Source organism: Gossypium hirsutum, chromosome A08, assembly GCF_007990345.1.
Source record: "Gossypium hirsutum isolate 1008001.06 chromosome A08, Gossypium_hirsutum_v2.1, whole genome shotgun sequence".
NCBI classification, from domain to species: domain Eukaryota; kingdom Viridiplantae; phylum Streptophyta; class Magnoliopsida; order Malvales; family Malvaceae; genus Gossypium; species Gossypium hirsutum.
Window position 1 is genome coordinate 104,795,569 of NC_053431.1, and position 72,089 is coordinate 104,867,657.

General features: G+C 34.1%; 3 protein-coding genes and 1 long non-coding RNA gene across 6 annotated transcripts; 1 reads left to right on the forward strand and 3 right to left on the reverse strand.

Annotated features, from left to right (window-relative positions):
* Positions 1–8,830: 8,830 nt before the first annotated feature.
* LOC121204468 (peptidyl-prolyl cis-trans isomerase CYP18-1) lies at positions 8,831–11,724 on the forward strand. The gene is made up of 5 exons (XM_041074298.1): positions 8,831–9,059; positions 9,141–9,215; positions 9,986–10,147; positions 10,737–10,895; positions 11,382–11,724. The coding sequence occupies exons 1-5, from the start codon at positions 9,057–9,059 to the stop codon at positions 11,463–11,465; spliced, it is 483 nt and encodes a 160-aa protein (XP_040930232.1). The 5' UTR covers positions 8,831–9,056; the 3' UTR covers positions 11,466–11,724.
* A 257-nt stretch (positions 11,725–11,981) lies between these two features.
* LOC121204469 (4-hydroxy-tetrahydrodipicolinate synthase, chloroplastic) lies at positions 11,982–14,589 on the reverse strand. The gene is made up of 3 exons (XM_041074299.1): positions 14,035–14,589; positions 13,587–13,670; positions 11,982–13,032 (listed from the first exon to the last, which is right to left on the reverse strand). The coding sequence occupies exons 1-3, from the start codon at positions 14,118–14,120 to the stop codon at positions 12,105–12,107; spliced, it is 1,098 nt and encodes a 365-aa protein (XP_040930233.1). The 5' UTR covers positions 14,121–14,589; the 3' UTR covers positions 11,982–12,104.
* A 1,935-nt stretch (positions 14,590–16,524) lies between these two features.
* On the reverse strand, positions 16,525–18,757 carry LOC121204470 (uncharacterized). Of its 3 annotated transcripts, none has more exons than XR_005899391.1 (5): positions 18,179–18,757; positions 17,252–17,858; positions 17,076–17,177; positions 16,812–16,923; positions 16,525–16,728 (listed from the first exon to the last, which is right to left on the reverse strand). It is a non-coding gene; the product is annotated as an uncharacterized lncRNA (long non-coding RNA). The 3 variants fall into 3 exon arrangements; XR_005899392.1 differs by having other exon boundaries at positions 16,525–16,923; positions 17,252–17,344; positions 17,425–17,858; positions 18,179–18,751; XR_005899390.1 differs by having other exon boundaries at positions 16,525–16,923; positions 18,179–18,754.
* Positions 18,758–25,208: 6,451 nt separating this feature from the next.
* Positions 25,209–26,643, reverse strand: LOC121205054 (uncharacterized). The gene is made up of 3 exons (XM_041075979.1): positions 25,947–26,643; positions 25,390–25,472; positions 25,209–25,346 (listed from the first exon to the last, which is right to left on the reverse strand). The coding sequence occupies exons 1-3, from the start codon at positions 26,641–26,643 to the stop codon at positions 25,209–25,211; spliced, it is 918 nt and encodes a 305-aa protein (XP_040931913.1).
* Positions 26,644–72,089: the final 45,446 nt, after the last annotated feature.

The following is a 72,089-nucleotide window of genomic DNA, read 5'->3' on the forward strand; positions in this document are numbered from 1 at the left end:
ATGCAAATACCTCCACAATATTTATTCTATTAAGGTAGGTCATCTTCCCAACACCCACAACCAGAATTTGATCCTGAACAACCACAACTTCAGTCGAAAGCTGAACCAAGAAGGAATTTAGTGCGTAACTTTCGACCACCCCTATGTGGCATTGATTCCAATCGTCGCATGTATTGATTTATTTTTTAATATTTTTGTACAAATTATTTTTATATTATCTTATTTAATAAAATAGAAGTTCTTTTGAATATTTTTGTACAAATTATTTTTATATTGTTTCATTTAATAAATTAGAAGTTATTTCGATGTGGATATGTTGGCATTGTATGACCTGTGCTCCTACACCCGCATAACTTTTGTTGATTCGTTCTTTCTCGGATATCTATATTATCATGTATTCTAGTCAAGCACAGTCAACCTTTTTGTTTACGATGCAATTCTCTATCTGATAACAACTTAAACGGAGTAAGCGATACAAACGACCACTTATATTTATCTAGGATTAGTGGGAATACGTGTCTCTACACGTTGTACATGTATTCTAATTTATACACTTTGTCGACATAACTCATGGGATCCAAATAGAGATTCTGACAAGCTACAATTAAATGAGTACAAGGATATCGAAGTGCGTCAAACCTCCCATAGTCGCAACTCCTATTTTTAAGGTGTACACGATATTGTTTACCGGGAATACCTTGGTTCGGTCTGTTGACTCCATTATATGAAACCATAGGTTGTCGCGATCGTGATACACTGTGTGCATAGAGTTGGCCCGCGCCTTGGCCTTATTAATTTCTTGCAGTACCTTCCAGCACCATACATGGCCTCCCTGCATTTGGCCTCTATAACTCGCTGCTCGCTTTGGAAACTGTGCCGCTAAATTGAAGTATGTCTCACGCACAACTGAGGTTATCAGCAAATGACGCATTCCTTTTAAAATAGAATTGATACATTCAGCCAGGTTTGAGGTCATTTGACCATATCGTAAGACGTCATCGTATGATTGTGTCAATTGATTGAAAGGTATGTTACAGAGATAGTTTGCGTCTTGATCGTTAATTAACTGTAAAATCACTAACAGATCATGAAAACGGTCTTTATTGATCTCGTACCCTGTCAATATAATTGGATAGCGATAATTACATATCATTCTTCCATTCACAACAAATTGAATATTACAAACCAAATAATATTGGTGACGATTAAATACCCATGTTGGTAACTTGTCGTCATTCAACAGTAGACAGATATTACCCGTACTAGTTAGACATAACATGCCTTAGACAATACCGATAGTGTGTGTGATCCTAGAGGCTTCCCAATCGTTCAATTGCGGCTAGTATTCTAGTACCCCGATCCCATATAACGTAGATATCAGTTTGGGGACAGACATACCTTCTCAACCTAGAAAGAAAGAAATCTCAGTCGTCACCTAACTTTTCCGGTGTTATTGCAAATGCAATTGGAAGAATCCTCCCATCACCATCCTATGCCATACATAAAGGTGCCGTCAATTTGTACCAATGGCTTGCAGTATTAAAATGCGTCCTGATATTACTTAAAGCTCCAAAATAAACACTTGAACGCTTGGCATCCACGGAGCAAGCGACCGTTGTAATATGTAGGAATTGTTTCAAGGTCTGTTACACAACCTGGAATGTACCTCTCTAGCACCTAACACCACTACCACACTTCATTGTATGAAGCGTCCCACCTATTGTTCATCTTCTCTAGTGTCTTCTGCTTAGCTATCCAGGCCTTGTGGTAAGAAAGCATGTAGTTGAATTGGCGACGAATATTGGCAATTAAGACAGACACAGCAGTCTTGGGATTTGCTTTCACCATCGGTAGTATTAAGCTCACTATCATCTCTGAATCTAGCTTGGGATGATCTTATGAAACACCTATCAACCTATGAGTATGTTAAATAATGCAACATTAAATATTGACAGTAATATTCAAAAACCCTAAACACCCAATAATACTGTACCACAGGCAACACATGTATGCAGGCTAGTGAACTTCTTTATCTCCCATAACCTAGATGGGTGTCGAAACCACTAAATATAAATTCATACGACAAATATAACAGTAAATTGAAATATAGAGTAGTAGGGTCGAATCCACAGGGACTGGTTATTTAATTTCTCCTTTTCTTGTGAGCAGATTCGTTGTCACGGCCACAGTCGTGCCTACGACTTGTGCGTAGTAACGCTGAAAAAAATAAAAATAGAGGTTTAAATTGATTAAGATAATAAACTAAGGAAATATGAAGTGGAATAAAATAAAAAAAGATTCGAAAATGCAAAAATAAATTTAAGAAAATAAAATAGATTGGTAAATAAAATATTTTTAAGTTTAGCCTTAGCCTCGATGTACTTCAATCTTGAATCAATCCTTGAAATAGATTTTCCCTTCCTATCGATAAGCTGGTTATAATAATCGAAGATATCTCAAGCCGCCAACTTTTTCTTTCATAGTTGATCTCGGTATCACCTGCAAATCAGCCCTTGTCAAATTTCAAACCACGTGGCACGTACCCGTAATTTAATACTTCGACAGCCTTGCGATTTGAAAAGCCTAACTTGAATTAACGACCTTAACTGTGTAAGTCATTTAAATCCGATCACTATCTCCCTTGACGGAATCCAACTAGCTTTTTTTCAAATTAAACACGCCAATTTGTTCGCGGGATTTTGAATACAGCACCGTCGACTCAACTTCCCAACTGTACACCAAACGATTCCAACCTAACGCGCGTTTTTTGAATTGAAATCAAATCAACTTTGAGGGACGAATTGGTACTGTTCCATTTACTGGAGAAATAGCAAATACCGAATTGCAAAATATTTAGTGTGGGTTCATATCTCACGATTACTTTGTCGAAGCGATAACCGGGCTAAGGCTAAAAATGGTTTAGTTAATCATGGAAAGAATCATGCTTGAAAATAAATGGTTTAAATGGAATTGTGAAAAGTAGAAAGAGGAAAGGCTTTAGAAGGCAGTTAAACCAAAAGGTTGAAATCAAAATAAAAAAAAAGAATGAAATAGTAGAATTGAATACTAAAAAGCATGAGAGGAAAAAAAGATAGAATTTATTAAATGCCAAAGGTAAAGTGTGTGTTCAATTGGTTGTAGCCGCTAGGTATTTATACACACTTCTGGTGCTAAAATTTAGTTAGATCTTTCCTAAATTTATCACTAAATAATCTTAAATATTATCACTAAATAATTCAAAATTTAAAAATCAAATTTAAACTAGATATTAAATTTAAACTAATTACAGAGTTGTAAAAATATAAAAAATCTTCCATTCTTTATCCAACCACTTTAAAAAAAAACTTCAACCCTTCAATCTTTATCCAATCATCTTTGAGTTTTTATTTTTTTCAATCAAGCCTTCCTCTTTGCTTTTATATTTCAATTTAGTCCCTTTTTGTAAGAGTTTGAATTTAGCACATCAACTTCATTCCTAATAAGAAAAATCTAAATTTAATAGCATTTTATTCAATAATTAGCCAAAAATAAATATATTAAAAATACGAATTTATCTTGCTATCAAACCCTGTCCTCTTCTTAACCGAAGCCATGGTTTTCCATGAACACTTGGTCTCAAATTTCTCGGATTTGGATTTAACCACGTGATAGTTAACTCCGTTCATGATGCTATATTGCGTCAATGCACCGAGAAAACCATCCTTACTAGAAAACTCCTTACCAACTTCCAATTCACCCGAATCCAATGATGAACTTGTGTGGCCACGCCTCTTGTGTGGTAGATCTGGAAACTCTAAGTATTATCTGCCGATAGATCGACATTATGCATGTGGTCTAGGGGCGAGTACGCCATGAATCGTGGATCTTATTCTCATTCATCTGAAACCCCTTCATCATCTTCAGGTTCGGTTGGAATAAACTCTGATTTAATGCAACTTCTGCACCACCGGCACCGAGCTCCCGGGGTGGATCCATATCGGAGCCATTATTCGACCTGTAAGGCCCTTCACCCGTATTTAATGCCGGAATAGGGTTTCAGAGCATTACTGAATTTAAAACACAATAATAATACATTTCTCATATAGTTAGTCAATTCAAATATGATTCATTCACAACCAATCATATTGTCCTTAACACGAGCCTACGAGGCCCAAAACATGCATTCGGGGTGGTTCGGGACTAAACCGATAACTTTTACAAACTTTAAAAACACTTACGAAATTTTCTTAAAAACAAGGGACACACGCCCGTGTGGCCCGGCCGTGTCTCTCACACGGCCAAGGACACGCCCGTGTCACAGGCCGTGTGGACATTCGAAATAGAAGCACATGGCCATGTTCCAGCCTGTGTCCAACCCCGTGTAACTCATTGACTTGGGTCACACGACCAACACACATGCCCGTATAGCTAGCCCGTGTGCCCTAAAAATGGCCACACAAGCCCATGTGCTAGGCCGTGTGCTAGGCCATGCTAAATCTGTAGGGTATACTGACTTATGCCATGCGGCTAAGCCACAAGCCTGTGTGTGAGGCCGTGTGGAGCATACTGACTTGGTTTCTAATTCAACACCAAAGGACACACGGTAAGATGTGTACATGGGCTGAGCTACCTGGCCCGGCCGAAAAATGAGAGGGTTCAGGTAAAAATATTGGTCCGAAATAAGGGTTTGGGCAAAAAAAGAGAGGAGGCCCGATTAGAAAACAGGTCGGGCCTCGGGTAAAACTTTTTTTCCCGAGCCCTGCTCGACCCGGCCTGAATTATATACTAAATATATATATATTATTTTTAATCATATTTACATTTTATTTTCAATTTTAATATAACCACTTTTTATTATATTTTCAATTTGTGTATTGTTTTAAAAATTATTTTAGTCTCTTTTTTATTTGTTTCTAGTTTTAATATTTGATTTTATGTTTTTAAATGTATTTGATTTATTATATTTTTAAAATTTTTTATTTAAATAAATAAGCTAAAAAAATTTAATATGGGCCGGCCAGGGCCTAAAAAACGGGCTTAAAATTTTGTCTAGGCTCGGCTCAAACCCGGTCCAGCCCGGTCCATGCACACCTCTACATACAACCGTGTACATGACCGTGTATCAGACACGGCTGAGACACACGCCTTTGTCTCTACCCGTGTAGACAAGAATAGGTTATTTACCAAGCCAATTTGCCACCCAAACTTGCACAAACCTTCACTAAACCAAATTACACAAAAACAAGGCATAAAGAGGCATCTAAAACATCTACAACCAATACTAAAACATGCCATTTCAATATCATCAACCACAAAGCACATGATATCATGTTTTACCAATTCAAAACATACCAATTTCTCACCTAAAAATTTACTTAAAAGGTTTCATTCAAATATGCAACAATTATCCAAAATTCCAAGCATACAAATCTCAAATTCAACCATTTGCTACTCAAGCTACTCATCCACCACAATCATTCATCAAGCAATTATAAGCTGCATCACAAATAGAGCATTGGCACATATATAGATATATAACACCAACTAAACCAAATAGGCCAACTATATGGCTATACACAAAACTAAACCTTAGACATTTACAGGCCAATTCATTTGGCTATATTCATTATCAAATTATGAACCAAAATGACCAAAATCCCTATATATTCCATATATTCCAAAACATAGATTCAAAAGTTCCAAAACGATAGCTTGATAGTGTGATGAAGTCTCTAACAATCCCGAATCCGAGCTAGCTTTGAGATCATTATAAAACATGGAAAAATAAACAATGTAAACTATAAAGCTTAGTAAGCTCGTATGAAAATAATAATCAAGTCTCACCATTCATTTACCATTCAAATTAAATGACATAATATGCAACAATATGTTAATCTCAAGCTAACATGAAATTTAATCACATAATTGATCATAAGCTCACAACTTCCTTAGACTCTTTGCTTGTTTAGTTTTCCGTACATACCTATACCGATACGTGTCTATTTCTCACCATTTCACATCCAATATACCCATTGAACCATTCTGAATAAAATTCAGATACTCGGGAGTCTCACACCCTAAGTGCCAATATCATGGCCCGAAGCCAATGCAATGTATCCCCTAATGACATGTCATTTGTATCCTAATCTATTCCTAAAGTTCAACCAAGATTTCCAATGTCGAATCTTCGCCGAATGTATTCGCAAGCTCGTAATTCACAACTTATGCAATATCAAAGCATTTAAAACACAAATATAGCAATACTTATTACATACGAACTTACCTCGGATGTAAAAACGACAACACGAGTCAACTAATCCGAAACCTTGTTCTTCCCTCGATCTAAGTCCGTATTTATCCTTTCTTAATCTAAATGTAATCAAAATTAACTTATTTAATTATCTCTCTATTCAATTTAGTCAAAATTCACATTAAGGAACTTTTACACATTTGCCCTTAATGTTTCACATTTTTACAATTTAGTCATTATTTAAAAAAAATACAAATTCATGCAATTCAACCGAAACCCATGCTAGCCAAATTACAATTAGGTCTCTAGCAGCCCATATTTTTCATTTATTTCACATTTTAACCGCAAAATTTTCACATTTCATAATTTAATCTCTAATTTGTATTTTCACTAAAAATCACTTAACAAAACTTGTATAACTATCATCAAACATTTATAATTTATCATTAAACATCAAAATACTCATGTATTCATCAATAGAAACATCGAAAATCTTTAATATTTTAGCAAAATAGTCCCTGGGCTAGCTAGACCTAGTTGTAACGATTTCAAAAACATAGAAATCATTAAAAACGAGACGAAAATGAACTTACATGCTCAAGCAGACAAGGACAAATGCTTAAAACTCTTTTCATGGTTTTTCTATGCCCTAGATTCGGCTAGGAAGATGATGAATGAATAAAATAACATTTTGTTTTATTAAATCATCTTTTAATTAACTATTTACCAATTTAACCTTAATGTATAACATTAAAAATTCACCTAACCATGTCCATCTTTGTCCATTCATGTTTCAAATGGTATAATTACAACATAAGGACCTCTAATTTAATGATTCATAGCTATTAGATACGTTTAACTAATAGAACATAACTTTTGCACTTTACGCGATTTAGTCCTTTATATCGAATTAAACACTCAAAAGATAAAATTTCTTAATGAAATTTTTACACCATCATATTATCATGTTGTAAATATTAAAATAATAATAAAATGATTATTTTGACTTAGGATTTGTTGTCCCAAAACCACTGTTTCGATTTGACTAAAAATATCTCCTCGCCGATGGACGTTGTAAGGAGTACATCATTCCTTCCCTTGTACGTTTCAAAACGTCCCCAATCAAATGTGGATTACTAACAACTAGAAGTTGATGTCATTCCCTAGTAAGTATTTTCAGCATTGAACATTAACCCACAGAGGTGCATGTCCCATCCACTAACGCAGTGTCGTGCAGGGATCGTGTATTCCTTCCTATCACAAAAAACGGACGGTTCCGTGTTTTGCCTCCCACTAATGGAGTGTCAGGTAGGGGTCGTGTATTCCTCTCGAACAGTAGTAGATGTTGAAGTTGCAAGTGTTTCATTTGACGTTGAAAATTCCACATATAACTTAAGATAGGGTGATCCACTAGCGAGGTGCGTCTGCATCATTGCCTCCAAGCACGAGCACCTTTGATATCAAATGAGTCATATGTCACGGGATCAGTCAAAACACAAAATTGATACTTAATAGACGAAACTCTCATTGGCATTGTTCCGAAGATTTTACACCTAATTCTTTTACGAAGTTCTGTCAATTCTATGTTTTGGTTAAAAACCAGTCACGTTGTGTTCTCCAATAAAATACAATACCGTCCTTGGTGTCATGGACCTCACCGCCGTAGTAAGTAACAACACTAATACGTCCACTCATTTTCAACAAAATTATCTGTCTAAAAAAATTCAAAACAAAAAACATTATGCAAAAATATAATGATTCGTATAAATATTAACACAATAAATCAACTTATACCTTTTCAACTTCTTCAATTTCTATTCTTTTGAACTTCTTCAATTCCTCTCATTGTAATTTATGCAACAAGAGAATGAAATTTGGGTCATTTATAGCCTAAGAAATAGTGGGATGCACTGTCACCTGCACTGTTGAAAAGAGCGTCCAGCTAAGAGCTTTTTTAGTACTTTTACTGACAGTGCATCGAGCTTGAAGCGTTTTTCAACCCCAACTATCAGATTTCTCGAGAATCTTGGGATATTTTTTCAGAACCATCTTCTCAAATTTATTTTTTCAGAATCATTAGTACAAAAAAAGTCTAGTTGGAAGCTTTTTCTATACTATTACTGACTATACAAAAAAACAAAAACAAAATCCATTTCGTCAAATAATTTTTTCAGAACACATCATGAGAAATTTATTTTTTCATATCCCATCTTGTCAAATTTATTTCTTCCAAAACAATACTTAGTAATTAAAAAAATCAAATACTAAAACCCTAAACACTAGACCCTAAATCATAAATTATTTTTTCTTAAACCCAAAATAAACTCCAAACCCTAACTTAAGCCCTAATTTACAAATAACCCAAAATCCCTAATTAAACACGAGGAAAAGCACGTCCCATTAGCGCTTTTTACTAAAGCGCGTCCACGTTAGCGCGCTTTTGCCTAACACGAGGAAGAACACGTCTTCATCGGTGCGCTTTTCTGCGTTTTCCCCTAAAAACACGTCCATATCAATACGTTTTAGTGTTTTTAATTTATTCCAATAATTATTTTTTGAAGCAACCTATTTTCATATATAATTTCGGAAATGAGCCTTTTTTGGTACTATTATATTTATTAATTTTAGGCCTGTGGTGCAAAACATTGGCCCACTTCAAGCATATAAAGGCAGCGCAGGCCGTCGTGGTGACCGCAGTCTAGAAACATCTTTAAAAAGCCACGGCAATTCTCAAGCCTTTGAACCCCGAAAGCTCAAAACCAGACACTTGCTCAAACCCAAAGAAACTCCCTTTATTTCGATATCGATTTCTGATCCTATTCATAACATGGTGAGTTCTGTTTGAGTAATTTTATCGAACACATACAATGCGTTACCAACAACTAATCGATACTTGCCTTGGGTATTGCAGTCGGTTACTTTGCATACAAATCTTGGTGACATTAAGTGCGAGATCTTCTGCGACGAGGTCGCTAAAACGGCAGAGGTTAGGACCCCCTTTTCCTTCAATACTTTTCCTTCTTTTATTTCCTTTTCAGTACTTTGATTTTATTTATCAGAAAATAATACTAGCTTAAGCTTCTGCTGCCGCAAGCTGTTCAGAAAGATAGTCAGAAGATGATAAAGTATACGTTATGATTAGAATTCCGCTTAAAGTCGGTACCAATTGGTGTGCCCTAAACCCAAGTTTGTAATTTAACTTCTTTAGCCCTGAAGTTGTGAAATTGGAGAGGAATTCTATGTAGTTTTTTTTGGAGATTATGACTTATATTTTTCTGTTACACTTGAAGGGTGATTTTCTCCGTCTTTATTAGTAAGTTACCTCACTATATATAGATATAATTTTGCTATATACCTGTACACTATTTTGCTTAGACTCCTATTTTCTTAAGCACTCGTGTTTGGAGCTATGTCCAACACATATCCGAACATGAGTTTAGGAATACGATCCTCCAAGGACCTTTCAAATACAGGATAAAAATTGAACTTACCGTATCAGATACATACCTGCATCTCACACTCACATTTGAGAGCACGTAACATGGCCTATACTTGTATGTTTTCCTTTATCAATGTATAAATGTAAATTTAACTCTTGCTTGCTTTAATTAAATGGATAAATTTTAAACTCATACGGTGCACAGCTTCGTGATGCATCTGTTTCAGTGAAATGCTTTTGTTGTGATTTATAAATTACTTATTGTTTCTTACTTTTTTTTCCCTTGTAAATAATACTAATATTTCATTTGGATGCAGAACTTCTTGGCACTCTGTGCTAGTGGTTATTATAATGGGACTATATTTCACAGGAATATTAAAGGGTTTATGATTCAAGGTGGAGACCCGACCGGAACAGGCAAAGGGGGAACTAGCATATGGGGCAAGAAGTTCAATGACGAGATCAGAGAATCCCTCAAGGTATGCTAAGTTTAATAGTTAATGAAACAATAAAGTTTTACATCGTGAACTTCGGCTCATGCTATCTTTCGAGGTTTTTCGAGAGAAGTTTGTCACCCAACCTTTACCCATTAAGGGAAGGGGGGGGGGCGCAGGGTGGAAACTCTCTTCTTTCTCGTCTGCTTCTGCTGATTAAGGAGATTGGTTAGCTTTCTAATGGAGAACCTATACTCTCCATTTGATGTCCAGGTTTTAACCTTGCTGAGTAAATGGAAACTAGCTTAGCCGACTTTTCCTTTATCTACCATGGAGTTTGTCTAGCTGCTATGCTATTTGAGTCTGAAATTTTGGTTTCTATAACCCTTCCACCCTGCATCTTGTTCTGTCTTGGAATCAACATAACTACACATCTTGGTCTATCTGCTCAGTGTTTTGGTATACTTATGATTTTCAAACCGTTCGAATTTCTGAGCTTTTCAAGTGCAACTGAAGCTTAATCTCAATGTTTTGTAACAATATATAATCTTTTACCGCTAGTTGTATATTGGGTAGCTTATTAGTGTTAAACGTGGACATGTCTTTTTTCTGACAAAACTTTGCCTTCATACAGCATAATGCGAGGGGTATATTGGCAATGGCTAATAGTGGTCCTAATACTAATGGGAGCCAATTCTTCATAACTTATGCAAAGCAGCCACATTTGAATGGATTATACACTGTGTTTGGCAAAGTGATCCATGGTTTTGAAGTCCTGGATCTCATGGAAAAGGTACGGTGTGCTAGCACTTTGATTTAGAATGTTTTGGGGACAATTATGTTAGGATTTAGTTATTGTAAACTCTTTTTTTCCCCTTTGTCCATGTGGCTTTCCGAGTTAATATTTCACAAATCAGTGTATTTATCCTCGGTTCTATTTTCGGCCTGCTACATTGCCACGGAAATTGTTATTAGCTCGCGCCGAATTACCTTATCTTTCACAAATATGATTTAGAGACTTAAAAAGGGTAGGATAAAATCTATATTACTTCAAAGTGCTGAGATACCCCAAAGAAAGACATTCAACGTGACTCTGTAGTTAATAGTTTTTTGGGACCAACTTTTTGTCTTGCAATCTCAGTCTCACCATGAATAGTTCAAATTGCACAGAAGTTTGTGTTTGTGGACTATCGATTGCAGCTGAAACCTGTGCAATTGCTTGCTTTTTTTCAGTAGTTTACCGTGCTTAACATTATTGAACGCCATTTTGTTGATGTAGACTCAAACAGGAGCAGGCGATCGACCTCTTGCAGAGATAAGGCTCAATCGTGTGACAATACATGCTAATCCACTCGCTGGCTAGTCTTCCCTAAGCAACTGTGTTTAACTTGCAGTCTAGTGAAGTTCCAGTGTGTCAAGACAATGGAAAATTTTAGGATTCAACTCCTGAGTTGCTGACATTCTAAGGGTTGAAGACTATAAACTACTAACAAGTAGAACTTTTGAGATAAAGAGAGAAATGGTTTGTAACCGGTACTCTTCAGTCCCAGGACAGTAATTAAGATATTCAGCAATATGTAATTTAATTTTTATTATATAATTGAATAATTTCTTTACTTGGATATTTGGATTTAGATGATTAGATTCGATCTTAAAACAAGTAATAAACGGATTTGGGCATCATAAAAAATATTAATCAAATATGGATTTGTTAGAAAGCGTAATAATTTTTTAAATTTAATAAATTAAATTTGAAGAACCTAATATTTTTCAATTCAATTAGTAATTTAAAACATATATTTGCAGTGGACATTGCCCCCCAAAAAAAAAGTTGATTTAAGAGAACAATTTGCTTTTAGTGGCATCACAACATTAACAATTAAACAAGCAAGCAAACCTAGATTTTATTTCTAATTTTGTAAACGAAAATGTAAATTTGCATACTCGAAATTAGACACATCCAATCCTAGAGTTCTCTGACCATTGACAAAAAAGACTACTACTAATAACGCCCAACCAAGATGAAGACATCATCATCAAGAACTTGAATATCATTTTTTCCTACAAAATTCTCCCGCCCAATTTCCTTGACCAGATTAACAAATTCTACCCTCTTTTCCAATGGAAGTGGTACATACGGTAACCTGAAAACTGGCCTCACAACCCCAAGCTGTGCAAGGGCCGTGTTAAGCCCAACGGGGTTAGGCTCTTGAAAGAGCCACTCGATTAGAGGTAAGAGCTTTGCATTAAGTGAAGGGTTTTTACCTCCGAACATGAGTTCTCGCATCAAACCCGGGACGAGGTTGCTTGTAACAGAAATCACACCGGTAGCCCCGTGGCTCCACCTAGCATCATGACACTGATCATCGTTCCCACTCCATACTACAATTCCATTACCTGTGTACTGCTCAATTCGGTCATTTCCAATACATTCTTTAATACCAGCCAAGTTGGGACTCTGTGCTACGTTGTTTATGACACGTGGGGGAATGTCTTGGCCAGTTCGCGATGGTACATTGTATATGATGGTAGGTCCCATTGGCAGCACACTATCGAAGTGAGAAATCAGGCCATCCAGAGATGTTTTGCCGTAATATGGATTGATGTGAAGAGCAGCATGCATTCCAACAGCAAAACCTTGTTCAGTGGCATGAATCGCTTCCCTGGTTGAGTTGCTGCCAGTGTTTCCGATTACCTTAATTGATCCACCAAAACAGTTGACTGTATGACCAATAAGCATTATGTGTTCGTCCCAGCTCATCAGCTGGCCCTCACCGGTTGTGCCACCAACAATTACAGCTTCTGCACCGTTTTCAATTTGCATGTGCATCAAGTCATCGTATGCTTCGAGATCAAACCTTCCATCGGGTAGATACGGGGTTTTGATGGCTGTTATCAATCGAAGAGATTTAATATCATCTGCTGATGTCCTGCAAAGCAGAAAGCAGGTGAAATCATCAACCAGTAGCAACTATTTCAAAAGAAAGGCTCGTTACCACTTTCATCACACATTGAAAATGCATATTGCAACACCATCATCATGGAACTAATACGTCAAAGATATCCTCCCTGCATTAAGCATTACAATCGTACCAACTCCAAACATAAAAAAATGAAAAGTAAGAAGAAATTCTAATTGGAATTATGCATGGACCAAAACCAAAGTGTTCAACTATGTTTATCTTTGCATAAATCGCTTATGCTCCCTTCAAGCACTCATTAAGAGTGTAACAAAAGTACACAACTTGATAAAGGTAGGATAACAAAAAGTGTCGTGGCACATCCAACATAAATTCATTACGGTAGCACAAGAACCAAGGAACAAGACACAAGGACATAACCAACATCGAGATTTTAGGGACAATTGAGGAGCATAGCTAGAAGCAGTGCTTATCACTAAACTCGAGCAACTATAGGTGAACCAACAAGAAATTTCACTCACTTAAACGTCAATCAGATTCAGAAGCTAGCATAAAGTTATTACCTGTTTTTAACCTCAAAACTACGCATTGGGAGATGGAAATTAGGAATTACAGCAGCTTGTGGGGATCTCCATTTTACATTTCTCCTGGTACAAAGCAAACAAATAAAATGATGAGCCAATATAGCAATATGCAGATATAAATTCCAGCTGAGATTAACCTTGTTAATGATTAATACCCGGTAAGCATAAGCTAAAATTTAAAAAAAAAACCAAAAAAAAAAAAGCAATTATGTTCAACCATTACTAAACAGATTAAAGGGAAAATATATTATCGTTATATATCTAGTTCTCGGAAGCAATAAAGAGTTCCCACTTAATACCAAAATCAGCCAACAAACAGTGTTGATTAATAAATTAATTAAATTATTTAAGGACTACTACGATTAAAAAACAAAAAACAAAAAACGAAAAACAAAAGAAAACAATATGTTATATATAATGTCAAAACCTCTTGTAGTTATCGCAGAGATTGGGACGCGGAAACTGGGGCGTAGACTCTCTCAAACGCACGCCGTAGCTCTTCAAAATAGCCATCTTTCAACCAAACCAACAACCAAAGATTAGACCCGGTTCTAACCGATAGTCTAGATAAAACTTGAATTTGGTTTCAGAAACAGTCTATATACTTTGGACTTTGAAGATGAAAATGCGTGAACCCAATAGTGGATAGAGAGATTAATTTTCTATTTCAGTGACTGGAAATGGTGATGATAGTTGAAATGGTGGTGGTAGTCGTGGTGGAAACGGATGTTTGAGAAACGGAGGAGGTCAGGAGAAGCTGATAGTTCGGGGACATGACGTCAGAATCCGGTGATGAGGTGGCAGATGGTAGTGGACTGAGTGCGAGAGGCTAAGTGGTGTAGAAGAAGGCAAAGGAGGCTGCTTTAATTTATGTGGTTTTGTTTTTAGGGTTTTGTTTGAGGCGTGGCCTTGTTGTCTACTTTTGTAATTTTGTGCCCAATTTCCATTACTGTCAGGGTTCATTTAATAGTGGGTAAGCTATTTTTCTATATTGAATTTTTTAAACTTATCCGTTATTACATAAATGTCATTTCCTTGTTTACAATGGGTTTGATATGCCACATGTTTAAAAATTTTATTTTCGTTCTTTTTTTACATTAAATTATTTATTTTCTATTTTTGTTTTTATTTTTATTTTTATTTCTTTCTTTTTCTTTGTTTTCACTTAATTTCTCTTCTCCAACAAACCCTAGTCGAAACAATCAATCTTTTGTGCTACTTTCAATGCTAATGAGTAGGCTTGTAATGCTTTTAATTTACTAGCAAAAAGTTAAAATAACTAGAATTTGAACCATTATTTGCAATTTAAAAAGAAAATGTCTTTTTTAACCTGTTTAACAATATTTCTTCATTGTGATAAAGCTTGTTAGGTTTTTGTGAAGAGTTCAGCTAATAATATGGTATGTATTGCTCCAATTATAGCAATAAGAGGAACCACACCAAATGTGACCACAAAACCAAACACAAATGTTGCCATATAAATAATGAAATTGCCTAACTGCAACAATAAAAAAAATTCAATTTGACCTCATGGAATCCAAAAAAGATCAAAACTTTATGAATACCTTCGCATTATTAGCATCTTTGACCATAACAACATTAGTGTTGATAGCAAAAACAACATTAGATGTTTTAGCATCAATGTTAAAATATTGAATGACTTTGATTCAAAGTTATTTCTAAGTACTTGATTCTCATCTTTGTTGTATGTCTCTCACTAGTCCACATCCAACATAAGATTTCTACAACAAAAAATTTAAACTTTTTTGTTTTCAACAATCAAACCCCAAGAACTTGAGAAAAAAGCTTTTATCTTTTCCACTAATGAAAATGCCCAAATTGTAGCACCCACCTCTAGGAAGTCAAATGCATACTAAAAGCGGAAGGGCAAAAAGTAAACATTTGCCTTAAAAAATACCCAAGATCACAACCCTATAAAAAAGTACATGTATATATACCAAAAATTAAAAAACTAGACTCTAATTTGACTTTCAATTTTTTTAAAAAAAAAAGAAAAATAAGAACCACACACTATGTATTATGCCTTTAATTTGGATAAGAATAGAACTCCAACTCATTTCTTCACTTTGATAACAATACCAAAAGTTAAAAAAAGGAAAAAAATCTCAAAAAAAAAAAAATCAAAAGGAAAAAGATGAATAAAATGAAGAAAAATTGATTGAAATTTGTTGAAAATAAAAGAAAAAATCACAGCAAAATAGGTTTTTAGCAGCATTTTTTTGACCCTATAGTGGTGCTTATAAGCACCCCTAAAATAGTTTGCAACGCCTATCAAAGCGCCGCAGAAAATGCCATTAGAAATAGTGCCGCTAAATTTTGCGGCATTTATTTTGGAAAACACCGCTATAGAACATGATTTTTAGCGGCGATTTTATTACAAACACCGCTAAAGAACTTTAGCAGTGCTTTTTCTTACAAACACTACAAGAGAGTCGAGCATATTGTGGCGTTTGTAGATAGAATCGTCGTAAAAGATCATGTTCTTTAACGACGTTTGTAGTAAAAACGCCGCTAAAGATCATGTTCTATAGTGGCATTCATAGTAAAAGCGCCGCTAAAGAACATGTTCTATAGCAGCGTTTGTGAGAAAACGCCACTAACATTAACAGATTTACCAACCCATTTTATTTCATATAAAACCTAAATTTTCAACATATTTTCCTGTAACTTCAAATCCAACCAAAAATTTTAAATTTAAATGATAGTATCACAAAATAAATATGTATATGATCTAAATTAATAAATGAAATAACAAAATATATTTGAAAGTTATATTGTTAAGATATTCTCACAAAAGAAAACAAAAGTCTAAGATGGCAGATTCTGCGATTGATTCTGCTGAAACATCTTCATCATATTTTGAAGCTGTAGCTGGAGTTCGTCATATTTTCTTGTTGCCTCTGCTGCTCTTGCTGTTGCCTCTGCTTCCCTCGCTGCTGCCTCCATTTTAAGTTGTAGCTAGAGTTCATCATATTTTTTTTTAGCCTCTACTTCTCTCGATGCTGCCTCCGCTTTAAGTTGAGCAATTTGCTCAATTGTGCTTGCTTCATTTGAGCCATTTGGTCTCTCAACCTCTAAACTTCAGATTGAGCCTGATTCACTGAAGGCATGTATTGCTGCGAGTTGGATCAAAAATATTGGGTTGGGCTAACAAAAGATCCTTGAAATCGAACCTGACCATACCTTTCAGGACGCAAAACTTCAGTAATAACTCGATTATCAATGTTGTCTAGATTAACAGAACTATCACTTGAAGCCATCACTTCATTCTCTGCCATTTTATCCTTTAGTTTCTCTTAATAAATTAATCAAGGAGTTAGAAATGAAATGTATAATCAAGCAAATGCAACATAACTTGGCATTATTTGCGTTAAACAACAAACTAAACCATTACAATTAAACATGATAAATATTTAAAATAATTCAAATTTTATTAAGTAAATATACCATAATTTCTGCAGCTTCAGTAGTCATAGAATATCCGTCTTTCTTTCTATATGTAATGTCAAAAAGCTGAAGGCGTCCAACTTTTTGACGAAACGACAGTTCCTACAATATAGTAGGAAAAATATTATTTAGTAGAAAGTAATTAATATTTGACATAATTAATAAATTCAAAATACCTCGTCATCAGTTACACAAGTAAAACTTTTTGACCCAGCTGTGTGTGTGAATTTTTATTTTTGCCTACTTGTACTTCCAACTCGCTCACGATCCTACATTATGAAATTATTATTACGTATATAGTAAATACTATAAACTGAAATAATTATAAGAGTTTGGAAGTACGTAATACATCTCCTTTCTTTAAATTGCAAAATCTAACTGCATCTTTCCATTGGTACTGTAGAAGGCCCAATCTGCCCGGGCCAGTTACAGAAAACAAAATACATTAATAAAACCAAAATAATAAAAATCCATAGTCCATTATTACAAACCAATGGCCCAAACCCGAGACCCAAATTGAAACCCAAAATAAAACCTAAATCTATTGGCCTAGACCCTAACCCAAAATCCTATTACACCCTAAAACCCCCAACTTAATCCCTAGCCCAAGTTACAATAGCCCACTGCTAAAACAAGCCCAAAACGACCCAACAATTTGAGAGTACCAGAAACCTTAGAGGTTTTTGGAGCATGCTAGCATCGTAGCCAACCAGAGAATCGGGCTTTCACGAGTGGTTTCCCACGAACGGCCCCGCTATGTTAGCAGCACCATGACCTTTGTACCTGTAGAAAATGACAAAAACAACAGCAAATATACAGTAAAAAATAGGCAGCGAAAATAATGAAAAGAGATCGAAGAAATTTCTTTTATTTTTTTTTCTTTTTTCTCTTTATTCAGCTATAAAAGAAACCGAATGTAAATTGAAAAGGGCTGGATCTTTTTCGAATACAATAGCAAAAAAATATACACAAAAAAATCGATAGCAATCAAATACAAAAAAAAATCAAATACATTTGAAGGTAGTTCATTCTTGTTTTTTTCCTTTTCTTTTATTTTGTTTGAATCAATCATACAAATAGGCAAAAAAGGAAGGTTTGTTTACCTATTGTTCGACGTCGATCTAGTCGGCGTTTGCTCCTCTGATCTAAAGGCAGACGGATCCCTAGGGACTGTTTGAAGCTATGGAGGAGATGGAAGCATATTTCGGCGCCATCAAGGTCCGCATGGGAGATTAAGAGAATTTAAAAAATGATTTAAGGTTTTGTTTTGAGGAAATGATCTGCTAAATGATTTTTAGGGTAGATTTTAACTTTTATATGTGTTTAAAAATGACGTCATTTTAAGCCGAAAGTATTGGCGTTGAAATGGCGTCGAAACGGCGTCGTTTCACGATTCAACCCGACTACCCGACCCATTTACCCTCAGGACCCAGGCATTTTCGTGGTGAAGGGATATTTATTCTATAAGTCCCTCTCCTCCTGCACTGATCCTTAATTAAGCCCTGATCATGTTTTATTTATTTTTACATTTTCCCTGGGATTTGCGTATTGTTTCAATTTAATCCTTATTTGAACGTTGTGTTTTGAGATTCGGGATATTTGTATTCTAAGTCCCTGCTCATTTATGCACTTTTTATTCCGATCCTCAACTCTGTTTTAATGATTTGCTTTATTTATAAATTATTCTGTCAATTTTGTTTCTTATTTCAATTAACTTTAAGTTTATGTTTTTATATTCTTAAGATTTATTTATTATTCATTTTTAACCTATTATTTTAACATACTATTTTGAACTATTTTATTAATTTCATTTTTTTCTTTTGTATATTGTTGAATTGTTTTATTATATAATTTATTATTTTAAAATTTTCTTCATGTAATTCTATGTTTAAAAATTTTATATAATATTTATCCTCATATATTCATATTTATATATACATATACATAATTTATATCAAATTACTTATTTAAACCCGCTTTCTAACATGTTCATATACTTCATCTTTTAAATTTATTTATTTATTATTTGTTTCTTTTAAGAATCCAATTTTGGTATTATATTTTGTTTGTTTCAAATATTTTCCTATATTATTGTCATTTTATATATACATTATTTATATTAAGTTTTTTCACTTTATGTATATTAATTATTGCAAACGGATAAATCTTGTTTCAAATTATTTTGTATGATCATTAATTTCATATTATATAGATAGTAGTTCATATGTATTCTTTTATATATTTTCATAGGTTATATTTATATAATTCATTTATGTTAAAATTTTCTGACATGTACAGTTTTAAATTCTTATATGGGCATACATGTGTATAATTTGTATTATAGTTTTATTCATTTTAGTTGTAAATTGTTTTTGTATAGCACTAATCATAAACTTCTTCTTATAATACTTATTTTAAAGATCATTCGTATGTTAAACTTTGTATTTTATGCATTAATTATTTTGATTTATTTTATAATTAATTTCAAAGTTTTGCATGTATTGTTTGTCTATATACATATAGTTTATTTTATGTATTGTTCGTTTGTTTATTGTTTGTTTTTGTGTGTTTTAATTTACATATTTGCACCTTTGTAATATTGTTGATAAATTGTGTAATATATTAACTATGTACATGTTCCATACTAGTTACTTTGCTTTTGTATTTCCGTGTATTGATTTATGATTGAGCTTGCTTACTTATTCACCTTAAATTGTTCATTTCATTTTTTATTTCAAATAAATCGAATAAATGTACTTCACTGCTTTTATAATCACCCTCATTTAAAAAACCTTTCAAAATGAGGAAATATTTCGTGTTTGGAAAATTCAAGAAATCGTGCCCTAACGTGCTGGGTTTCGATTTATCGTTTGACCAAATAACTGAATATCCTTTTAAAGTTTCGATGCATGAATTTTGAAAATTATAAGATGATCTTGGTATTGAGAGTTTGAAATGTCGTATCCTAACGTGCTGGATATGATATTTTATTCTTTCGAGACAAGAGAATCTCATCATCCAATTCGAATTATCCAAACATTTTTTGAAAGAGATTGTATTTTTAAAATCTTTTCAAATTTTCAACATTAGGACATTAATTAATCAATTAGGTACCAATTTTGGGCGTTACGAGGGTGCTAATCCTTCCTCGTACGTAACCGACTCCCGAATCCGTTTTTTTAATTTTGAATGCCAAAATCGATATTTTAAAAATAAGATACTTTATTAGGTGATCCGATCACACCTAAATAAAAAAGATTGGTGGTGACTCCATAATTTGTTTTAAAGTCGATCCCTGTTTTTCAAAAATAAAAAAATGGTTTCGACAGGTACCTTAGCATTCCCGGCAGGACATTTTGCAATTTCTCTTCGAGGCTTATATTTTTCTTAAAATATTCTTTTTTTACAGTATTTTTATAGTCTCTCTATTTCTTTGCTAATGCTTTCTTCACATAATTATCCGAGACTTCTAAAGTAAATCTCTCCTACAAATAACACAAGTTTAGAAAGTAAATATAAATGAAAACTAAACCAAAGGTTTATAAATTACATTCACGTTATTACCTTAATATTATCTAGAGCATGGTTTTTGTTACTATCAGGCATATGATGCCATGACTCGTAGTTGATTGGCAATAGATTGACATTTCATGCTATAATGCGCAAGTATCTTGCTAAAAGTAGAGCTTTTGATCCAATAGGCTGACCATGACTGTTTCTAGATACTTTAACATGCTCCATAGAATTTAGATTGTATAAATCCTTTAATACCATGTGTCTTCGAGTTTTGCGCCTCCCACCATTTTCAGCTAAAAAAGTTGTATATGATAGTATGAGAATTTGAAATAAAAATCAATAATAAAAGTCAACATGCATGTAAATTAAAGTTAACATTACTTTGAATTTCTACAGGTTCATCAACTGTATTCGGAACATTTGAAGTTCCAATAGAAATTTGTTGATCACTATTTGTTTCTTTCGAATTTGGAGGCTTTTGAATGATACCTAGATCTCACAATCTTCTTCTAGGCATATTACTGCAATACACATAAAATAGTTGAAATATTAGTAACTATTTACAACAATAATAGTAATAGATATATTTAACAAGATCAAGATTTAAATTATAATATTACATATAATTAAAAAAACGTAAAATCTTACTATATCATGATTCTTAAATATCTTTATCCACATCCTGACGAACCCATTGAAATTGTGTACTAGTATTAGGGATAGTTTCATTTAAGTTTTGTTTTGGAAAAGGCAAAATTTCTAATCTTTCGTCGATGTCATCTCTACTTCTATTGCCCATGTCAAACCAGTCTCTAGGGGTGTTACGGAGTACAACGTACCAACCCTCATTAGTTGGATCTTTCGAGTAAAAAACTTGTTTGACTTGAAAAAAAATACGTATAACTTGTCTATCAATTGTTGTCCAATGTGAATTAATCGATAGAAGTTCACCATTGTAAAACCAAATTGATCTTTTTTAATTCCGCAAGCAGTATTAACATCATTTGAATTGAAAGTAAATTGATTAATTATAATGTTATATGAAAACATTATTATTTGTCATTGAAAGCTTCAGTTGCATACTGTCTGCCCTAACCATTCATGAAAAGATTCTATGAACAACTTATGAATCTCTCGATGTTGTAATTTTTGGGAGCGAGAACGAGATCTCAAGATTTTTTTAAACTCACTATGTTAAAAGTGGATTACTTGGTTAGAAAATAAACAAATGAAAAAGATGAATATTTATCAAATTCTAAAACTTACTTGCGTAATGGTTCAATTGAATCGTGGTGAAAAAGAACATATCGATGTGCTTGTACCCAAGATCTATCATCTAAGTGAGCAATTTCAACTTTACCGATCGGTTGTCCATAACTTCGGAATAGATAAGTTTCAACTAAGTTATGATTAGTGAGCCCAACATTTCTACTCGGTCTATTTAGTCTTGTTTCAACATTTTCTAAATATCTAGAGCAGAAAGTCATACACTCCTCTGCTAAGTTACATTCAGCAATTGATCCTTCTGGATAACACTTATTACGACAATAAGACTTCAATTTTCATAGGAACCTAAACACGATATACAACATTGTCAAAAGTTGTAATTAAAGGAATATTCATGAATGAATGAAAACTTTGCAAATAAATTAGCACCTCTTTATAGGATACATCCACCGATAGAAAACTGGTCCACCAAATTTTGCTTCATGAGGGAGATGGTATAGCAAGTGCACCATAATAGTGAAGAACGAAGGTAGAAAGATCTTCTCCAAGTTGCATAAAGTCAAGGCGGCTCAATCTTGTAATTTCTCAAGTTCTTCAACAATCAAAACTTTGCCACAAATAGCTTTCATTATATTGAATAGCTCAATTATACAAGATGTCACCTTTTTTGTCATATAACAGCGTAAAGCAACTGGCAGTAAATCTTGCATAAAGATGTGATAATCATGTGATTTTAGGGAATATAGTTTTCGATCTTTAAGACTCACATATCGAGATATTTTGATGCATATGCATATGGGACCTTTATATCCTTCAACACTGTGCAGAACACTTTTTTTTTCTTTCTTCGACATTGTAAAAATGTAACACCCCAAACCCGGCCTAGACATTATGGCCGTATCTGGCAATGTCACACGGTAGTGTTTTTGAAACCTCGTTGTTACAGTGAAAACATTCCATGTTATTATCTTTAGTTAACATCTGTTAGAACTTAGGAATTCATATTTATTCATTTAGTAAACCTAAGCCCTTTTCAGTATCAGTGACAGTTTGGGCCTTAGCCCATCTCAGTACAGTGTCAAAAATGCAGTACGACCTTAACCCATCATAGTATCAGTAGCAGTAACAGTTATGCAGTAGTAAAATCCTACCCATTCAGCCTCTACACACCATCTCTGTCCAACCCTACACTCCATTTAGGGATATAATCAATCCACCCATCCCTACACTTCAAGTAGTACTGAATGTGGCACAAAATAGTAGTTTGCAGCTGAGCTGCCAGTAAATTAGGGTTAAAGCCTTTCAGTATACTTCCTTCGAATAACAACCCCCAACCCAATGCAATGCAACATACAATGGATGATATGCTATTATGCAATTTTAGTACATAAATTCACTTAGATATTAACATGCTCAATACATATATCATTTAGTCAATTTCACACATTTAGGGGACTAAGTAGCACTTACTGACCTTACAGTAGGTTCACAGTCGACTTGGGCGACCCGTGCAACTGTAGAAACATTTAGGTAAAAATGGGCTCACACGCGCATGTGATTTGCCCATGTAGGCCCACACGCCTGTGTGGCCCGCCCAAATTGGCCTCGGTCGTGTGATCCATTTTTAATGTAACCCATGCTAGCTAAATATTCATATATGTTTTCACTATTTACTTATATGTTCATTCAAAGCTGTCTACTTGAGTCATTGTCACTAAATTATTTATACCTTGAGCTACAAAATTCTAAATTAAGATCCGCTTGATGTTTTTGAAACTTGACTCAATACCTTTCTACCATAAAATTTTTAGAATTTATAGTTTATCAAATAAGTATAGTAAAATCTTCTAATTTAGCCCTATTCTACTGTTTGACAGCTTCAACCTTTCCTTACTAAAAATTATTTATCTCTTAGTACAGAATTTGGATGATGTTTCCATTTGTTTCTCTTGAAAATAGACTCATTAAGGATTTAAACATATAAATTTAAGTCCCTAATTAATTTTTTTACAATTTTTGATGATTTTCCAAAATCAGAATAGGAGAACCCAAAATCATTCTGACCTTGTCTCATAAAATTTATTATATCATATAATTTAAAATTCCATTGCTTACACTGTTTCTTCTATGAAAAACTAGACTCAATAAAATTTATTTTCATATTTTATTCAACCTTTAACTCAATTTCCATTATTTTTGATGATTTTTTAAATTTAGACTACTGCTACTGTCCAAAACTATTTTAGTGTAAAATGATGATTTCCAAGTTTATAACACCCTTATCTCCTTTCACTAAATTTTTTTCTCATCGTTTTCTCTTATTTCTTGACAGCAAGAAATTTTGGCTTTTTTTCGAATCCCATTTTCTGCGTTTCGGGTACACATCTGGTATCATTTCTGATGCGTAAACACTCCTAAGCCTCCAAAACCTAAAAATCGACCAACATATCTCCAGATTAATCACTTAATTTGTTTTTAATCAACCAATTTCGGAAGTAACTTGACTAAAAACCTAACAAAACCTTTACCTCGCTTGAGTAACCACGACTTTGCACAATCACATCATCAATTCAAAACCACCAGCTCCTTGATTAACTCTTAAACATAAAAAGGGATCCCTTTTTTAGAGATTAATCAAGAACATTTAACAATAGACAAAACTGTTACTTATCGAACACGCGCAACCAACGATGAACAACTGAATCAATCGAAAAAAAGAGAAATAAACGAAAAGGGAAAAAATAATGGAAATTTTGGCACCAACTAGGGAAAAGAATCGACAGAGGAGAGAAAAAGAAGAAGAAGAAGAAAATGTCAGAAAAGGTTTAGGGAATTGGAGAGAAAACCAAAACTCTATTATTATTATTATTTTTGTAACAAAAAGACAATCAAATTATTTTCTGATAACCTTTCCCTAATTATCTCCTAAAATCACTCTCTATTAACCCACTAAAACACAACTACTCAGAATTTTGCCCCAACACAACTCTTAGCCGAAATTGTAGCAAAAATACTATCTCTATGCCATCACAGAGAATTGAACATAGGACCTCCAACACTCCAACACTCCACTTAACCACCAAACCAGCAGGCACATTCTGATATAAACTTACCAACAATTAAACTTAAGCCTTTTGCACAAGGTTAAGGCTTTATTTATAAAAATACCAAAATTTTCCCAAGTAAGGCTTGAACTTGGGAGCTCACACACACACACCCAGAACACTTAACCACTGAAGCAGATACTCAATTGTGTGTCACACATACACGAAATCAAAAATTAAAATTTTGGGGCATTACAACTCTACCCTTTAAAAGAAAATTTCATTTTTGAAATTTACCTGATAAAAAAAGATGAGGATACTACTGACGCATTGCATCCTCAAGCTCCTACGTCGCCTCTTCAGTACTATGATTACGCCATAAAACCTTCACCAGAGAGATAGACTTTCTTCGCAGATTCGTAACGTCATGATCAAGAATCTGAACCGGCTCCTCCTCAAAGGTCAAGTCTGGTCTCACCTCAATCTTCTCAATAAGAACAATATGAGTAGGATCAGAGCAATAGTGCCTCAACATAGAGACGTGGAACATGTAATGAATCCGATCCAACTCCGAAGGTAGCTCTAATTGATAAGCAACTGGTCCCACTCGCTGTAGAATATGATAAGATCCAATAAACATAGGGCCCAACTTTCCCTTACGACCAAACCTTAGTACCTATTTTCATTGCGAGACCTTAAAAAATACGAAGTCCCTCACGGAATACTCAATCTCTCAACGCTTTAGATCTGCATAGGATTTCTGCCTCTCAGATACCACTTTCAGATGATTCTGAATCAGTCTAACCTTATCCTTAGTCTCCTATACTAAATCAGGACCTAGAACACGTCGCTCACCCAAGTTAATTAAACATAAATGAGTACGACACTTACAACCATATAGTACCTCATAAGGTGCCATCTGGATGCTAAATTGGAAACTATTATTATAGACGAACTCCAGTAGCGGCAGATAATCCTCTCAATTACCTTGAAAATTAATAGCACAGATTCTGAATCTGAGCCTTAAGCTCTAGAAGCTCCTACGATTCCATTCGATAAGGAGCGATGGACACCAGAGCTGTACCTTGAAGTAGCTCAATCCCAAATTCCAACTCGCAATTCAGAGGTAACCCTGGTAGCTCCTCCGGAAAGATGTCTAGAAAATTCTTTACCTTTTTGATATCCTTACTTGTAGAGTCCCCAGAATCCAAAACACTTACGTAAGCCAAGAATGCCTCATATCCCTTACGAACCATCTTCTCTGCCACCAGTGCAGAGATCACATTAGATAAGTAATTCCGGTATTCTCTAATCATGACTACCTCCTTATCTTCCTCAGTCCTTAGTACGACCCTCTTAGTTGCACAGTCCAAGCTAACATGATGCTTAACCAACCAGTCTATCCCTAGAATTAGGTCGAACTCCTCAAATGAAAGCTCCATCAAATCAACTAGGAAGATTGCCCGTTGTACGTCTAAAGAAATATTCCTATACAGTTTGCTAACTCTAACAGATTGCCCTACCAGACTCAGTACCATAACCTCACTCGTAGTACTCTCAACTGAACTCCCCAAGTTTCCAGATATGTTGCTAGCTATGCATGAGTAAGTAGACCCTATGTCTATTAAGGTAATATACGGTACATCAAGAATAAAGAATGTACCCGTGATGACGTCCGGAGCATCTCTATCCTCTTGGCGGCAAGCAGCATAAACTAAGGCTGGTTGTCTTGCCTCAGCTTGTCCAGCACTTCTACCCGGTGCTCTCTGCCCACGACCCATACCATTACCATCTCTTGCCTGTCTACGGCCCTTCGATAGCTACTGCACTACTCTCTGTGGCTGTGCTGTACTAGTGTTCTGAGCTTGCATCTAATCAGCTCTTAACGGATACTCCCTAATACGGTGCTCCAATAACCCACATCGCAAGCACGCTCCAGTCCTTTTTCAACACTTGCCCTGGTAGAGTCTACCACAATCAGTACATGGCTGCAGCCTAGTAACAGTAACAGGGGGCCTAGCTTTAATCGGCCTATCAGCTCTGGCCTTTTTTTTAGGCCTCTGTGCAGAACTCAAGGGCTTGGAATCACACTTGTTCTTACCCCTCTTGCGTTCACGGTTCTGGCGCTCAGTGCGCTTAACCTCATTGGTGATCTTTGCCTTCTCTACTAATGCAAAAAAATCATGTTCCCTCTATAGAGGTATCAAGACTCTCAAATTATCTCTGAGCCCATTCTCAAAATGAATACATCGATCATACTCAGAGGCCACTATACCTCGTGCATAACGACTCAATCATAGGAACACGGCCTCATACTCGACCACTAATCAATCTCATTGAGTCAGATTCAGGAATTCCCTCCTACAGGCATCCACGTAGCTCGCCCCTACATATTTCCCTTGGAATGCGGTTCTTAAGGAACTCCCAGGTCAGACGTTCTGGCTGAGTGCCCTCATTAACAGTGAGCCACCACTGATAAGCCTCATCCCTCAACAGTTAGACTGCACCCTTTAATTCCTGCTCTGGGGTGTAGTCAAAGTCATCAATGATCCTCTCCGTGGCCTCAATCTAATACTCAGCCACATTAGGGGCGACTCTAGTAATACTCCTGAAGAGCTCAACTCCATTGGACTGAAGTCATTCTGTAACTGACCCTTGACCTCCAGATCTAGTATTGGTCCTAGTGACCCTTTCCAAAATCCTTAGCATAGCTTGGGACAATGCGTCGTCCCCAACCATGCGATCTTGAGACCCAGTCTCAGTAGTAGACGACACTAGCGTCTCACTCGTATCCCAATTTGGTATGCTACCCAGTGAAGAGGACCCAGCTTGAGCTTCTCTGAAGCCTCTACCTCGGCGTCTACCTCGGCCTCTAGTACCCGTCCGCGGATACCTCGTGTGCTCATTGTCTAATCATGTTTATCTGTATTAACAGTTTTATGAATCAGTTACAGTTCTAGTGTTTATTAACAAATTTTTTATGTAAAACAATATCTGTTATTCAGAGTTCGTTTCGTAAATCGCAGTCTCACTACAGTTTTCAGTTTCTCTACAATTTTTAGTATACACTAACTAGAGTATTTTTGGTACAATTTACTACCTATAGTAGTTTCAGAATATACTATCCAAAACAGTTTCAGTTTAAAACAAATCATAGTTCAGAATACTTACAGGATCGACGCCGGAGACTCGCTGTACCACTTACTCGGTAAAAACATTTCAAATCATTTAGAAATCAATCAATTTTTTAAAAGCCCATTTTTTATAAAACCCATAATCTACAGTCGAGTTTTACAACCTGGCTCTGATACCACTAAATGTAACATCCAAACCCAGCCTATACGTTATGGCTGCATCTCGTAATGTCACACGGTACTGTTTTTGAAACCTCGTTGTTACGATAAAAACATTCCTTGTTATTATCTTTAGTAAACCTTTGTTAGAACTTAGGAAGTCGTCTTTATTCATTTAAAACATTTTTTTTGAAATATCCCTCGTTGTAGAAGCTTTAATAAAACAATCTAAGTGATCATGCGTTTAAAAAATACTTTGAGTTTTTGAAAACCGAATTTTCTACGACCAACAAGTATAAATCCATAAAGCAAAATAAATAAATAAAAACCCAAATTTAAAACCAAAGTCCTAGAGGGTCCTTAAATTACAACCCAAATAATCAATAATAATCAAATTATAAATCTTAAATTGAAAACCATGAAATCCAAAAATTACTGTGGTCACTGTTGACTCATCTGTCACACCAATCCGTCTAAGTCTGGGGATTACCTGTACACATTAAACAAAAATGGTGAGTTTACGTAAACTCAGTATGTGATCCCGCAGAAACAAATAAACAATCAGTATTCACAGTGCACAGTTGAACAGTCTTGGGCCTAAGCCCTTTTTAGTATCAGTGGCAGTTTGGGCCTTAGCCCATCTCAGTACAGTGTCAAAAATATAGTAGGGCCTTAGGCCATCACAGTATCAGTAGCAGTAACAGTTATAGAGTAGCAAAATCCTACCCATCTAGTCTCTACACACCATTTCCGTCTACACTCTATGTGGGGATATAATCAACCCACCCATCCCTACACTCCAAGTAGCACCGAATGCGGCACAAAATAGTAGTTTGCAGTTAAGCTACTAGTAAATTAGGCTTAAAGCCTTTCAGTACATTTTGTTTGAATAACAACCCCCAACCCAATGCAATGCAACATACAATGGAGATATTAACATGCTCAGTACAGATATTAACATGCTATTAAGCAATTTCAGTACATATATTCAGTGCAGATATTAACATGCTCAGTACAGATATCATTCAGTCAATTTCACACATTTAAGAGGTCTAAGTAGCACTTACCAACCTTAGAGTAGGTTCACAGTCGACTTGGGCGACCCGTGCAACCTTAGAAACATTTCGATAAAAATGAGCTCACACGCCCATGTGGGCCCACACGTCCGTGTGGCCCACTCGGCCCAAGTTGGCCTTGGCCATGTGATCTATTTTTAATGTTACCCATGCTAGCTAAATATTCATATATGTTTTTACTATTTACTTATATGTTCATTCAAAGTAGTCTACTTGAGTCATTGTCACTAAATTATTTATATCTTGAGCTATAAATTTCCAAATTAAGATCCGCTTGATCTTTTTGAAACTAGACTCAAATATCTTTCTGCCATAAAATTTTTAGAATTTATAGTTTATCAAATAAGTACAGTAAAATCTTCAAATTTATCCCTATTATACTGTTTGACAATTTCAACCTTTCCTTACTAAAAATTATTTCTCTCTTAGTACGGAATTTGGATGATGTTTACGTTTGTTTCTCTTGAAAATAAACTCATTAAGGATTTAAAAATATAAATTTAAGCCCATAATTAATTTTGTTTACAATTTTTGATGATTTTCCAAAATCATAACAGGGGAACTCGAAATCATTCTGACCTTATCTCACAAAATTTATTATATCTCATAATTTAAAATTCCATTGCTTACACTTCTATGAAAAACTAGACTCAATAAAATTTAATTTTATATTTTATTCAACCTCTAACTCAATTTCCACTATTTTTCATGATTTTTCAAAATTAGACTACTGCTGCTGTCCAAAACTATTTTAGTGTAAAATGTTGATTTCTAAGTTTATAACACCCTTATTTCCTTTCTCTACATTTTTTTGCATCATTTTCTCTTATTTCTCGACAGCAAGAAATTTTGGTTTTTGTTGAATCCCGTTTTCTGCATTTCGGGTATAGACCTGGTATCGTTTTTGATGCGTAAGCACTCCTAAGCCTCCTGAACCTAAAAATCGACCAACATATCTTCAAATTAATCACTTAACTCATTTTTAATAAACCAATTTCGGAAGGAACTCGACTAAAAGCCTAAAAAAACCCTTACCTCGCTTGAGTAACCACGAGTTCACACAATCACAAAGTCGAGTCGAAACCACCAGCCCCTTGATTAACTCCTAAACACTAAAAAGGTATCCCTATTTTAGAGATTAACCAAGAACGATTAACAATAGACAAAATCGTTACTTACTGAACTCGCGCAACCAACGATGAAAAACCAAATCAATTGGAAAAAAAAAGAAAGAAACTGAAGGGGAAAAAATAATGGAAATTTTGGCAACAACTAGGAGAAAGAATCGACAGAGGAAAGAAAAAGAAGAAGAAGAAGAAGAAGAAGAAGAAGAAGAAGAAGAAGAAGAAGAAGAAAACGTGAGAAAAAATTTGGAGAATTGGAGAGAAAACCAAAACTCTATTATTATTATTATTTTTGCAACAAAAAGATAATCAGATTATTTTCTGATAACCTCTCCCCAATTATCTCCTAAAATCACTCCCTATTAACCCACTAAAACACAGCTACTCAGAATTTTTCCCTAACACAACTCTTAGCCGAAATTGGAGCAAAAATACTGTCTCCACGCCATCACAGAGAATTGAACACAGGACCTCCAAAACTCTAACACTCCACTTAACCACTAGACCAGCAGACCCATTCTGATATAAACTTACCAACAATTAACTTAAGCCTTTTGCACAAGGTTAAGGCTTTATTTATAAAAATACCAAAATTTTCCTAAGTAAGGCTTGAACTTGGGAGCTCACACACACACCCAGAACACTTAACCACTGAAGCAGATACTCAATTGTATGTCACACATATACGAAATCAAAAATTAAAATTTTGGGGCATTACAAAAATAGAAGGCGATAACTGAGATTTTCCATTCGAAATTAATTAGGGATGAAGATCATGCCAAATTCCCATGTCAACTAGATCAAGTCGATTTTTAAGATCGTCTTTCGATTTTTTATCGACATTGAGAATTGTCCTGATGATGTTCTCGCAAACATTCTTTTCAATATGCATGAGATCAAGATTATATCGCAAAATGTGATACTCACAATAAGACAACTAAAAAAAAACTTTTTTTTACACAAGTTCGCCTTATTAGGATCATCCTTTTCATCAGATTCATCATCACTCTACCGGTCAACATCGCCAACATATGCCTCCCTTGGTCTTTTTTTGTTTGCCCGTTGGGTGGTTGATTCATCTTCTCATAACTAAACTTGATATCTTTTAACATGAACAAGGTTTCAGATCCAATGGTCTACTCAGGAGCTTATCGGAACTCTTCAGTACCATCAAATAGAGTCATCTGAAATCTAAATCTATGATTTCTATCTAACCATCGACGATGCCCCATATAAGAGAATTTCTTTCCATTATATAACCACTTTGAACATGTTTGCGCAGCACAATAAGGACAAGCATAACGTCCTTTGGTATTCCAACTAGATAAATTGGAATAAGCCGGGAAATCATTAATAGTCCACAACAAAGCTGCATGTAAATAAAAGTTCTCATTTCTCAAGACATCATATGTTTCAACACCTGCTCATAACTGTTTCAACTCTTCAATAAATGGCTGCATATAAATGCCAATATCATTCTCGGGACCTTTCTCTCCACAGATAATCATAGATAAGCTAAAAGAAGATTACTTCATGCAAATCCATAGAGACAAATTGTAAGGAACAAGCACTACAGGCCAAGTACTGTACGAAGTGCTCATGATTTTAAAAGGATTAAATCCATCAAATGCTAGCCCAAGCCTCACATTCCGAAGATTGCTTCCAAAACTTAGAAATTTACTGTCAAATGATTTCCAAGCTAAAGAATCCGTAGTTTGCCTTAATAATCCATCATCGATTCGTTGATCATGATGCCACCTTATAGACTCGGCTGTTTTTGACTACATAAAAAGCTTTTGAGGTCTTGGTATTAGTGGAAAATATAGCAAAATCTTTACTCATTTCTCTCTTGATTGTGCCATCCCTTCATCCTCATTCACATCTTCTGCATTCCTATTCATCCAACGAGATTTACTGCCAACATAAAAAGACTGTTGGTTTTTTCGATCACCTCAATACAATGTGAAATCATTTGGGCAACTATGAATTTTGTCATTCCCAATGCCTAAATCCTTTATCAGTTTCTTCATATCTTTACATGAATGAGAGATTTTTTGCAAACAGAAACATATTTATCAAAAACTCCAACAGGAGCGTAAAAAAGTTTCCAGTCCACACTCTCAAACATTTTAAGTGAAAAAGACGAATGCAGAAAGACAGTTTTGAAAATTTCGATCCCTCATAAAGTTCTTTATTCATTTCATTAAGTAACTTGTAGAACTTCGCCACTTTTCCATTTGGCTCTTCATCAGGTGCACTTTTTTCCGTTCCGATAAAAGCATTTCCACCAATATCACAATCATCAGATGCAATAATTTCAGGTGGAAATGATTGCAAACCATGACTATGCATATTAAATGCATCCTGCAACATACCTTCCATGTCATCTTCTTTAATAGACTGATGGTGAGCTTTATGAGGACAAGCCGAATTAATCATTGAAGAGGTTCTATGAGGTGTACACTCTCTATGGAAAATCCATTTTTTATACCCCTAAATAAAGCCATCAACAATTAGATGTTCGTAGACAACTTTACGAATATGCCAATTGATGTTGCCACACTTCTTACACGGGCAAAGAATCATATTCTCTTGGCTTGCATTTTGAAATGTAAAATTTAGAAAAATTTGTACTCCATTTCGATAGTCGTTGCTTACCCTTGAAAAATCCATCCAACTCTTATCCATTTCATATTTCTTGAAGTCTAAAGTTGACAATAAATTACAATTACTTAAATGTTCTAAATAAATTTTAATAAATTATATCAATATTAATATATTATAGTTTAAATAATATAATTAATAATTCCTTACCGTTTATTTATTTTATATATTGTTAAATCAATTTGTTTTTAATTTTAAGATAGATAATATTCAATTTTTTGTAATTATATATTTATATTTTCACTACTTAACTTTTATTATATTTAAAAAATAAAAATTTAATTTGATAAATGTTATTAGTATGCCTATTTTTAAAAACTATATTTTAAGCTTAGCAATTTAAAATTGTTAATTTTAATATGATAATATTAAAAGTTAATCCAATTAAATAAAATAAAAATAATAATTAAAAGAGTAATTTACCCAAATTGTAAATAAATGCTTTAAATAGACAACATGACAATTTATTCTTCATATTACTATAGAGTAACTCTAGTTCTATCTTCTTCAAAATTTTAATTTTTTATTTATTTAAAAAACAATTTAGTTTCTTAAATTGTGCAATTTAAAAATTAAACTTCAATTTATAAGTACAAGTTTACCATTGAGATTAAAAAAATACTTTTGTGAAGATAAAATGACAATTTTAAACTTATAGTTATAAATTGGAAGGTTTAACGAGGGGATAAAAATAAATAATTTCATTAAAAAATTTTTTTTCAAAAGTTTTTTAACTAAAAACTTTTTGACTTTGGATTAAAATCTGAAGTTTAGTTTGAAGGTACTTATTTATAAAAAGAAATTCGGTTTGGAATCAAGATTTAATTGAAAAATGTTTTCCAACCCCAATAATAAATAAAGCTTAAAATTTAAAAATTCAAAAAGTAAAGGATTGGAAGCAAAATTAAATATAAGTTTCTCCAATGGATAACTATTTAAAGAGTTAGACGGAAACAACTCAAGTTCATAGCTCCCTGAGTGCCAAAAATAAAAACAAAGCAATTAATGAGGGATTAAGTCAATTGGTAGTGATTATCATATCACCATCTGATTGTGCTATTGAATAATGGGTAGTCACTAAGTCTTTAATTAAAAGTCGAAGACCCGAAATCAAGATTGACTAATTAATTTAAGTAATACTATACTTTGGTTGTCCATTGTTTTTCTCTCCTCTTCTTTTTGCTCTCTCCATTTCTTTGCATTTTTAATTTTTTTGAAATATGTTTATTACTATTTATGTTTGTCTATTTATATTTAAAAAAATAAGAAACGTGTTACTTATATAATTAAATGAACATATTTAACCTAAAATAGTAATATCACAAAGAGATATGTAAGATATTATGCCTTAATTCAAATCACTAACATGAATTTATCTCAAAAATAATGTTGTATTAAATTAAAACATGTAAGTAATAAGAGGTACTTACAAATGCAATTCAAGAGAGCTTAAAATGGAGTTGTTTGATTAGGGAATTCAAATGAGCCCATCGAATACTTCTTTTGTATGGATTCAATTCACTGTTTCAATAAAAAACATTATAAATAAATGATAAGATAAATTGACATTAATATATATTAATTCATGTTATTTAAATTTATTGAATCCCAAGCAACAAGAATTCCTATAAAAGGGTGACTCAGTGCCAACTCTTGATTCAACTCAGGTAATTAATATAAGTTGCAAGTAACCCCATATATTGATTAGAACCATAATCTTAGCAATGGGTTTTCCATATTTGTACATATCTAGTAGTGAAATGTGTGGACCAGATTGGTTAGTTTTCCGAATGTTTCAAAGGAAGAGAAGCAGAAGAGGTAAAAAACATGAAGTGGTTTCTTACAAAAGTGAGACCAGTAGTGCAATGAACATGCCTAGTTGTATTGATTTTATAGTGGAAGCCAGCTCTGTGTTTGGTCCTTCTCCTCAACCTACTTCACCAAGTTCAACTAAAATCACTAAGGTTTCATCCCATGGATTATATCAAGGAGAAAGCGGTGCTTTCATACTACCGAAATTAATGAATAAAGCACAAAGATTAAATGAAGTAGAGACAAAATCACTGTAGTATTATTTACATATTATTTATGTGAAAATAAAATAAAATAAAGAACACACAAATTTTTACAAGAGGAATAGGCTATGTCTATTTATAGGCTTGTAAAGCCATATTCTAATAGGAGTGTAGTAAGATTGAAACACCTTATTATAATCAATATGAAATAGATGGAGTTTAATAAGGTTTTTTTAAACCTTATTTTAAAATAAAATAAAAGACGTGTAGTTCTATATGGATTTTACTTTTATTTTATTTTACTACTGTATTTTATTTAAATAAGGATTCGGGTCACTTAATTCTAACAATCTCCACCTTGACACGAATTCTCAATGAACAAGTTCTTCATCGCGAACTCTCAACGATCAAGTTCTCCACCTCTTCCATAAAACCCCTTAAGGGTTTAACTTCATCAATGAACACCAACCAATTCTAAGCAATGCTCAAACTCGGTTATAGGAAGTGACTTAGTCATCATATCTGCAGGATTTTCATGAGTACTAATTTTGCTCACAACAATATCACCACGAGCAATAATATCACGAACAAAATGATACCGAATATCAATGTGTTTTGTTCTCTCATGAAACATTTGATCTTTTGTAAGGAAGATTGCACTCTGACTATCACGAAATTCTGTACTGATTTGAAGGTCTTCATTGAGTTCACCAAAGAGTCCCTTCAACCAAATAACTTCTTTACAAGCCTCAGTAATCGCCATGTACTCAGCTTCTTTCCAACAGATTGCACAACCTCCGATTGTAAAGACATAACCTGTGACAGATCTTCTTCTATCAAGGTCTCTAACAAAATCAGCATCAACATACCCAATGACTCTATCTTTAGTTATTCCAAACTGTAAGCAAACATCAGTAGTACCTCGTAAGTATCTTAAAATCCACTGAACTGCTTTCTAATGTTCTTTACCGGGATTTGCCATGTATTTGCTAACTGCACCGACTGCATATGGTAAATCTGGACGTGAACAAACCATAGCATACATGAGAGATCCCACTACACTAGAGTATGAAACATGTGACATGTACTCAATCTCATCATCTGATTGTGGAGACAAAGCCGATGAAAGTCTGAAATGGGCTGCTAAAGGAGTACTAATAGGCTTAGCACTCTGCATATTAAACATTTTCTCAATGTACCCCTTCTAACTTAGGTACAATTTGCTTGCCTTTCTATCTCTTAGAATCTCTATACCAAGTATCTTCTTTGCAAGTCCCAAATCTTTCATCTCAAATTCTTCACTTAGTTGGGCTTTGACCTTTTTTATCTCTCATTTATCTTTTGCTGCTATTAACATGTCATCAACATAAAAAAGTAGATACAAAAAAGAACCACCACTGTTTTTCTTAAAGTAAACACAATTGTCAAAACTACTTCTTTTGAAATAATGAGAAGTCATAAAGGAATCATACCTCTTGTACCACTGTCTTGGTGACTGTTTCAAATCTTAAAGGGACTTTTTCAGCAAGCAAACATAGTCCTCTTTTTCTGAGAGTGTAAAACCCTCTGGTTGTTGCATGTAAATATCCTCCTCAAGTTCTCCATGCAAAAATATAGTTTTTACATCTAACTTCTCAAGCTCCAAATCATGCATGGCCACAAAACCAAGTAAAGCTTAAATCGAACTATGCTTCACAACTAGGGAGAACACATCTGTGAAGTCCACTCTTGGAATTTGACTATAAACCTTTCCAACAAGCCTTGCTTTATATCTTGGTTCTTCAACTCCTACAGTCTATTCTTTCTTTTTAAACACTCATTTATAACGAACAACCTTTTTACTTTTAGGAAGTTTCACAAGATCCCATGTTTTATATTTGTGAAGTGATTCCATCTCCTCTTGTATAAAAAACATCCACTTTTCTGAGTCTTCACAGCTAACCGTCTCAGAATAATTAGATGGCTCTTGGTTTGCATCTATATCTTTAGCCACATTTGAAGCATAAGCAATTAGATCAGCCTCGACATACTTCTTTGGAGGTTTAATTTCTCTTCTAGTTTTGTTTTTGGCGATAGAGTATTGTGGTAAACAAGCAACTCTATTCTCAATTTTTATACTGGTTTGAGGAGTCGACTCTGTATTAATCTAATGCTCCACCTGCTTTAGATTTTTTTTTATTGGAAGTGTCTTTAAGAGATAAGTTAGGTAGCATAGCAGTTTCATTAAAAACAACATCTCTGCTAATCACAACTTTTCTATTTTCAGGACACCATAACTTATGCCCTTTTACACCAGCTTTATAACCAAGAAAAACACATTTAATGGATCTCGGTTCCAATTTTCCATTATCAGCATGAGCATAAGCAAGACACCCAAATATCTTTAAATCAAAATAATTAAAAGGATTACCAAACCATACATCTTGTAGAGTCTTTTTCTCAATGGCAACGGATAGAGATCGGTTGATCAATAAACATGCATTAGAGGTTGTTTCTGCCCAAAACGAATTTGGAAAGTTGACATTTGACAACATACATCAAATCTTCTCCATGATCGTTCTATTCATTCGTTGTACAATGCCATTTTGTTGTGGAGTATGACGAACTGTCAAGTGTCTCACGATCCCTTCTGACTTACACAGGTTATTAAACTCATCAGAATAGAACTCTAAGCCATTGTCTGTGCGGAGGTATTTTATTTATTTTCCTGTCTATTTTTCAATCGTGATTTTCCAAGACTTAAATGCGAAAAACATATCACTTTTCTATTTTAGGAAGAACGCATAAACTTTTCTGGAAAAATCATTAATAAAAGTTAGCATATAATTAGCTCCACCTCTTGAAGGCACTCTGGATGGCCCCCACAGATTAGAATGAATATACTTCATCATTCCCTTTGTGTTATATATATTCCTCTGGTGAACCAAACTCTCTTTTGCTTCCCAAAAACAGAACTTCAGTTTGCAAATTCCTTGCCCATCAATAAGTCCTTTTTTGCTCAATTCTACCATGCCATTCTCACTCATATGCCCTAGGCGCATATGCCAAAGTTTAGTAATATCATCATCTAACAAGGAAGAGGAAGGGACAGTTGCATCACCAGTAACAGTAGAACCCTGCAAAACATGTAACTTGGCAATCTTTCTCTGCCCTTTCATCACAACAAGGGAACTTTTGGAAATCTTTAAAACCTCACTTTCAGCTGTGTATCTGTACTCTTTTGAATCAAGAGTACTCAACGAAATTAAATTTCTCTTGAATTCTGAAACATGTCGTACGTCACTAAATGCTCTAACAACTCCATCAAATGTCTTAACTTTAATTATTCCAACACTTGCGATTTTACACGAATCATTATTTCTCATCAAAATAACACCTTTAGACACTGTTTCGTAAGTTGTAAACCAATCCTGATTGGGAGTTATGTGAAAGGTGCAGCCTGAATCAAGTATCCACTCATTGCTTACTTTAGAATTGTTGACAGAAGTAACTAGAAGTTCACCATTTCTGTAGTCTTCTACAGCATCAGCTTCAAAGGAATTTTTTGGTTGTTTTCCTTTTGATTCGCAGCCTCCCTTTTAATCTTGTTCTGTAGCTTATAACACTCAGATTTAATGTTCCCTTTCTTCCTATAGAAGTTACAAGTTTTACCTCTGTTTGAAGACTTCCATCTACCTTTAGATTTACCGCGAAGATTTCATTCCTGTGTCCTTTCACGATCATCATCAGCATTCCGATCTTATCTCCTACGAACAATGAGATCCTCAAACTAAGAGTCGAGTTTAACCACAAGATGCTTCATCTTATCATACGAGGTCAAAGAATAATAAACCTTATCAATTATGAGAGACTTGCGGCTATATAAAATCGTGTCTCTAAAGGTTGAATAAGACGGGGGCAATGAACAAAGTAGAATCAACCCTAGATCTTCCTTATCATACTGAACCTTCATGGCCTCCAAGTTTGAGAGAATTTCTTTAAACACTGTTAAGTGTTCGTGTACAGACGCACCTTCCTCCAAACGATGAGCATAAAGACGCTGCTTCATATGCAACTTGCTTGTTAGAGTTTTCGACATACATATTTGTTCTAGCCTCTTCCATAATGCAGCGACAGTCTTCTCTTTCATCACATCCTGCAAAATTTCATTGGACAAATGCAGATGTAATTGTGTTAACGCCTTTCGATCCTTACGTTTCTTCTCTTCATCTATTAATGTTGAAGGCATCTTATTTATCCCTAGTAGGGCATCCTCCAGATCCATCTGCACAAGAACTGTTTGCATCTTAATCTACCACAATGTAAATTTGGTGTTACGATCCAACAACAGAATTTCATACTTCAAGGACGCCATTACCGTGACTGAGATGAACAACCAAAAGCTCTAATACCAATTTGTGAAAATAAAATAAAATAAAATAAAGAACACACAGATTTTATGTGGAAACCTTTTCGGGAACAAAAAACCACGGACAGAGGAGAAGAAAATTCACTATGTTGAATTCGAATTTTTACAAGAGGAATAGACTATGTCTATTTATAGGGTTGTAAAGCCATATTCTAATAGGAGAGTAGTAAGATTGAAACACCTTATTCTAATCAATATAAAATAGATGGAGTTTAATAAGGTTTAAAAAACCTTATTCTAAAATAAAATAAAAGAAGTGTAGTTCTATATGGATTTTTATTTTATTTTACCACTGTATTTTATTTAAATAAGATTCGGGTCACTTAATTTTAACAATTTACATGGTAGTGGCATTGAATGAAACAAAATAGCTAATAGAGACAAAATCAGAAAATCAAGGACTTCTAAATGCAAGAACAAACGAAATGAGAAATAAAGTTGGTTTCCCAAGTATTGTTAAATGAAATAATTGTACAACATAATGAAACAAAATGTTCATTGCAACACTTAAAAAGTGCATAGAAAGATAAATATCTGAAACGAAATCCCAACAATTTCAATATGCTAATTAAAGAATTTAATTTACATAACAATCGCTATGCCAACGGCATAACATATGTTAGCAATATACTTTTATGAGAAATCCCAATGTACAAAGCCACGGTCTTGATTGAAAGAACCAAAAGGGCAATAACAGAGACGATGCTAATTTCGGATGAAAGTAAATAATGTTACATTAGAGCCAAAAAGCTTAAAACTAGTCAATATTCAAACTTATGTATTTACCCAGATTGACTGTATATTTCTTACATGAACCTTGTTAATTACAAAATTGTACAAACTGGGTTAAAACTTCTGACTTATACAAAGAATCAACCCATCTCATATTCCCAAATTCTATAGTTATTGAGCAAAGCATATGAACATACAAGGTTGTTTGCACTTATGACAAAACTCATCTCCAGTATATTCCTAAGTAATATAGAATTAGTCTTCCAATGCTCCATAAGACTAATTAATATTGTTCCAAAACTCCAACATCTTAAGTTACTCAAACTTAGAAGTGATTGAGAGTGTCCCAAATGGATATGTTAAATTATTCTAAATCTTTCATATATTTGAAGAATTATATCCTTGTATCATTATCTAGAAATGTATCTAATGTGGATACCTAAAGAAAAATGAAGAGTATAATACACGTAAAACCTGCTTATCATTCTTTTTTCCCATCAAAGTCAGATAATGAAGATAACTAAAATTCATTACTAGCTTGTTACTAGATCATATGGAAATGAAATAAAATAAGATAAAATAAGTGAGAAACTAAGCGAGAAAGCCTTCCTAAAGGGAGTAAAAATAGTGCTCGAAACCCTAAAATGCAAATTCACAAAACTACTTAGTTCATAACATAAAATTTGTAGATAAAAATAAATTAAATAATCGTTCAATTTCTCACCTGTAACACTCCCTAGTTTTTTAAACAAAATTTGATATTGCATAGTCGATTTTCACCAAAAACCTAAAACAAAACAAGAATTTGAATATTTATCCACTTGATTTTCTCGTTGATTTCAATTCTATCAGTCAAGTAAACAAATCTTCAATCTTATATATACAATAAAAAAGCAAAGAACAGACGAAAATGCTCAATTTTTTTAAAATTTTTCTCGAGAAACAAATGGAAATAACAAAAGTATAGAATGGAAAAAAGAAAATAAAAAAAATTGATAGAGTTCCATTGAGATCAAAGAATAAAATACCCTCTTTTTCTCTTGTATATAGTTGTAGAGCAGAACTGAGAGGCATTAGCAGTCCAGGAAGTTGGGTTTTTTTCTTTTGCCTGTTTTAATCAAGCAAAGAAAAAACATGAGAAAGAAAAGGGACAGGATTTTTTTTATTCAGGCTGAGAAAGAAAAGCAGGTAAATTGTGGGAGATGATATCGAAGAAGAAAAAGGATCTTTGATTTTTTTGTGAAAACAACATCGTTTCAATAAAAAATTAAATAAATTTGCGGCGTTTATGGGAAAACGAATGCTGCTATTGCTTTACATTTTGCAGCATTTATAGGAAAAATGTCGCTAACTTGCTCCCATTTGGTGTACATTTACGGCGCATAGGATAAAACGCCGCTAAATATGAATTATTTCGGCACTATTTCCACAAACTTCACTATATAACGACTTATGGCAACGTTTTTTGTTAGCACCACTAATGGTATATATTTGCAGCATTTATTTGCTGTAGTGACTAAGGCGAAAGAGATGTGAAACTTTACAATGAATATTGTTTTTCCTTTTTGTGCATTGAAATGTGGGATTCCTCCCTAGGAAATCAAAATAAGTGAAAGGAGGAATAAGAAGTAGAAGAAAAGAGGAAAAAAAATAAAGGAATAAAAAAGAAAACAAATAATTTAATATTATAAAAAGAAAATATTTTTTTTTCAAACATGTGACACATTTAACATGCCACATCAAACGCCATTACCCAAGTAACTACACTAAACAATGGAATGACATCTTTGTAATAATGCAAAAATGTTAATAGCATCTTTGTAAGTTTTAAAAGTTCAGTAGAAAAAAATAAAAATTAACCAAAGTTCAGTGGCATTTGGTGTAGTTACCTTGATATTCACTCTGCAAAATAAAAAATAATTGTGCTAAAAACAGTATTATCAAATCATGTTTTTGTTATGAATATCTTATTAAGTGGATGTCCATCCAGATCAAGATAAGTTTTGATATACTTTAAATTCTAATAGTCATTCGAAGTAGATCGCTACTTCATTTATACTTCTTATGCTTATAAATAGAAACTTTGGAGAAGCTTTGTAAATATCCCAATTGATCAATAAATACACTCTCTCTTTTGTTCTCACATTTTCTTGGTTCTTTACTCTCTGTTTAATTATTTTAAAGCACGTTATCAACACGATTCTCTTTTAATTATTTTTCTCTATAAGTCACAAAATTTTTTCCCTTTCACCAAGTCTTACCTCTTTCAAGCAACAACCAATGCAATAGCCGGTCACTCAAATTTCCTACTCATGTTGTTGTGGATTGCCTTCTAGAGCTACTGTTATTTTTGTCTTCAATTAAGGACTACGCATTATGGGTAATCATTATGCAAAGAAATTTATATAATCATTACGTGGTATGTTTTTCTCCTTTGTTGATTGATTTTTGGTAAAATTATTCTAAGAAAAATATTATTACTTTAAGGTTTCTTGTAAACTAAGATTTTTTTATTAAATTATAGTATGTACGATATTTGGATGATTAAAATTTTTTATGATTAAATTGTTGTTATTAAATATGTTTGAAATTATTGTATTATATCTTTTAAATTGAATTTATAAATATTTGATTAGAAGTTTCATAAGATTTTATAACATACATGTGGTATTGAAATTTGGTATAATGTGTATCAAGCAACTTTAAAGCATCGTACACAAAAATTTTGATTGCTTATTAAATGATTTTTACTATTAGATTATAAATGTTATTACGAAAACAAAGTTGTTTTACTACTTGCAATAGTAATCGTGATAATAGCCAGGGATGATGATGATGTTCAGGTATATTTTACTATGATTTATTTATTATATCTTATTTATTATAATTGGAGACTAATCATGACAACATGAATAGATATATTTTGATTTGAAATACATATATGTTTGCGATGGTGATTATGAAATAAAAAATCTATTGGGACGTTTATAAGTTCGTTCTAGTAAATCTATTGCATTCTCCGAAGTGAACGCAAGCATAAAAGAAAATAAAAATCAATATTATTCTAATATTTGGTAGTACAAAATTAGTCGAAAGCTCCAAAAGAGTTAATATATTAATATCTTGTGATGATTAATCCATTTGTTTTAAAAGATATTCATAATGGATCTCATAGTAAGATTGTGAATGAGAAAAATATTATATTTCATATGAATCAAAAGAGGATTGAGTTATTGATTTATATTTATTACTCTTGTTATAAATTGAATTGATTGTAACTATCTTTGTGATCTTATTTTGTCATCATCCCCATTAAGGGATTCAAAGCAAAATATTTTATTGTGAAAGATTTACTTATGAGCAATAGAATATGGTAATTCTATATAAAGCTTCTTATGGTTGTATGCACATGAAGTTGCAAGTTTTCTTTTTTTTTTAAACTGTAAGTATAACTTTACAATATTTATAATAAGTTCTCAATTAAAATTACATGAAAAAATGTCACTGATGAGAACTTGCAAGAGAGAAAACTTATGTATGAAAAGTCATTGGTTATGTACTTGTTGTACACTTGGAAAATAGTGATTTATACTTCACACTGATTTAGACATTTCCAGTAGTAAATGTCGCAATAGTACTCTTATGTGGATACAAAGTAAAAGAAATGATTTGTCATAATTTATATTGACATTATTAGTACAATTGAAATGCATGTTAAAGTAAACCAGAAGTTTACTGATACAAATGCATTTACTACTTGGCGTGACCAGTTAGACCATCCTGGATTATATATGATGCAAAAATTAATTGAGAATTCATATGGACATTCATTAAAGAACCAGAAGATTTTTTAATTTAAAGAATTCTCATTTGTTGCTTATTCTTAATGAAAATTGATTGTTAGAAACTCACTAGCTAAAGTTGAGATTTAATGTCTTTCATTTCTGAAATGAATATGGGTCTATTCATCTACCATGTGGATGGTTTTGATATTATATGATTTTGGTAGATGCATCTAAAAAATAATCACTTATGTGTTACCAACTTGCAACCTATCGTTTGCAAGATTGCTTGTTTAAATAATTAATTTCAGATCATGCAATTAAGACAGTTCATCTTGCTAATACTGATGAGTTTATATATCAATTTTTTACTGATTGAGTTTGAAAAACTTTTAAAGTTTGTTATTTATTCACAAAATGGTTTAGAGAAATTATTGATTAAATACATCTGATTAATGTCTAAACCATTACTTATGATAATTAAACTTCCTATTTCAACATGAGATTATGTTGATTTATGTGTTGTACGCATCAAGCTAATAAAGTTATAAATATTTCCCATTGCAATTGGTTTTTGGTAAAGAGCTAAACATTTCTTATTTTTGAACTTTTGTATATGCGTAAATATTCCAATTGATCCACCACAACGCACAAAGATGAGTGAATCGTTAAAGAAGGGAATATATATTAATTATGAGTGTCCTTGTCTTATTATATGTTTTAAATGTTTTGGAGATTCAATTATGACATGATTTGTTATTACTATTTTGATTTGATAGTTTTCCCGACATTAGGGGAGAGAAATAATAACTTGTAATGAGTTAGGGGGAGAGTAATTTGAATCAGAAGTTCTATAACGATAACTCATTACAAGTTCTAAATATGAAAATGCTCATAAAAGAAAATAATAAATCTAGATGGCCATGTAGTGAAGGTGAGTGCTACAAAAGAGACGCAAGACATAACTAATAAGTAAAACTTCAAAAGATATTCAAGTACCTAAAACTGAAGATTAAAATAATGAAAATAAAAGATCTTGAAAAGTTATGTCAATTCGAGAAATTGTGAAACCAAATAATAAAAGTGGTCGACAATGATTTTGCATGCAATATTATTGTAATGAAAGGAGAATCTTGAATAAATCTATTGAGAAATATAAATATGGAATAGATTGGTCAAAATAGAAAGATGCAACTCAAATTCGTGGAGTTTTTGTACCAGCAGTCCAAATATCAAAAGGTATAAAGCCAGTGAGGGTACAAATGAAGTAGTTTTGCAAAACAAAATAAAAATATAAAACTTTTGCTAAGTCCTGGCATTGGTTGTAAAAAGATATAATGTTTTTTTTGTGGTGGATCCAATAACTTTTAGATATATTATTAAACTGACAATTCATAAAAGATTTAACTTGCGTCTAATGGTTATTGTTACAACCTTTTATGGATCACTATATAGTAAAATTTATATTAAAATCCTTGAAGGATTTAGAATGCTAGAAGCATATTGAAATTCTCGGGAAATTGTTCATTTTTATGAATTGAAATAATTTGAACATGTGTGGTAAATTTGTCTGGGTGAATAGTAGTTGAAGGAGAATAATAAAATGATCCAAAATACCTATTTGTGTTTTTATAGAATAATCATAATTAAATTTTGCTATGATTATTGTTGAAACTCTTGAAGAGATCCAAATTTTCCCTTACTCATGACTTTCAAAAGAATGGTAATATAAATGTTTAGCAAATACATTCAAATAGTCATTTGAAAAACTGGTATTCAAGATTGAATACATAGAATATGAGAAAGTATGTGATGTTTTCATGAAGGGGAGTAAATATGCGCTATACTCTTTTTCCCTTAACCGAGGTTTTGTCCCATTGGGTTTTCCTGGTAAGATTTTTAATGAGGCAACATATTATGCGTATTATAGATATATGTACTCTTTTTTCTTCACTAGGAATTATTTTCCCCATAGAATTTTTATCTTAGTAAGGTTTTAACGAGGCACATTATTTACCAACGGACATCCAAGGAGGAATGTTATGAATATCTTATTAAGTGGATGTCCATCAATATCAAGATAAGTTTTGATATACTTTAAATCTAATAGTCATTAGAAGTATATCTCTACTTTATTTATACTTCTTATGTCTATAAATAGAAACTTTGGAGAAGTTTTGTAAATATCCCGATTGATCAATAAAAATACTCTCTCTTTGCTCTCCCATTCTCTTTGTTCTTTATTTTTTGTCTTTTTATTTTATAACAGTTTTTAATTTTTAAAAAAATAAATTATATAAATATTTATCCAATCATTAACATGTTTTTATTTTAATCACACAAGTTTAAAAAATTTTAGTTTAGTCACTAGCACTATCAAATTTTAATATTTTGTCACACATCCATTAAATCACTAACGAAGTGTTGGCATCGTCCTTTTTTCGTTGGCTTAATAACAAATTTAACCCTTCAATATTTATAGAGATCACTCTAGTCTTATTTCTAAAATAAACAAATTTAACCCTTAGCTTTACACATTATGTCAATTTAGTCTTGATTATTAAAAATTAAAAAACTTTTAAAAATGTATTTAAATGGTTATTTTTTTGATAAAAATATATAACAAATTATAATAGTATTTATAAACAAATGAATATCTATTTTTCTCATTTTCTAACATGACATTATTTATTAAAATAATAATTTTATAAATAAAACAATTTAAGGGGGAAATACAATGAAGAAGACTTAAGCAAATTCATCTTTTCCCTTTTTTCAACTTTGCTGACCACCATGTTCAGGTTGGATAAAAAATTAAAGCCTGAGATCGAAAAGGATAAGAATGATGTCTCTAGGTTGTGCTTGAGGGCAGACATGATTGGAGATATATAGGTGATGATAAGATATTGGATACCCAGTTGGCAGAAGGCCATGCCGACAACTCCACAACTAATTCTTAGTTCGATGACACGGAGGATTTTGGGAATTGAGGAGTTCAGAGTAAAGGTTATTGGTGTCGATGTTTGTGGGTGAATGCGGTGCCCAATACTCGACAAATTTAGTGAGGACTAATGAACAAAGGTAGACATATAATAAATAAATTATTATTTCTATAATAAAACTATAAATAAGGAAAATTTTGAATCTGGTTTAAGTCTTATTTGTGGGATTTTAAAAATGATTATTTTAATAAATAAATTTTATGTTTGAAAAAGAGAAAAATGGGCATTCATTTATTTATAATTTTGTATACATTTTATTTATAAAATCTTATGTATTTTTATTGAAAAATGAAGCTTTTAAATATTTTTATTTATAAATTTATTTCATTTTGATTTTTTAAATAAATAATAATTTGATATAATGTGTAAAGTTAAGGGTTTAATTTGTTGAATTTTTAGAATTAGGACCAAATCGGTAGAATTTTTAAAAATTAGAGAGCTAAATTTTTTATTATACCAATGGAAAAAGGGCTACGTTAGTACTTTGTTAGTAATTTAACGGAAAAGTGATCAATATATTAAATTTTAATAATGTTAGTGACTGAAATAGAAAACCAAAACAGAAACACGCTAATAGTTGAGTGACTTTCTATATAGTTTAGCCAAAAATATTATTATTAATATTTTTAGAAAAATATTGATCATGATAACAACATTATTAATTATATTATTTATCAAGGGATAAGGAGTATTAAGAGAAAAGTGTTAGTTTGGATTTAAACTCAAACTTTCAACAAAAGTTTAAACAACAAAAATCATTATAATAATGATTAATTGACAAAATTATTTTATTTTTAAATAAAACTTCCCATGACTAAAGATAGGTTTGAAATTAAAATTTTGGTTCTTTGGAGCAAAATCTAGTGTGTGTGGATGAAAGCTCCACCCCTTTGAGTTACTTGGGTTCATTTTTACATTCTTAGGGGTCGTAGTGTGTTACCAAGTCCATAGTTGAGCATGAAAAAAATTACTCAAGCTTCCAAGTCTGGTTTCTTTGATTGGGGGTTTCATGATGTTTATAAAGTAAACTTAAGTGTTGGGAACTTTTAAGACATACTAAAGCAAAGCTCCCTGGTATAACATTGTTTGGGGTAATCTTATTATTCGTAGGCATTTCTAGACAATGGCGAAATAAGAAACTTTTTTTAGGGACCAAAATTATATTATATTTTTTATAATAATAAAAATGTAATTTCACAATTTTAATATTTTAAATTTTTATAATTTTTAAAGAATTAAATCAAAATTTTATATTTTTAGAGGACAAAGTGCAATTTTACTTTTACTAATTTAAATTTTTAAAAAATTTAAAAGATTTAAATAAAAATTTTCTATTTTAGGGAGGTTGTGCCCTAGCAGCCCCTAGTTATCCCTATTCCCAAATTAGCTATTCAAAATAGATTAACAAATAAAAGTAGAATGGTTTTTTGAGGTTTGATTGTTAACTCTTTTTATGTGTTGTGTAATGATGAGAAAATAGAGTCTAGGGAGCATAACTTTGAGTTGCTCCTATTCAAAAGAGTTCGGGAAGGGGGATTTTGCAGGCATGTGAGTTGCATAAGGTTTCAGGTTCTTGACATTAAGAGCTTGATGGATTCAGCAAGTGGAAACACATAAAATTCAGCATTCCACCATTATTAGACTTGCATAGAGTGCTTTCATTTGGCAGGAAAGAAATTACAGACTTTGTGGTGGCTCGTCAATATCAAGACAAGTTTTATATTCACAACTAAAGAATATTGTTCAAGATAGATTATTCGGAGCTAAGATTGCTATTAATAATATTGGTTTAGGGTATAAAAATTGGGGTTTTATTATATCCTATTTTTGTTGTTGCATTTTGTAAATCTTTGTAGTAAGTTTTGCTTTTTTTTTATGAATAAAATTTTATCAAAAAAATTAAAATGAATAGTTTATCGGCTAAATTAGAAAAAATATGTCATTTTTTAAATTAAAAAAATAGGTCATTTTTGTAGGGAGTGTGTGAAAGTACGTCTAACTCGGTGCGCTTTCCTCCAAAGGTTATTTTCCCAACAACTTTTTAAACATTGGCAATGGTAAAATTTTTTAAAAGAGCCAATGGTAAATTTTTTTCCTATAAATACAAAACCATTTTTCATTCTTTTCACTCAAATCCAACTCTCTCTATTCTCTCTAAACTCTCAATTCTCTCAACTCTCTCAAATTTCTCAATTTTTGTTCAAAACTTTCCTATACACTTTATTCAAAAATACTATAGTTTTATTTAATTATTTCGTATATTTATTTTGATTAAATTTTCACGAATGACAAGCTCTTTGATTCATTTTGACGACGAGCACATTTCCGCCACTCAAGCGATAATGGTAAGAAAAAAAATTAAATTCCGTTATTTTCAATTAAGTTAAATTTGAAGCTTTTAATTTTTAAAATATTTTATTTTTTCGATATAAATAGGAGGATGATCATGTTTTGGAGGGGTTCATACATAATTTGTCAAAGAGCCTAGACACCGAAATTCATGGTTACCTATAAGATGCGAAGTTCTTACATGTGTCTTGTATGCTCGGAGGCTACAAATTGGATCATATACTCATCAACGCATTGGTGGAATGATGGAGACCCGAGACATACACATTTCATCTTTCATGCGGCGAGTGTACAATCACACTCAATGACATATATTTACAAATTGGTTTACCAGAGAATGAGTCAGTCGTTACGAGATCAACGATTGTTCTCGGTAAAGAGAATCTTTGCAAGACATTTTTGGGGAATGTGTTGAACAAGTTTTAAGGTGGTCGAATAGATATTAAGTGGTTGGAAACTAATTTCAAATAACTTCCTTTGAACGCGCTCGACGTCATCAAAGAACAATACGCTTGAAAATCTATCTTGAGGTTAACCGGGGGCATTCTAATGCCCGATAAATCTTGAAATTTGGTATACATAACGTGGCTACTACACCTAGTCGACTTCAAAGAACGCGGACTGTAGAAAGCCCAATTTGCTCAAGGCCCAAACCAACATAAAAAAACCAATACAGAAACATAATAATAAAATCAAATCCCAATTAAAGCAAAACCAATAAACAACAAATGTCCACAGTCCAAATTATGAAATTACAAACCCATTTACAACCAATCAAAACCCAAGACCCTAGCCCAAATAACTCAACTAAACCCTAACCCCAAAAGGGCTCAAAACCTTAAAATTTGCAGCAGAAAAAAAGAGAGGAATCCTAATACTGCCGCCTCCACCTCCACGTCGATGTTCCCACGTACAGCCTCCGTACCTCTGTACCTGCGAAGAAGACAAACACAATAGACATAGAGAAATCGTAGCAAAAAAAAGAGCAAAACAAACGAAATGTATTCGGTTATAAAAGGCTACAAGAATCATTATGTATTTTTTTACACACACATGAGTATAACAACCGAAAACAGAAAAGAAATGAAAAAAGGTGATTTTCGTTTCATATTTTTCTATTGATTTTAACGCGGACACTGGACCAAAAAGGGGTAAGGGTTTTTTTCTCTCGATTTTTCTTAGGCGGAGAAGGTTTGGCCTTCAAATCCATTTAAAAAGGGGGTCTGAAACACCCCGTTTTGTGCGACTCAGGCCATAGGCCACGACGGAGGTGGAGGCGCATCAGACACCGATGAAACCCACAAGCCGGGCAAGGGGGCTTGAGAGAGTTGAGAGAAAAAGAGGTTTTTTGAATTTTTTTTTTGAAAAAAAGGGAGCAAAATGAAAGTTTAAAAAAAAATTCACTTTTATAAACGCTGCCAGTGCGCATAGGCCAAAACGACGTCGTTTCATCACTTATACCTGCGGTTGACCCAACCCATCCAAGGATCCGCGCGTTTTCAAACTTTTGGGTTATTTATTGCTTTAGCCCTTCCGTTTTTTTAGATCTTTCAATTTGGTCCCATTTTTTTATTTTAAAATTTACCCTATAATTTTATTTTTGTGCCATTTTAGTCCTGGAATAAAACCCTGCGCATAGGAGGGCCAAGGATATTTTCCCTTTTGCCCCTTGGTACTTTCAGCGCGTTGCAATTTGGTCCATTTTGTTTTTTTGTTTTAATTTTGCCCGATGATTTCATAATTATTTTATTTTCGTCCCTTAAGAAACGAAGCGCATAAGAACTTCGGGAATAATTTCCCATTCGGTCCTTTTTTGTTTTTCACCCGTTTATTTTGATCCTTATTTGTGTTTTATTAATTTTTGCATTTTATAATCTGTACCCCATATTTGATTCTGATTGCAATTTAATCCTCAACCCTTTATAACTTCAATTTCTTTTATTTTTTTGTGTTTTAAAAAATTGTTTTATTAAATATTTAATTTAATGTTTAATTTATTTATTTATTTATTTATTTTAACCCTTTTATGATTAAAATCCATTTATTTATCTTCCTTTTACTTATATATATTATTTATTATTACTGTCATTATTGTTATTTTATCTATTATAATTTACTTACACATGTTTTATTACAAATTGTGACTCTAATTTTATTTATATTCTTCTTTGATGATTTATTTTCAATATTTTTACAAACCATTTTCCTTATATTTATTTATGTACTTATTTATTTGTTTCTTTATCTTATTTGTATTTATTAGTATCTTCTTTTTAGTGTACTGTTTTGTCATTATTGTTGTTATTGTTATTATTTATTTTGTTTATTTCATTCGCCTTTGTGCTTATTTATTTTAATTGTTTATTATTTTAATGCATTACAAAGTTTAGATTTCATTATTATTATTATTATTATTATTATTATATGTTAGTTATTCTTTTATTAGATTGTACATATTAGCATTTAAGTAGCATACATATTATGTGATTATCAAGAATCGTTTTTTTATTAGCATATTCATATTGTCGTTATTCATCATCGTAACCTTTTTTATTCATACATTGTTTTAATATTGCATTAATTTTTACCCAAATTCATTAAAAAAGAAAGTTTTCAAAATAAAGGTAATATTTCGTATTTAGAACTTCGAGAAGTCGTACTCTAACTTACGGGGTTTCAATTTTCTCGTTGAACCTAAATAACCAAATATCCTTTTAAATTTTAAAATATATGAACTTTAAATAAAAATAAAGGCAATATTTCACATTCAGAAACTCGAGAAGGTCGTGCCCTAACTTACGGGGTTTTGATTTTTCTTGTTGAATCTAAACAATCGAATATCCTTTTAAAAATTAAAGTACAATTTTAAAAATAAAACGACTAAAAGGCAAGCTTATTTTCGAGAGTTCAAATGTCGTGTCCTAACTTACAAAATGTGACATCTTATAATCTCGAGATGAGAGAGCCTTTAATACTCGTTTCAGTTTATTCAACCATTTTTTCAACATTAATAAAAAGGGGAAGGATCTTATCTTAAATTTTTTCGGGTTTTCAAATTTCAACGTTAAGACATTAATTAATCAATTAGGTACCAATTTTGGGCGTTACGAGGATGCTAATCCTTCCTCGTACGTAACTGACTCCCGAACCCGTTTTCTCGAATTTCGTAGACCAAAATGGTTGTTTTAGTAAATCAAGACATTTTATTAAAACGATCAATCATAAGGTGACTTGATCACACCTCATAAAAAAAAAGATTCGTGGTGACTCCTGTTTTCATTTTCAAAATAAAATGTCGACCGTTTTTCAAAAAAAAATGGTTTCGACAGCTTTGCGACTCCGCTGGGGACAATTAAGAGAGTCAAGCCGTAAATTGATTATTTCCTGTCCTTTTGTTGAAAATTAGAAATCAAATTTAAAATTATGACTTTTCATTTCATTTCATTTTCGTGGTTTATGTCGTTTGATATGTTTGCTTTTGGTTCGAGTCTCTTAGTATACTTTCACGCGTCATATTGCATGCCCTCTCGACTTTACCCCTCTTAAGTGGGAGTGAGAAATTATTCCTTTGTGAGGTCTTCACCTCCATATAGAATAGTAGATCGCTTTCGGAATACATCTGTACCTATGTCTTCGTGAGATTTTTATCTCCGTGTAGCCATAGGGAAATGTATTCTCCTGAACTGAACTCGGTCCATATGAACCTATAATGGGTGAAGATTGAGGAATCTACCGGTTCGTGTACCTTTAATTTAGAACCAAACCGCATATAGCGAGCCTTAAGAGCCCACCCTAGATAGAGCCACTTCAAACCATAGTGGTTACCAAATAGATGCTCTATCTTTCATTTATGTTTTTTGTACTGACGTATTTCTTTTGTTTTGGTTATGATTGCATTGCATTTTCATCATAGAAAAGAGGTGTTGATTCACGTTCAGTTGCTAAATAGAGAGCTTGTCATGGAAAATAAATTTCTTGATAAAGTGGAAGACAATATGGCCGTCTGAATATAGTCTGAGAAAACACGAGAGAAGGTGATAGTCTGATAGAGGAGTACACGACTTTGCTTCATGTTGACAAAGATTATTCAAAAGCAGTCAACATTCCAACTTCTTTTTAAAGAAACTAACGAGCCTCATGGGAATGAATGAGCAATGGGTCGCAACCCAGATCAAGCAAAAAAGAGCTAGTAGAGGTACCCATTGGAAAGTTCGCGAGATTTGATCTTAACATCCGGATATGAAGAAAACAATTGATGTCTTCGCCTGGAGTACGAGGGCAAGGCCGTATATGTATCCGTTTTATGTAAAGAAATTTATTTTCTAGAAAAGTTGTTCTAAAAGAATTGAATCAGAATCAACACCTCTTTTTTGCATTCATTTCATTCATTAGCAGTGCATTGCATTATACGCAATAAAACTCACAAAAAACCCTAAAATCATGGCAGTTATCCTGGAACATCATTACAATACACGAGGAAAAACTGAAGCAATAGACCAAAGGTTGAAGAGATTAGAGCAAATGCAAATACAGATGCAAGAGCAATTGGCCAAAATTCAACAAGATATGAGGGATCATATGCTAGAATTCCAAAGAAACATGATGAGCCAATTAACCCAATTGTTGGCTGGAGGGTTAGAAAAAGGAAAGAGCCTCATGGTCAATGTCGGAGGCGATAACGAGGGTCCTGCTTATCCTCTAGGCTTTACCCAAACAAACACCCAAGCACAACCAAACGCGTATCCACAAAGGGTGTCTATTAACATCAGACCCCAATACCAGATCGGTACCTCGACACAGGTAAACTTCCCGACAGGTTCAAGTTCTAACCCGGAGGGTAATCTAACCAATCTTGTTGTCCTTGATCTGAATGATATAGTGAAAACAGAAGAGGCGAGAGTGGAAATCCCAAAGCAATTTGAAGATTGTTGCAAATGGAAAAGGCAAAAGTGGATCCCCGAAATCAATACTTTAAAGGCCCCGAGGAAGAGGGAAAATGAGGTGAATAATGCGGTATATATAACAAGGGCTATTCAAAGTTGATCATCGTAAGCCAGTCTAGGACGACAACTATAAGCCATCAGATCTCCCCAAGGCAAGAACCCAACCCGAGACTAAACTCAGAAAAACTCTGGTTCACACCCATACCAATCACGTATAGGGAGTTGTACCAAAGTTTTTTTGATGCACATATAGTATCCCCTTTTTGCCTAAAACTTATGCAGCCCCTATACCTCAAATGGTACGACGCGAATGCCCAATGTAAGTACCACGCAGGATCACAGGATACTCGATCGAGAATTACACCGCTTTCAAAAAGATAATTGAAAGACTCATCAAAATGGGTATTGTGAAATTCGATGATCCATCTGGTGTAGAAAATCCATTACCCAACCATTCTGACAAAGGGATAAACGTGATAATCGAGAGTGTGGGGAAGAGAATCAAGACAGATGTAGCAGAAGTAAAAATCGCGCTGAAGGAGGTTTGGAAGAAAATGGTAGAAGGAGGATTAATCATATGGGATTTAGGGGAGAAACCCAGAGAAGCAAGGAACTACTGTGAGTTCCATGATGAAGAGAGTCACGAGATTCAAAAGTGCAATAAATTCAGAGCCTTGGTGCAAGGCCAGATAAGGAACTAGAATTCTTTAAATATACTGAAGGCCCAGAATGAATGTTTGGAAATTAGAACTCAATGCTATATCCGAAGAAGGAATTGGAAGAGAAAATTTATTAGGCATTTGCCCTTATGAGCCTGGAAGTATTCTGAACAGTTGGACTGTGAAAGAGATTCCTATAGTTTTTAGAGCTAATTCAGAGTAATGTTCAAAACACACTTATTGCTTTAGGCCTAGGAGTAATAAGAGTCCTTTGTGAAATAGGCTCATGTCCAAAATCGTTATTTCAATAAAATGCATCTTTGCTATCATTTTGAGCAAATATTCTTTTATTCTCTCTATTTCATTCATAATCATATTATACAAATACTTGTTCTTAGACATTCTTTTAAATATTATTTTATTCTTCATTCATGTTCATACCATACAAATAATTATTCTTAGATTCTTTTGTTCTTTGGATATTCCTTCATCCCTATAACAGGTCTCCAGATATCAATGATATGAGCAATGCTGCTAATGACTTAGAGTCTCCTTTTGAGCAAGATATGTGTTTGAAAGATCTCAGGACTTTGAAGATGACAGAGATTGTAACTTATCTCCTGATTTGTTAAAGATAGTAGGACGAGATGAAAAATATATCCTACCTTACAAAAAGTCAGTGGACATTGTGAGCCTAGGAGAAGAGAAAGAGGTGAAAATCGGAGCCTGTATCACCACAAAGACAAAGCGATACGTCATTGAGTTATCCTAAGAATTCCAAGATGTTTTCGCATGATCGTATCAAGATATGTCTGGGCTACTAAGACGTGTGGATGCTGTTAAGGCTAAAAAATTCTTAGAAGCGGTCTATAAGAGTGTTTGAAGAACACATGCTAATGGTTTTCAATGGCCAAGCAAACCATGAGGTTCGGGTATTGTTGGTCCACTATGGAAGGGGATTGCATAAGTTATATCAAGAAATACCAAACTTATGGAGACATGATTCATGTGCCTCCTTCATCTCTTCATGACTTCTCCATAGACTTTCTCTATATGGGGCATGGATGTTATTGAGCCAATCTCGTAAAAAGCTTCTAGCAGGCATCGATTCATCTTTGTGGTCGTCAATTACTTCACTAAGTGGGTGAAAGTTGCTTCTTAAACCAATGTCACAAAGTCGACAGTCAGAAAATTCTTGAAAAATAAAGAAATCATATGTCGGTATAGAATGCCAAAAAGGATCATATCTGGCAATGCACTAAATTTGAACAACAGCACGATAACGGAGGTTTACAGTCAATTCAAGATCAGACACCACAACTTGTCGCCGTATCACCCAAAAATGAATGGTGCAGTTAAGGCAGCCAATAAGAACATTAAGAAGATCGTGGGGAAAATGACTGAGACTTATAAAGATTAGCATGAGAAGTTACCATTTACCCTCTATGCTTATCAAACGATTGTCAGGAAACGGTTTTGCCTATTGAAGTTGAGATTTCTTCTCTCCGAGTTTTATTGAGCTGAAGTTGGATGAAGTAGAATGGATCCAATCCTGATATGATTAGCTAAACTTAATTGAAGAGAAAAATTTGAAGGCCATCCATCATGGTCAGATGTACCAAAAAAAATGATGCAAGCTTACAACAAAAAAAGGTCGCCCAGAAAACTTCACGAGGGAGACTTAGTATTAAAAAAGATCATTCTCATATAAAAAGGACTTCAGAGGAAAGTGGATGCCAAACTGAGAGGGACCTTATGTGGTAAAGAAGGCCTTCTTTAGAGGGGCATCGATGCTGACCAAGATGGATGGCAAGAACCTGCCTAATCCTGTGAATTCTGATTCAATCAAGAAATACTTCACCTTAAAAAAAACAAAACAAAAAAAATGAAAAAAAAAGCAAAAATGAAAAAAAAATAAAAAAAAAAAGAGAAAAGAGAAAAGAAACAAGAAACAAGAAACAAGAAAAAAATAAAAAAAAGAAAAGCAAAATAGAAAATAAAATAAAAAAGAAAAAGAAGAAGCCAATGTAAAAACCCGCAAAGGGCTTCTTGAGACCAAAAGATTTTTGAGTTGAAAACCCAAAAAGGGCGGCTCAAATTTTGACCAAAGAATGGGCATTCAGCTAATAGGTATGTCACCTAAAAAAATAGAGAGGTTAAGGCAAAAACCCGCAAAGGGCGCATTGAGACCAAATGGGTTTTAAGTTGAAAACCCGAAAAGGGGCAACTCAAATTTTGATCGAAGATGGGAAATGTGGTAGTCTTGTCCTCTTAGAATTAACAAGGAGGATGAACTTTACATCTTAGGGCATTAAAAAAGTACTCTATGTCTCCTAGACACATCTCAAGCTCAAAATGTTCCTCAAGAAATTTGTGCAGAGAAGCTCATGCAGAGATATTTGGGGCACTTGTTTTCATCTTACTCATTTTGAACTTTAGCAAAGTTTGCTATCTTTGATTAATTTGTTCGTTTCGAGCTATGCTCTCAATCAATTTCTTTCTTATTGTATTTGCCATCTTGGATTAACTTATTCGTCTCGAGCTATGCTCTCAATCAATTTCCTTCTTGTCCATCATTATGATCTTTTTCAAGCATTTTGCATTAAAATAACGATTAATGGACTAATAATACTTTCACAAAAGGAGTTCTGCATATTACTCTGAAAGCTTCTAAATAGTACAAGAATCTGAAACAGAACTATTATTTAGAACTCACCAAGCCTAAGGGTTGGAAATATTTGAGAAAGATGAGTATAAATTGTAACTATTTCTTCGGGTTTTCTATCAAAGATATCAGCCTGAACAAGAAGACAGGATATTGCGTCAATGATAGAATCTTAATGAACAATGAGCAATGACAACCTAAACATTAAAAAGGGATCATTCTCATAACATTCTGTATTCATGCAAATATCATTCATACACATCTAATTAGGAGTATTTGATTCATTCTGATCACGACATCCTAATCATTTGGCATAAGCATAGACCCATGAAATCGATTCTACAGGTCATGTCCCCTAGAGGACGGTGTAGCAAGATCGGTGAATCCAAAATCTTATCCCCCTGAAGTAGTAGTGGAGTAAATTGAAGTTGTAGATCTTATCTCTTTGAAGTTGCAGTGGAGTAGATTGAAGATGGCGGATCTTACCTTCCTAAAGTTGTAGTGGAGCAGATTGAAGCCACCAGCCTTGTCTCCCTGAAGTTGTAGCGGAGTAGACTGAAGACAGCGAATCTTATTTTCTGGACATTGCAGTGGAATAGGTTGAAGCTACAAGTTATGGCAGATCTCATCTTCCTGAAGTTGCAGTGGAGCAAATCAAAGCCACTAGCCTTATCTATCTAAAGTTGCAACAGAGCATACTGAAGACAGCGAATCTTATTTTCCTGACGTTACAGTGGAACAGATTAAAGCTACAAATTATGGAGAATCTTATCTTCTTAAAGTTGTAGTGGAACAGATTGAAGCCACCAGCTTTATCTCCCTAAAGTTCAGCGGAGTAGACTGAAGATAGCAAATCTTATTTCCCTTTTCCTGAAGTTGCAATATAGCAGATTCATATCCATATTCATATTTTCGTTATTCATCATCGTAACTTTTTTTATTCATATGTTGTTTTAATATTGCATTAATTTTTACCCAAATTGATTAAAAAAGAAAGTTTTCAAAATAAAGGTAATATTTTGTATTTGGAACTTCGAGAAGTCATACCCTAACTTACGGGGTTTCAATTTTCTCGTTCACCTAAATAACCAAATATCCTTTTAAATTTTAAAATATATGAACTTTAAATAAAAATAAAGGCAATATTTCGCGTTTAGAAACTCGAGAAGGTCGTGCCCTAACTTACGGGGTTTCGATTTTTCTCGTTGAATCTAAACAATCGAATATCCTTTTAAAAATTAAAGTACAATTTTAAAAATAAAACAACTAAAAGGCAAGCTTTTTTCGAGAGTTCAAATGTCGTGTTCTAACTTATAGGATGTGACATCTTATAATCTTGAGACGAGAGAGCCTTCAATACTCGTTTCAGTTTATTCAAGTATTTTTTCAACATTAATAAAAAGGGAAAAGATCGTATCTTAAATTTTTTTGGGTTTTCAACTTTCGACGTTAAGACATTAATTAATCAATTAGGTACCAATTTTGGGTGTTACGAGGGTGCTAATCCTTCCTCGTACGTAACTGACTCCCGAACCATTTTTCTCGAATTTCATAGACCAAAATGGTTGTTTTAGTAAATCAAGACATTTTATTAAAACGATCAATCATAAGGTGACTCGATCACACCTCATAAAAAACAAGATTGGTGGCAACTCCCATTTTCATTTTCAAAATAAAATGTCAACTATTTTTCAAAACAAAAAATGGTTTCGACACAGACGATTGAGTTGGGGATCAGCTGTGTTGGCCACATTGTACTAGAAGTTGTGTTGAGCGATGAAATCGGATAAGATGTCAATCGGTGGTTGCTTGCTCCCGCTGCAGTCATGGGTGTAGTGGTGACTACCATTTCTATGTTCTCAAGTAAATGACCTTTATACATTCCCATTGGTAACAAGGTAAAAATCATTTGATAATGATATGTATTTAATACAGTAAATGTTTTTTAGTTATTATATGTTTGAATTAGCATATCACTTAAATAGGTGGAACCATGGGTCAAGTTATGTAGGACCACCAAAGTAGCTCAAAGATATTCGACTACTATTAGATCTATAACACCTCTCACCGTATTCAACGCCGGAATAGAGTTACGAAGCATTACTAGACTTATAAAATAATTAAACATCCATTTAGAAAACATTTTCACAATAAAAGCATTCATTATTCAATCTCAATCAATTTGTCCCTTATACGAGCCTACGAGGCCCTAAACATTCTTTGGGAGTGATTCGGGACTAAACCGGTAACTCAAGGAACTTTCACAAAACTTTGAAAATTTTTCTCAAAATAGGGGACACACGCCCGTGTGGCGAAGCCGTGTGGCCTAAAAATGGCCATACACGCCCGTGTGCTAGGCCATGTCAAACCTGTATGGTATACTGACTTATGTCACACGGCCAAGTCATACGCCCGTGTGTGAGGCCGTGTGGAGCATATTGACTTGATTTTAATTTCAACACTAGGGGACACATGGCCGTGTAACATAACCATGTGTCACACACGACTGAGACACACGCTCGTGTGGAAAAAAAAAGCTATTTACTAAGCGAATTTGCCACCCAATTTTTACATACCTGCACAAGCATAATTTGCAACATTTTATAACTCAATAGGTAGCTAATCCATAACATTTCATACACATATTATACCAATTCAACTACAATCATTTCTAAATTCAATATTCAAACAATATAACCAACAGAACATGGTATTCAAATACCTAAATTATAATCAAGCACTTTCCATTCATATGCCTATCACATATCAAGACAACATTTACATATTTCCATTCCATTTACTACTTGCCAAAACATACCATATTGAATACTTATACATAACCAAAGCATCATACCAAGTTAAGCTAAATCATATACCTTTATCTTAAACCACAACTTGTACCAAAATCACTAGCTCAAGTAACCATAACTATCATATTTATAATTAGCCTATACATGCCATATCTACATATATCCATGACTTCAAAGAAACCAATCGGCAACTAGATAATGTGATGCGTATCTCTGACTTTATCCAAATTGAACGAGCTATCAAACCTCTATAAAACACGAAAAAGAAACAGAGTAAGCTTTACAGCTTAGTAAGCTCATATAATTCAAAATTAAACTTACCGTTTATACATAATCAAGACAATAAATAAGATATATTCAATTCAATTACAAATGCCTAAACAAAAGCATTCATCAACAAGTTAGTCACATAAGTGTATGTAATCATCCATTATCATTTCCGCTCTTTCGAGCTATGATCAGTAAGCTCCTCCTGAGCTGATGACAGTAAGCTCTATTGAGCTAAAACGGTAAGCTCTGACAAACCGAAAACAGTAAGCTCTTACGAGCTGTTATATCGGTAAGCTCATAAAAACTACGGTAAGTTCACAACACATGCAGGATCTCAACCAAAACAGTAACACTAATGACATGTCACTTGTATCCTACGACTTTCTATAGTTCAAATGAGATGTGGTATTCAATAATTCTCATCAATTAGGCATTCGAACTCAGTAATACAATTTACTCAATTATATTTTCATTTCAAATAATCTACATGTATTTAAAAAAATTCGATTCTAATTATACGAACTTACCTCGAGTTGCTCGGATAGAAATTATCGACTATTCATCCACTTTTCCTTTCCCCCGATCTAATCTCTATCTAGGCTTATCTTGATCTATATATTATCAAATTTAGCACATTCATCATTCGGTCTATTCAATTTAGCCTATAATTTACAATTTGGAAAATATAAACATTTGCCCCTAATGCTTCACATTTTTACAATTTAGTCCTTATCACATAAAATTACAATTTCATGCAATTTAGTACAAACCCATGCTTAGCCAAATTTAATAAATGTTACTAGCAGCCCATATTTTCAATTTATTCACACTTTTAACCACCACATTTCATATTTTCTCAATTTAATCCCTTTTTGACATTTTTGTCAAAAATCACTTTACAAAAGCTATTAATCTAACATTAAACCTTCCAAATATATCATAAATCATAAATTTACTCAAGAATTCAACAATAACAACAAGATAAATCTTTAATAGTTTCAAAATCTAAGGTATGGGCTAGCTAGAATACGAAGCAACGATCTCAAAAACATAAAAACCATTGAAAGCCGAGTAAAAACGAACTTGCAATTAAGCTTGTAACGCCCTAATTTTTGGGAATTCTGTGAATGTTGGCATAGGTTTAATTATGTTTGTGGGCCTTTAGAAGGCCCAAGCTTAAGATAGAACCCGAAAATTTTAGTTAATTTTTGTTCCATAAGAAAAAGGGGGTGAAATTATGAAATAGAACCTATGTGAAAATGTTTGAAAATGCTATAGGCTAATTTGTAGTGGCCAAATAAATAGTAGTGCAAAATAGGAGGATTTGCATGTCAAACCTCTCATTTTACAAGAAGTGGCCGGCCATCATGTTGTTGAAGACAATATGTGCACTTGATATCCATAATTTATGCTACAAATTGATAAAAAATTGATAATGGGTTAGGTAAATGCTCTATGATGGGCATAAAAAGCATTATGGGCATTTTTTTATTGACATTATGGCATAGGTATGGCACAAATAATATAAGTTATTTTGTTTCATAAAATGTTGGGTAATAAAATAACAAAAGGATGAAAAGAACAAAGTTTTGTCCATCTTTGTTCATCATAGCCGAAAGTTAGAGAAGAGAAAGGAGAGGAGAAAGCTCTTGAGTATTCGGTCACTAGGAGGAGGAAAATTGAAGGTAAGTTCTTGATACCTTGCTTCTATTTTGAGGTTCATGAGTTCTTCTTGATTCTACCTTAACTCTTGAAGCATATTTTGGTTTTTAGTTGTGTTGTGAGCATTTAGTCATGAATTAAAATGAAGGAAATGGTTGTTGTTTCATGTTCTTTTGATGAAAAATGGAAGATAGGTGAAGTTGAGCCAAACAAATGAGCATGCATGTGCCTTAGATGCTAAAGGGAAAAATCGGCTAACATGTTATGCTTTAAAATGATAAAATGGAGATTATACTTAAGTAAAATCATAGATATGTGATGATTGATTGGTGATATACATGTTTAAATAACATGCATCCAAGGTATGTGTGAAAGAGTGATTTGGTAATAAATCTGCTTGAGACAGCAACAGTAACGTGACTTTGGAAAATCACCATAAATTGTGGGAGATAAATTAGAAGCTGAATAAATTATGTAATTAAAGCTTATTGAGTCTAGTTTCAAATGAAATAAACAAGAACATATTTTGAATTCTGTACAATGAGAAATTTCATTCGTAATGAAAAGTGGTCAGATTAGTCAAACAGTGAAACATGGGAAACTTTGAGAAAAATCTGGTATTGATTGGCTTAACCAAAAATTCTGAAAGTTTTATGTATAGAAGATATATGAGTCTATTTTCAGGGAAAATTAATGGCACTTGATTCGGAGTTTCGTAGCTCCAGTTATAAATGATTTAGTGACTGTTGCTCAGGAAGACAGCTTGCAGTGAAATTATGATTATGTGGTAAACACTGACAAAAATTTGTTAATGAGTTGCTTATTGATTTCTTATAAGCTTACTCTGATCTGTACATGTGGTTGGCCGAATATTGTAAGTGGTTAATACGTAGTTCATATTTGAATAGTTAGATTAATGTGTTAGTAATCCAATTGTAGGCGATTCGTGTGTGGATGTTGTCAGCATATCGTTGCAAACCGGTGTGTAACTAACACCCTCTTATAGACTAGATCGGCACAAGCCGAAAAGCCGAAATGCCAAAAATTCGGTATTTTGAGATCTTGCGAGTGTGTGAATGCTCATGAGATTAATAGTTTGATGTATATGGTAAATTAAAGTGATAAGATTACAGAGTGCGCGATTCTGTGCATTTCGATATTTTTGGGCTTAATAGGCCAAAAACTGGATAATGGGCCAACGGGCCCAAATTGGTAAGAAAACACGGTAAGTGTTTCTGATCGTACGTAAATGGCTATGTTATGTATGAAAACCTTAAGAATAGTTAAATTACTTGAATACCCCTATGTATGCAAAATTACCATTATACCCCTAAGGTTACTTTTGACTGAAAAGCATGACGATCTGATTCTGTATGATGTATGCCATGATTATATATCTGTTGCATGGGGACTTGGGTTATACTATGGAGGAAGCGTCCTGGTGGCTATGCCACAATTATCTGATTTGGTGGCTCTGCCACATATATTTGTCCTGGTGGCTATGCCACAATTATCTGATCTGGTGGCTCTGCCACATATATCTGTTCTGGTGGCTCTGCCACAATATCTGTATCTGGTGACTTCGTCACAATATCTGGCAGCCTCACTGTGATTTCTGTGGTGTGTAGCGGTTGGGTGGGTCGAGTAGTCTCCCCACATGGTGTAAGGCTGGTACGGGGGTGTTATGGATGAATGTGGGTTGGGTTTCTGCATAAACATGTAATATATGTTCTGTTCTATTATGGGCCTATGGGCTTTATTCTGAATTCTGTTCTGGGCTAAGGCCAACTTATTCTATTTCTGTGGTTTGAGCTGATATAAGCTATGGTTGGGTTAATTTACACACTGAGTTTCCCCAAACTCACCCCTTTTATTTTCATCCACGCAGGTAATCCCCAACCATAGTGGGCTTGGAGCTGTGAGGGAACTCGGAGTGGCCACCCGTTCTGAAAGTTTGATTTTCTTCTGGTGAACTGGAAATCTTTTTATTTACGTTTGAAGTTTTGGGTTTTTAAATGTAATAAGGTCGCTTAATTATTTTTGATGGTTTTAATATGTATTACTAATATAGATATTACTTATTTTAACTGTTGAAATTAGATAGCTTTAGGGCGCGTTTTCAAAAACAACAATTGATTTCAAAATAACACGACAACAAGCAAAGCTTCCGCAATGAAAGTTTTTTCCAAAATTAATCACTTTTCCTAAAAATAACTTAATCAAATCAGTTTCCTAGAAATATCCATGACGTTAAGGTGTGGCAATGACGGTATGTATGTCTAGGATTGGATCCGAAGGGAGCTTAGTACTTAAGCAGTCTGATGGACTCACCACCTCTTTTCCAATTTCCTACCTGGTGCACAACTTCCATTCACTTTAACCTATAATGAAATTATCTTTTAAAACACTAAGTAAGTTTTTCTGGATCAACAATATAAAATATTTTGAACGCTTCGATGTGGCATGTCGAATCCGGTCATAACGTCTGGGCCGGGTTTAGGGTGTTACATTTAGTGGTATCAGAGCCTAGGTTGCAACAACTCAGCTGTGGAATGGGTTTACAAAAACAAAGATTTTCGAAAGCGAAAATTTTATAAAGAATGCGAAAAACTCGATTTTCAAAATTTAGATATTTAGAAGGTGGCATTCCGAATCTCCGGCTCAAGTCTATAAGTATTACTCTAAACTTTTTTTAATATTCTTCTGAATTATTTGTCTGTACTAAAATCCTACTAGGACACTCTAGATAGGATGATACTAAAACCATAGAAAAATCTGATAAGAGATTGAAATTGTAGCTAGACTTCGATTCTGCGAAAATAAACTTTGAATTACTGTCTGATTCATAAAGCATCTGTAATAATCACTGGAATACTAAGTTAATTCATAAAATTCGTAAATAGATAATACGATATGAGTACAAGAGCTACTCGTGGAAGAGGCCGTGGACGTAGCCGAGGAAGGCTCTAGCGGTATCTTCGTCTTCGGGACATATGCCGGTAGCAGATGCACCGGTACCATCGACAACGGAAGTGAAGTCTCATGATCGTGGTGCCGGGGATGACGCTCTGTCGCAGGCAATGCTTCGTGTTCTGGAAAGGGTTACCGGGACAAGTTCGGGCAACGAAATTCGAGGATCTATTTCTGAACGACTTTGGGCTAACGGAGCGGAGATCTTTAGGGGCGTGTCTGGTATAGCCCCGAATATGGCGGAATATTGGTTGGAGGCCATAGAACTGATTATGGACGACTTGGACTGCTCTGAGGAGATTGTGAGTGGGATATTTGTACTAAGTCCTTTGGGTCACTCGATTAGGGTAAACAAACTGTATAGGGATGTACCCTTAGAAACTCAAGGTTTTTCCTTAGAGATCTGATGGAGTTACCGTTCGGAGAGTTTGATCTCATTTTGGGAATGGACTGGCTTGTTAAGCATAAAGCGACTCTGGATTGTGCTGCTAACCGAATGGTGTTAAGGACCACAAAAGATGAGGAGGTTATGGTAATAGGTGAGTGAAGGGATTATTTGTCCAATGAGGTGTCGGCATTAAGAGCCGAAAAGTGGATTCGGAAAGGTTGTGAGGTCTATTTGGCATTTGTAAGTCAGTCATAAGAGGAGGGACTGATAGTGGATAAGGTTAGGACCGTAAAGGAGTTCCAAGATGTTTTTCTGGAAGAGCTTCCAGGATTGCCTCCGAACTGAGAAGTTGAGTTTGGAATAGATTTGTTGACTGGAACGGCGCCTGTGTCCATCGCACCGTATAGGATGGCACCGAAGGAGTTAGTGGAGTTAAAGGCTCAAATTTAAGAGTTGTTGGATAGGGGCTTCATTAGGCCAAGCGTGTCTCCATGGGGAGCAACGGTGCTATTCGTGAAGAAGAAGGATGGTACAATGCGGATGTGCATTGATTATCGCCAGTTGAACAAACTGACAATTAAGAATAAGTATCCACTGCCAAGGATTGACGATCTGTTTGACCAGCTTAGAGGGGCTTCTGTATTTTCTAAGATCAACCTCCGATCTGGATATCATCAGTTAAGGGTCAAGGAGGCGGATATCCATAAGACGGTATTCAGGACTCAGTATGGTCATTACGAGTTTTTGGTTATGCCATTTGGACTGAACGCTCCTGCAGCATTTATGGATCTGATGAATCGGGTGTTCCAACCATTCTTGGATCGATTCGTAGTCGTCTTCATTGATGATATCCTGGTATATTCTGAAACTGAAGCGAAACATGATGAGCATCTCCGTATAGTGCTACGAGTGTTAAGGGGGAAGGAACTCTTCGCGAAGTTTAGCAAGTGTGAATTTTGGTTGAGGGAGGTAACCTTCTTAGGACATGTGGTCTCTGCCGAAGGGATTAAGGTGGACCCTCGAAAGATTAAAGCAATTTTGGAGTGGAAACCACCTAGGACAGTGTCGGAAATTCAAAGTTTCCTAGGGTTGGCAGGATAGTACTGAAGGTTTGTGGAAGGTTTTTCTGTGATGGCAGCACCTCTAACAAAACTCATAAGGAAAGGAGTATCGTTTGTATGGACTGAGAAGCAGCAGGAAGCTTTTGAGAAGTTGAAGAAAGTTCTAGCTGAAGCACCTGTGTTGATTCAGCCAGAGTCTGAGTAGGATTTTACTGTGTACAGTGACGCATCACACGTGGGTTTGGGCTGTGTGTTAATGCAGGAGGGTAAGGTGGTTGCATATGCATCACGACAGCTTAAACCTCACGAAGGGAACTATCCTACTCATGATTTGGAGTTGGCGGCAGTGATATTTGCACTTAAGATTTGGAGACATTACTTGTACAGAGAGAGGTTTATTATATACACAGACCACAAGAGTCTTAAGTATTTGTTGACTCAGAAGGAGCTGAACCTTAGGCAAAGGAGATGGATTGAGTTGCTTAAGGATTATGACTGTTCGATCGAGTATCACCCAGGCAAGGCTAATGTGGTAGCCGATGCTTTAAGTTGTAGAACCGTATCTGATCTGAGAGCAATGTTTGCTTGTTTGAGTCGTATGATGATGGCAGTTTGTTGGCTGAATTGCAAGTAAGGCCAACCTGGGTGGACCAGATTAAGGAAAAGTAGTTGGAAGATGAGTCTTTGGTTGCTCGTTTTCAACAAGTTAAGGAAGGGGAAACTTCTGAGTTCGGTTTAAATGGTGATGGAGTTCTGTGTTTCCGAGGAAGAATTTGTGTTCCGAGGGACTCTGATTTAAGGCAGACAATATTGAAGGAAGCTCATAGAGGACTTTGTGCCATGCATCCTGGAGGGAACAAGTTGTATCACGACTTGCGAGAATTGTACTAGTGGCCTGGACTTAAACGAGAAGTAACGGAGTTTGTAGGGAAATGTCTGACATGCCAACAACTGAAAGCTGAGCATCAATTACCTTCTGGACTGTTACAGCCAGTGAAGATACCACTTTAGAAGTGGGAGAGGCTAACCATGGACTTTGTGAGTGGGCTGCCCTTAACACCATCGAAGAAAGACTCGGTGTGGGTGATTGTGGATAGGTTGACCAAATCGGCCCATTTCATACCTGTTCGTACTGACTTTTCACTTCAAAAGTTAGCCAAGTTGTATGTGGCGGAGATTGTGCGACTACATGGAGTGCCAGTGTCGATTATTTCTGACCGAGACCCTAGGTTTACATCTCGGTTCTGGAAGAAGTTGCATAAGGCGTTGGGGATGCGATTGAATTTTAGTACGGCTTTCCATCCCCAGACTGATGGTCAATCGGAAAGGGTTATTTAGATTTTGGAGGATATGTTAAGGGGTTGTATCATCGATTTTCGTGGGAGTTGGGAAGACTACTTGTCATTGGCAGAATTTGCGTACAATAACAGTTACCAGGCGAGTGTTCGAATGGCACTGTATGAAGCACTGTATGGGCGAAGGTGTCGTACACGTAGTTGTTGGACTGAACTAGGAGAGCGACAAATTCTTGGACTAGAGTTGGTAGCTGATACTGAGGATAAGGTCAGAATAATTAGGGACCGGTTAAAAGAAGCATCTGATAGGCAAAAGTCGTATGCAGATTTGAAGCGTAAGGAGATTGAGTACTCAGTAGGTGATATGGTCTTCTTAAAGGTTTCTCATTGGAAGAAGATATTAAGGTTCGGTAAGAAGGGCAAGTTGAGTTCGCGGTTCATCGGGCCTTATCGGGTTTTAAAGAGAGTAGGCCCAGTGGCTTATCGGTTGGAATTGCCTCCAGAGTTAGACAGGATTCACGATGTTTTTCACGTCTCCATGTTAAGGCGTTATCGTTCTGACCCTGCTCATGTCCTACCAGTTGTAGAAATTGAAGTTCAGACTTATTTGACCTTTGAGGAGGAGCCTGTACAAATATTGGCTCGAGATGTTAAGGTTCTCAAAAAGGAAATCTGTCCCGTTAGTGAAAGTACTTTGGCGTAATCATGGAAGGGAAGAAGCTACTTGGGAATCAGAAGAGACTATGCGTCAACAATACCCTCAACTAGTTGGATCAGGTAAATTTCGAGGACGAAATTTCTTTAAGGAGGGTAGAGTTGTAACGCCCCAATTTTTGGGAATTCTGTGAATGTTGGCATAGGTTTAATTATGTTAGTGGGCCTCTAGAAGGCCTAAGCTTAAGATAGAACCCGGCAATTTTAGTTAATTTTTGTTCCATAAGAAAAAGGGAGTGAAATTATGAAATAGAACCTATGTGAAAATGTTTGAAAATGCTATAGGCTAATTTGTAATGGCCAAATAAATAGTAGTGCAAAATAGGAGGATTTGCATGTCAAACCTCCCATTTTACAAGAAGTGGCCGGCCATCATGTTGTTGAAGACAATATGTGCACTTGATATCCATAATTTATGGTACAAATTGATAAAAAAAAATTGATAATGGGTTAGGTAAATGTTCCATGATGGGCATGATAAGCATTATGGGCATTTTTTTATTGACATTATAGTATAGGTATGGCACAAATAATATAGGTTATTTTGTGTCATAAAATGTTGGGTAATAAAATAACAAAAGGATGAAAAGAACAAAGTTTTGTCCATCTTTGTTCATCATAGCCGAAAGTTAGAGAAGAGAAAGGAGAGGAGAAAGCTCTTGAGTATTCGGTCACTAGGAGGAGGAAAATTGAAGGTAAGTTCTTGGTACCTTGCTTCTATTTTGAGGTTCATGAGTTCTTCTTTATTCTACCTTAACTCTTGAAGCATATTTTGGTTTTTAGTTGTGTTTTGAGCATTTAGTCATGAATTAAAATGAAGGAAATGGTTGTTGTTTCATGTTCTTTTGATGAAAAATGGAAGATAGGTGAAGTTGAGCCAAATAAATGAGCATGCATGTGCCTTAGATGCTAAAGGGAAAAATTGGCTAACATGTTGTGCTCTAAAATGATAAAATGAAGATTATACTTAAGTAAAATCATAGATATGTGATGATTGATTGGTGATATACATGTTTAAATAACATGCATGCAAGTTATGTGTGAAAGAGTGATTTGGTAATAAATCTACTTGGGACAGCAGCAGTAACGTGATTTTGGAAAATCACCATAAATTGTAGGAGATGAATTAGAAGCTGAATAAATTACGTAATTAAGTCTTATTGAGTCTAGTTTCAAATGAAATAAACAAGAACATATTTTGAATTATGTACAATGAGAAATTTGATTCGAAATGAAGAGTGGTCAGATTAGTCAAACAGTGAAACATGGGAAACTTTGAGAAAAATCTGGTATTGATTGGCTAAACCAAAAATTCAGAAAATTTTATGGATAGAAGAAATATGATTCTATTTTTAGGGAAAATTAACAGAACTTTATTTGGAGTTTTGTAGCTCCAGTTATAAATGATTTAGTGACTGTTGCGCAAGAAGACAGCTTGCAGTGAAATTATGATTATGTGGTAAACACTGACAAAAATTTGTTAATGAGTTGCTTATTGATTTCTTATAAGCTTACTCTGATCTGTACGTGTGGTTGGCTGAATATTGTAAGGGGTTAATACGTAATTCGTATTTGAATAGTTAGATTAACGAGTTAGTAATCCAATTGTAGGCGGTTCGTGTGTGGATCTCGTCAGCATATCGTCGCAAACAGGTGTGTAACTAACACCCTCTTATAGACTAGATCGGCACAAGCCGAAAAGCCAAAATGCCGAAATGTCGGTATTTTGAGATCTTGCAAGTGTGTGAATGCTCATGAGATTAATAGTTTGATGTATATGGTAAATTAAAGTGATAAGACTGTAGAGTGCGCGATTCTGTGCATTTCGATATTTTTGGGCTTAATAGGCCAAAAACGGGATAATGGGCCAACGGGCCCAAATTGGTAAGAAAACACTGTAAGTGTTTCTGATCGTACGTAAATGGCTATGTTATGTATGAAAACCTTAAGAATAGTTAAATTACTTGAATACCCCTATGTATGCAAAATTACCATTATACCCCTAGGGTTACTTTTGACTAAAAAGAATGACGATCTGATTCTGTATTATGTATGCCATGATTATATATCTGTTGCATGGGGACTTGGGTTACACTGTGGAGAGAGCGTCCTAGTGGCTATGCCACAATTATCTGATTTGGTGGCTCTACCACATATATCTGTCCTGGTGGCTATGCCACAATTATCTGATCTGGTGACTCTGCCACATATATCTGTTCTGGTGGCTCTGCCACAATATCTGTATCTGGTGACTTCGTCACAATATCTAGCAGCCTCGCTGCAATTTCTGTGGTGTGTAGCGGTTGGGTGGGTCGAGTAGTCTCCCCACATGGTGTAAGGCTGGTACGGGGGTGTTATGGATGAATCTGGGTTGGGTTTCTGCATAAACATGTAATATCTGTTCTGTTCTGTTATGGGTCTATGGGCTTTATTCTGAATTCTGTTCTGGGCTAAGGCCAACTTATTTTATTTCTGTGGTTTGAGCTGATATAGGCTATGGTTGGGTTAATTTACACACTGAGTTTCCCTAAACTCACCCCTTTTATTTTCATCCATGCAGGTAATCCCCAACCATAGTGGGCTTGGAGCTGTGAGGGAATTCGGAGTGGCCACCCGTTCTGAAAGTTTGATTTTCTTCTGGTGAACTGGACATCCTTTTATTTACGTTTGAAGTTTTGGGTTTTTAAATGTAATAAGGTCGCTTAATTATTTTTGATGGTTTTAATATGCATTACTAAGATAGGTATTACTTATTTTAACTGTTGAAACTGGGTAGCTTTAGGGCGCGTTTTCAAAAACAACAATTGATTTCAAAATAACACGACAACAAGCAAAGCTTCCGCAATGAAAGTATTTTCCAAAATTAATCACTTTTCCTAAAAATGACTTAATCAAATCGGTTTCCTAGAAATATCCATGACGTTAAGGTGTGGCAATAGCGGTATGCATGTCTAGGATTGGATCCGAAGGGAGCTTGGTACTTAAGCAGTCCGATGGACTCACCACCTCTTTTCCGGTTTCCTACCTGGTGCATAGCTTCCATTCAATTTAACCTATAATAAAATTATCTTTTAAAACACTAAGTATGTTTTTCTGGATCAACAATATAAAATGTTTTGAACGCTTCGATGTGGCATGTCGGTTCCAGTCATAACGTCTTTGTCGGGTTTGGGGTGTTACAAAGCTAGGAGTTGGTCAAATGCTTCAAGCCCTAAGAATGGCTTCCTCCTTTTTTAAATTTGGCTATTAACATGAAGATGGACAAAAATTATGAATTTTGTTTTGTTTTAATTAACCTGTATTAACTAATTTACTTATTTAACCTTTAAAACATTTAATAATTAC

Bases quoted from the DNA above. Each gene is read 5' to 3' on its own strand.
- LOC121204468 (XM_041074298.1), top strand. The intron at 9,216-9,985 runs GTTAGGACCCCC...ATTTGGATGCAG, and splicing joins AGGTCGCTAAAACGGCAGAG to AACTTCTTGGCACTCTGTGC. The intron at 10,148-10,736 runs GTATGCTAAGTT...GCCTTCATACAG, and splicing joins AGATCAGAGAATCCCTCAAG to CATAATGCGAGGGGTATATT.
- LOC121204469 (XM_041074299.1), bottom strand. From the start codon at position 14,120: ATGGCTATTTTGAAGAGCTACGGCGTGCGTTTGAGAGAGTCTACGCCC. The intron at 13,671-14,034 runs GTTTTGACATTA...GCTTTGTACCAG, and splicing joins CTCTGCGATAACTACAAGAG to GAGAAATGTAAAATGGAGAT. The intron at 13,033-13,586 runs GTAATAACTTTA...TCTGCTTTGCAG, and splicing joins AGTTTTGAGGTTAAAAACAG to GACATCAGCAGATGATATTA.
- LOC121205054 (XM_041075979.1), bottom strand. From the start codon at position 26,643: ATGGGTCGTGGGCAGAGAGCACCGGGTAGAAGTGCTGGACAAGCTGAG. The intron at 25,473-25,946 runs GTACAGCTCTGG...CATATTCTACAG, and splicing joins TGGGATTGAGCTACTTCAAG to CGAGTGGGACCAGTTGCTTA. The intron at 25,347-25,389 runs GCACTATTGCTC...CTTATTGAGAAG, and splicing joins TTCCACGTCTCTATGTTGAG to ATTGAGGTGAGACCAGACTT.